Here is a 56,759-nt window from a genome sequence, read left to right on the forward strand (position 1 = left end):
GAATGTATCCATGTCTCCCAGCCTTTTAGGCTTTGCTGTATGAATGGGTAGTATTGCTGTTTAATTTTGGATCTTTTAGCCTCTATCTTTACCTCCAGCTTTTTCAGAGAGTACTGTGGATCTAAAAGCAACAATTGTTCATTTGTTTTTTTTACCACAGAGTGAAAGACTATATTATTTCACATATGGGTCCCGTGCTATGCCATTGTTTGCTAATGTAAAGCTGTTTGTTTTAATTTTAAATGCCTATTGTGTGACCCATTCTGTTTCGCTCCTTGTCGAGTACCCAAGACATGGTAACAGGTTTCTTCAGATACATTGCCTGCCTTTAGGCAAGCGTTTCAGAAACCTTCAGAAACCTTACACTGGCCCCTGGTAGTATTACAAAGGACACTTACTTTACTAAAGTTCCCAGTACAAATGGCTGAGTATTCTGAGTACCTCAGCCCATAAGAGGATGTAGTTGTGCTGTCAGGAGTCCATGCATATCTGGGTTGCCATCACACAGTCATGACATTGGGCATGATATACCCTAACAGGATGATTGTGCTCCCGGCTTCCCCTCCAACTTGACTGGTTACTGTTTCTGATGGCCTGGAATATGCCAAGAATGAAATTCAATTCTCAAAAGCAAATCCTCTGTGAGACCTGTTCCATGTACTAAGCATACCAGCAGGATGGTTTATTATTCTAGTGGCACAAGAGCTGCCTGCTGGAAACAATATTTGTTGGGTCGCATTCCTGGCAGGCTCAATTCCTGTATCTCTGTGTGATGATGGTACTCCCACCCCACCTGTGCCCCACAGAAGAAGGGAACTATCTTGTGCTAGGTTATATTCTCCCCTTTTAATTTGCATAGCACAAAAATCCTGATAGGAATCACATGAGAATGGATTCACATGCTGCTTGTTAGAAAGGTCACGGATGCACATGGTCACTGCAGTAATCTCATCTAAAAGAGGTTTGTGAGTTTCAAATTTACACGCCATAGAGGTCCTGCTTTCAGGTGGAACAAGAAAGGCCAGCATGGAGTCAGGTTTTCCTCAATCTTCAACTGCTCGGTCATTAATCCTTAATATGGCGTAAAGTGTTTTTACCTTATTAATCCCCTTTAGCCAATTAGGTCCTGAATAGTTTTGAGTGCTCCATCTAGCAGGATCTTGAAGGCCAAGGAGATCATGATGGTAGTGACAGTCATCTACTGTGCCTTGGATTCTAATCAGAAATATCGGGAAGATGATGATGGTGTGAAGTGCATCTTGGTTTCTTCTGTTCTTTCTGAGGTCCAGTTGTGGACTCCACTTGCCTTTTCCAGAAGTCTTTTAATTCTGGAATAGTGTAGCCAGTGTGCTGAGAAGGTATCAGTGAAAGGTAAAAGGTATTTAGAGCCCCCTTTTCTTGGCAATTCAGAAAAGTCAACTTGCCAGTGCTGTCCAGGATATTGTCCCTTGTCTACTGTGCCAAAGTCAACTCTAGTCCTATTTTGTGGATTGGTTCTGAGACATTATTTCACACCCTTGGAATACCTGCTTTCCACTAGAGTACAGGTTGCATCTTACACTTGTCCTTCTCAAATAATTATGTAAGGCATCCCCTTCCCACTGTATACAATTATGTTCATCCTTAATTAATTTTCACAATGCTCTTTCAGGTATAACTGTCTATCCCTGAGGAGTTGCAAAAAGAATATGTTTCCGTTCTGCTCATAAATTCCTTGCTAATTCTAGATCTTCCTGATTCTATGACATACATCATTGTCATATTCTTCCTTACCTTTGGGAATTAGTGCCCAAAACTCAGCATGGCTTTGTTCTGCTGCTCTTTTTGCAACCTGTTACCCCTTTTGGGGTCTGTTTCTCCTTTCTGATGTCCTTTGCCATGCATAACTGCAACCACTTGAGGTAATAGTACCGCCTCCAGCAATTTTAGGATTTCTTCTAAATGCTTAATTTGCTTTCCTTGAGCTGTCAATAGTCCTTTTCTTTCCAAACTACTTCATGGCACGTATTACTCTGAAGGCATACTTGGAATCTGTTCATATATTGATCCTTTTTCCTCAGGCTGGTCAGAAGATACAGGTTCAAGTGATTATCTCTGTCTTCTGAGCTGACTTGCTCTGTGCTAATTATATATCCTGATTTTCACTGATCTGCTCTTACAAAGACACTCCCATCTGTGTACTGAGATTCTGCTCCTGGATTTGGGGTTTCTTTAAGATCTGGGCAGCTGGAATAAAGTGACTTCATGGTTTTGATACAGTCATGCTACAAAGGTTCCTTCTCTGTCTGGTGAGTGACCACGAATGCTGCTGGATTAACTAGAGAAGAGATTAGTTTGGTAATACCACATTGTTCCACCAAAACTGCCTGATGTTTAAGCAATCTGGAGGGTGAAAGCCAACGCCCACCCTTTTGCTCAAGAATTGCTGCTACTGAATGTGAGATAAATACAATTATTTGTTGACCTCGAGTGAATTCTCAGGCTTCTTGGATGTTTGAAACAAGAGCAGCAACTGCTCACAGTCAGGCTGTCCCCTACTCACTTCATCCAGTTGTTTTGAGAAGTACACTATTGCTCTCTTCTATGGGCCAATTGTTTGAGCCGCTACAAGGACTACAATCTCTACGCCCCCTACACAACAAACAAGGGATCAGAGGGTTACAAGGAGCATAGGGCATCAGTCACTTTGCTTTCCCTGCCACTCCCGTCATCAGAAAATGGAAATGCAGGTAGAGCTACTGCACTTGGTTCCTGTCAGACTGTAAGTCTCATTCGAGTCAGAGTCACTCTGGCCTTTCTCACCATCTACTTCTTCCTTGTCCCTCACCTGCCAAGCCCCTCTGGGTGACAATGCAAATGCAGTTCCACATATTCACACTCTTTCATACAACACAAAAGGGTACTTAGGGGCTTTCCCACAAACTAGAAAATTGTCTGAGCGCTTAAGGTGCTCCGAGCATCCAAAAGATATCATCCTATTGCTGGAAAAAATTCCCAGCTACGCTGCCAGGGACCTATGTCCTCCAGAACCTTCTCAGAATATTTTAAGTTCTCTAGACAATCAATTTCAATTTCCAATCTGCAAGACCATTGTCCTGGTTCGGGGCTTGTTTGGGACATAACCCCCAAAGGGGCTTCTCTACAAAAGCAGCTCCAATTGCCCCTCCCCCCTCCAACCGGTTTGGGAGAAAATATCTCCTTGTAGAAAAAGTGGAAAGAAACCTCTTTATTAAACAATAGAACCCAAACAATATTAAACAATAAAACTTCTCACTACTCCAAAAAAAAAAAAAAAAAAAAGGCAAACTCAGAACAGTCCCCTCCCCGGGTTGCAGCTCGGCTCACTCAGTCTCTGATCAGTCCCTGCGGTGCTGGAAACGCCGCGGCCCAGGCCCGGCCAGGGGGCCACAGGTGGAGCTGCCGGTGCTCTTCTGGGTGTTCAGTGCAGAGCAGGCTTGAACAGGTCCAAGAAAAAGGAAAAATCACAGTCCAGGGAACTTCTTTGCCTCAGCTAGCTAAAACTAACTAAAAGCAAAAAATAAAAAAAAAAAAAAAAAGGGAAAAAAGGAGCTCAGTCCTGCTGTCTGTCCATCCGCAGACAACACAGTCCAGGGGCAGGAATGTGTAGGAGTGAGAGCAGTCTGAAAACAAACTGCGCGCTTCTTCCCTCCCTTCTTCACTGTCTGGAAGAGAGTCTTACAGGAGTAAAACTTATTATTCAGTATAAACAGAACAAGACGACTGGGGATAAAAGCATCATATAGTCAACCCAGGACAACCATACAACGCTGTTTCCCTCTGAGACTGTGTCTCCACTTCTTGCATTCTTAGCGATGAACCTTGGAATGCACACTCAATTTTCTGACTACTTCTACTCCAATTAATAGCATTCCATCCCCAAAGGAAAAAGGTAACAGTGTTGAGCACATTCCCTTCCTTATCTTCACATAAGCAAAGAATAAACGATGTTGCATTGACAGATTTAACACATGGACACACACATGATATTATACCAGACTTAATAAATTCTCTAAACCAGCTCCCAATCCAAATTCCAGCCACATTTAATCAATGCCAGTTAGCATACCACTCCTGAACTCTGGGACTCTGACCCACCAAGGGGACGCTCACCCCTGACCCGGGACCGTGTAGGTGGGACTCCCTGTGCCACCTGTGCAAGGCACCCATCAGACTTGAACCCACATGGTGTGAGTGAGCTGTGTAGGCAGGGGCCTCTGCGTATGACAAACGAGTGAGTATTGCTTTATACCACGGGTAACAAAGGAACAGAGAGAACAAATGCGAGCGGTTAGTGATAAAGAGTTTTTCCATATGACATACTTCACATCCTTGTCTGTCCCAGCATGGATCCAGGGTCTGTGGAGGCACCAGTTTCTTGCCTGTGGAATGTTCTTCCTCCCCCAAGAGGAAAGAGGCAGCTGGAGGAAGAGCTTGCCAGGCTGCTCTCCATCCTTTAGCAGCAGCCCTGGGTGAGTGGAGAAGTCCCAGCCGAGCGCAAATGTGCCAATGGAACAGCCATGCACAGGAAGGCTCGGTGGGAAGGATGATCCAGGAACCATGGGCCTGGCAGCCTGAGCTTGCTCCCGGGAAAGGCCTTGGAGCAGATCCTCCTGAGTGCCATCCCACGGCACGTGCAGGCAACCAGGGGGTCTGCTGGAGGCTGGGAAAGCTCTGCGGAGGGACAGGGACAGCTGGGGTTCCTGGCGGGGTGTTGAGGGCTCCTGTGCGGGTGTTTGGAGGGGTTGGTGTTGGGGGGCAGGTTGGGAAAGGAGTTGTCTGGAAGGTGAGAGGTCTTGGCCGGAATTGGAGTCAGTTTGAAGGCAGCATCTGTGGTTTGGTGCAACACTGGTTATGGAGGGCAGAAAGGACAGCTGTGACTATTTCTGTTCATGGTCCTGATTCTCCTGCAGGGAAGAAGAGGGGAGAGCTGTACTTTATTGGCCAGTTAGATATCTCTACCAGGGGGACGACTGGCCCTTTTGCCATCTATTCATTTCATTGGGCTACTTTTGTAACACTGAGTGGACTTTCATTCTTTTAGAGCTTCTATTCCTTAAGTGAATGAGGATATTATCATCCATTCATTGAAAATCATTTGAAAGCAAAGAATGGCCTTCTGTTTGCCTCTGTGTAGTGTTATGTTTGTAAAGTGACTCCCAATGCATGACATTAAGGCAGATGAGATGCTGCTTTGAGATGGGAAGCCAATTTCCAACTGTCATGTTCTCAGTCGATTGCAATTGATTGGGGGAGTTTGCAACTTTTTGGAATTACTTCAGTTGAGAAATGGAAAGTAAAGCTTTCCTGAAGTGAGGAGTCTTTAATGCCAGATTTTTCCGTGTTGTCATGGTAAAGATGCTTTTGTGCTGAAGGAAATTACTTCAATAAGAAAATAATTTCAGCATGTAGTAAGAGCTTCTGACAGCAAGTGGTGCAGCAGTGCTCCAGGTGCTCCTGCCAACAGCCCCTGCAGGGAGGAGCACAGCCCCCAGTGCACGTGGGCTTTGGCTCCCTGTGGCACACAAGCCCCCCGGGGCACAGGTCTCTGGGGCAGGAGAGGGGCAGCAGCGCTGCCAGGGCTCGGGGGGTGGCAGCTCTGCTTGGGCGGGGACTCTGCCACACCTGCTGATGGCAGCGCTGCCTGGGCCCCAGGGCTCAGAGCAGCATTGGTGCCCTGGCCCACACGTTCCCTGTGCCTGTCACAGCCGCGGCTTTAGGATGGCCAGCAGCCGGGACGTGTCCCAAGGAGGCCGTGCCAGCTTCCGTGGAAGGCCCCGTGCCCTTGCCAGCGCGGCTGCCTCGGCAGCCCTGGGGGCTCCTTCTGCTGCCCTGAGCCTGCAGAGCAGGGCAGCGTTTGCTGATGGGCTGAGCCCTTCCTAAAGATCCTGTCGGGCTGCCTTAGACACTTGGGGCCAGGGATTCCTTCCAACCGGGGCCACTTTGGGTGGGCTGGGGGCGGCCCCAGGGCAGGTGGCAGTGTGTGCAAGGGCCCTTTGTGACACACTGCAGCACAGTCAGCGTGGCATGGAATGGAGGAGTGTGTCCTTTGTGACACCTGGTGACATAGGAGCTGGTGGTGACAAGAACACTCCACAGCGCTCGGAGCAGGCGACTGGACAGGCCGGGACAGAGCGGTGCTGTGAGGAGCCCCCGCACAGCGCACTCGTTCCTGTCTGACCTGGAGCTGTTCTGAGGTGTTGTTCCTGCAGCTGACCTCGAGGTCAGAGCAGAGGACCTGGTGACCTGTGGCCTTCCGAGGCTTCTGTTTGGCAGTGCCCTCGAGGGCAGAGCGTGTGACTTGGTGCCCCGGAGCTTTTCCAACGCATCTGTCCTGCAACTAGCTCCAGTCACTGACATGGAGCAGAGACCCCCGAGAGTACCCAAGCTGCCCTGGGTGGAGGAGGAGGAAGAAGGCCCTGGAGCTGACCCAGGACAGGAGACAGAAGAGGTGGTGCCGTTCCATCCACCACAGGAGGGTGAGTGGCAGAGCTGGGCCGTAGGACTGGAGACTGCAGCCAGCTTGGCCCCATCCCGTCCCGTCCTATCCCATCCCATCCCATCCCATCCCATCCCATCCCATCCCATCCCATCCCCGGGGCCATGCCCATGGACAGGACGGAAGAGGGCCCAGGCAGACACCCCGCAGTGGCCGTGCTCCATCCCCCTGGGGCATCCCGGGGCTGTCCCTGCCTGGGGAGCGCAGGGCTGGGCTGTGTTCTCCGGCCTCTCCCGCAGCCCCTCAGCTCTGGCTGTGCTCGCTCTTTGCCAGATGCAGCCGTGGAGCGCACACAAGAGCAGCAATCCAGCCGTGGCCGCTTCCGCAGAACAGCGCAGGTACCTGCAGCCATGCCCACCTGGGCTGGGCCTGCTGTCCTTGCTCGGCCGAGCACCGTGTGTGGAGCACTCCATGGAACATCCCTGGTTCTTGCCCTTCTCCTACAGCTCGTTTGCGAATTCATTAAGAGTGTTCGGCAGGAAGAGGCCAGGGCCATGGGCATTGGGCTCCGAGCTCACTCAGAGGTCCTCAGACAGGAGACCAGTGCCACCCTGCTGCATTTGCTTGTGGAGAATGGTGTTTCCAGGCTAGATCAAGTAAGCAGCCTGTGGCCAGGCTTCCATTCCCCCATGAGTCACATGGCGACCCAAGCCACGTCAGCTGGTCCCTGTGAGCCTTTGAGGCCATGGCATTGCGGTGGGAATGGAAGCACTTCTCTGGGTGCACTGGGGACATTGCTCCCTCTGGCATCTTTCCAAGTCTTGCCGTGCCTTCTCCAGGTGCACTACCACGCTGAGATGTCTCCCAGCTCTCTGCCCTCTTGTAGGTCCTGCCTGGGACCTGTGCTGCTGCCTGGGCCCAGCCCTGTGCGGTTCCGGGCTCCTGCTGGCCGGGTGCCCTGTCACTGCCTTCTGCCTTTCAGGTCCTCGAGTGCCTGGACTTGAGGGAATGCAGAGACAGTGTTCTGGAGATCATGTCGAAGAACCTGCAGAGCAAATACAGGGAGAGGCGTCACTTGGCACTCCGAGGAGTCACAGTGGCAAGCAAGAATCCCTTGATGGTGAGAAGGGGGCAGTGGCTGAAGCCCTGCCAGCAGCGTGGGGCTGGAAAACGCTGTCACTTGGGCTTGGCTGAGCTTTGGGCCCTGGGGCAGCTGTTCCCAGCTCTCCTGCCTCCCGCTTCAGCTGCCCGAGTGCTTCAGGACAGGCTTTGGCCTCTAGGCCCTGCTGCAGCAGGGTGGCATTTCACAAACTTGTGTTCCACACAGGCTGACAAAATGTGGAGCCTGACTGAAAGTCTTGTGGAGCTCCTGCAGGAAAAAGAGAGCGACATGATCAGGATGACCATTCTTCTACTCAGATATTTATTTCTGGATAATGGTGCCCCAATACCCACCTCCATCACCCTGCAGCTGGCTGAGGCGCTCCTGCCACTCTTTGACCGCGTAAGGCTCTGTGCCCACAGCCACGGGCACTGGCTGCTGCCCGGGCACTTGGTGCCCTGTGGAGATGCAGGCCTGTGCCCTGCTGGGCCCGAAGCAGCTGATGCTGAGCTCTTTTGTTCTTGCTTTCCTACAGAATGATAGCCAGGTGCAGCTGAGCTCCATGACTCTATTTCAAGAGATGCTGGAGTTATTAATGGAAGATGGAAAAAAGGCCCTGAAGTCACACGTGTTCCAGAGCCTGCTGCCACTCTCCTTCCACTGCCATGATGAGAATCAGATTGTTGCTGAGGTGAGGACTTGTGGCCGGCTGCTGTCTCCCTGGCAGGGGGCTGGGCTGCCTCCTGTCCTGGCGCCTTGCAGGCTGCAGCCTCCCCCAGGCTGTGGCTTTGGGATGCTCCTGTGCCCTGGGCTGAGGGGCCATCTCCACATCTCTGCTGCTCTCCAGGCTTCCCGGGAAACACTGCATTCTTCAGCCAGATTCCTGAAGAGGAGGGATATCGAACAAATGCTACAGGTGGATCAGACATGGAGGTTTGGCGAGGCCCTGGTAAGGACGACTGAGAATCCCCAGCCTCAGCCTGGAGAAGGCCCCTGAGTGCGGTACTCAGTGTGCGGGGCTGGCAGCTGTGCCCCTGCCCGCTGCTGCACCCAGAGGCCGCGCGGGCTCTTCTCCAGGCTGCTGTGGGCCCGAGCCGGGTGCCCATGGAGCCCCGGCGCGGCGGGGCTGCGGGGCGGCCCCGCGGCTCCCCGGGCAGCAGCCGGCCCTCTGCCCCCTGCGGAGCCCGGCGCCAGCGGCTGCTGGCCGCGCCTCAGGGCTGTGCGGGCAGGGGAGGCCGGGGCTGGGCGCAGGGAGCGCCCGCCACAGGGGCTGAGCCCGCGCCGAGCCTTCCCTGCTGCCGCTCTCTGCAGCTAGCGGAGGACACGAGCCGAGCGGCCGAGCAGCTGCGCCGGGCCCTGCGCTACCTGGAGAGCCCCCAGGAGCCCCTGCGAGAGGCGGCCATCAGGTTCATGGGTGAGCCCCGAGGCCGGGCTCCCTCTCCGGCCCGCCGCAGCTCGGCCCAGCCCTGCCCGCTGCCCCGGCAGCGCCATCCGGGCCCGGCGCCGTGGAGCCCCGCCTGGCCCGGGCGCTGCTGCCGCCCTCTGGCAGCCGTGCCCTTGGGCGGCAGCGTGCGGCAAGGGCCCGGGCTGAGCCCTGCCGGGCCAGCAGGGCATATGGCCGCAGCGCTGGCAGCGCCGCTGGCAGGGAGCTGTGCCGCTGCCGCCGTGACAGGCTCTGTGTTCACAGGGATGGCCGGCCGGCACCTCAGGGGGAAGATGGAAGAGCTCCAGGTCATCTGTGATGGTGAGTGAGGGCAGTGGGCTGACAACTTGAGCTGGCCATGGGGGATCTGCAGGGCCTGCCCCATCTGCAGAGGTCTCTGGTGCCTGTGCGGATGAGGGGTGGTGTGGGCAGAGCACACTGAGATTTCAAGGGCACATAGGGTTTCGTGGCCAGCAGCTTTGGCCTGTTCCCTCCTGGACATGGAAATTGCCGCCCGGGATGACCTTCGCAGGGGGCTCTCCTCCGCTCCCCACAGATCCAGGATCTGACCTTGGTTCTGTTGCTCTCTCTTGCAGCCCTTGAAGAAATGGCATTTGACAGCAATTCCGCCATCAGAAACCTTGCAATTGAAACTGGGTTCGTTCTCCAGGCCATACAGAGAGCTCCCTCCTTCACATGGCGTAAAGTGAAAGATCAATTCCTCAGTGCATGGAAGAAACGGCCTCGTCTCTGCCGCAGAGCCTTGCTGTGCTGCTGGAGCTCTGTGGAGGGCTGATTTGGAAGGCTCTGTCTGCTGGGGCCATTTGAGAAGGATTTTCTTTTTCTTCAAGATTTTTGTTTTCTTTTTCTTTTTTTTTTCCTTTGTTTTTGTTCAATGTGGCATTCACGATCTCTGAACAGAGAGGGACATAATTTTCTCTCACAGGATTTTTTTTGGAGAAGCAGAGAAGAAGAGAAAAGAATTTTTGTCTCTACTTGCTGCTCCAGTTGTTTTTGGACATATGGAATAGTTTAGAAAGATTTTTTTACCTGAAGTGATTTTTCAGTTGGATCCTGATGAGGTTTTTTTTTCCTTGGCAGTTGGGAAAAAGCTGTGTCCTGACTGTCTGGAGACAATCACGGGTTTTTCTTTAGTCTCTTTTAGTATCTCTTTAATATAGTCTAGTATAATGTAATGTAGTTTAGTTTTAATAAAGCAATTGTTCAGTCTTCTGAAACAACGGAGTCAAATACCAATCATTTGCCGCGTTGGGGGCTCCCTGCATTCGATAAGTGGTGACTTCTGACGTTGGCTGAAGAACCAGGAGCTGGATGGATCCAACTGGGTTTGCAGGTGAGGCTGAACACGAAAAGGTTTGCTGAACACTGACGGAGAGTGTCCGGTGTTCCTTTGGTGAGTCACAAGATGGGAGATGCCACTTAGACCTTGGACCCTGCGGGACCCTGCACAGCCCGTTGTGGCCGGTCACTTTGGCTTCCTTGAGAAGGTACCGTTAACCCTTCTCCTCCCGACAATAGCATTGCCCTCCATGAGAAATGGAGTGACGGTTGGGAAGAGATGCCTTCAGAAATGGAAGTTCAATTTTCTCCATTAGAGGAGGACACTATTGGAGTGTGGAGGTTTCTGCCTCTGCACTACAGAATTCCTGTGTTGGAGGAAGATGTCTATGAGTTTTTCAGATGGGCAAAAGCTCATGGGTTTTCATGGACTTGCAGTTCTCGCTGGATTCCAGGGCTTGGCAACCCCTGGATCTTGACTTTTGGAGGAACACATGCGGGCTGAGGAAATTTCTTGGGAGTTCCCGCTCAGTGCATCACTTTCCTCCATTGTGAGGAAGAGAACCTCGTTGGAGAAGCGCCTTACCCCAGGCTGGTGGCCATCAGGCCCCTCGCCACAGCTGGACCAAATTGTCCAGGGACAGTCTCCACTGGTTTTCCCCACCTGCATGGGGCGGGGGGGAGCAGCTTTGCGCATGGCTCAGAAACAGCTTTTTTCTGTCTCCCTGGAGCATGCACAGGAAGGACCAAAGCCTTCAGCAGCTGCGCTTTATGGGTCAACAATTATTTTGAGTGGAGCAGCAGTCATCCCTTCTTCATCACTTTCACCAGAGCTGGAGGGACTTTTGCCATCTCCATCCCCTCCTTTTTCCCTCAGTGTGGCGTGTGGATCTGCCCCGCCGCTGGATTCCCCCGCCTCTGTGCCCCAGGAGAGTGCAAAGCCGCCCCCGCCCCCGACAAGAGAGCGGACGGCTCCGCGACGGCAGCCGGCAGCCCCATGCTGGAGAGCACATCCAGTCCCCCTGCATCGCGGCCAGCAATTGATTTCACGACATGGGAGCCTGCAGTGCCGGCAGGAACACCCGCCGCAGGCCCTGCCGATTCTGCCGCCTCCGCCACTCCCGGCACCGCTCCCTGCTGTTGCCCTCGGGTTGCCAGCAACGCTCCGGCAGTGGCGAAGGCTCTGCCAGCACCGCCCTCCCTGAACCGGGAAAATCTGCAGCGGCGATTCCTCATGCCTGTGTCCGCCGCACTGGCGACGGCTGCTGCTCTCTCCGAACACCACGCTGCAGGGGAAAAACCCCTGCAACCAGTGGATGCTGCAACCTCCACTCCATGATCTGCCCCTTCAGCGGCTGCTCTCTGACCCCCACTGCGTTCAAGCGGAGGTGCCGCTCCGCAGCTGTTTGTCCGTGCCTCCAGACTGACAACTCTGGCACTCAGTGCTTTTCTGGGAACAGCATTTTTCTCTGACCAGTACTTGCTTGGTCGGGGGGTTCCCTGATCTGTGGGGTGCCCACCGGGGCTCAGGGCGCCTCACCCCTCCGGCAGGAGGGGCCATTTCTGAGAAAGCTGCCAGCTCGTACTGGAGTTCCAGCACGTGTGCCACAGCAGAGCTCAGTGGTGGATTCACTTCATTCAAGGCACGATAGTCCACAGTCTATCTCCATTCTCTGTCAGACTTTTGTACAGGCCAGATGGGACTGTTGAAGGGTGAGTTGGTTTTGCTGACCACCCTTTGGCTCTCCGGTTCACGGATCATTTTGTGCATGGGGATCACAGCATCTCGATTGGTTCAATACTCCCGGCAGTGCACCATCGAGGTGGCAATTGGTACTTGTTGCTCTTCCACCTTCAGGAGTCCTTCTGCAGATGGGTTTTCTGATATCCAGGCAAGGTGTTCAACTGCTTAATGTTCTCAGCCTCTACAGCAGCTATTCCAAAAGCCCACCTGCGTCCCTTTGGGTCTTTGTGATAGCCCTTCCGGAGGAAGTCTATGCCCAGAATACACGGGGCCTCTGGGCCGGTCACAATAGGATGTTTCTGCCACTCCTTCCCAGTCAGGCTCACCTCATCTTCCAACAGGATCACCTGCTGTGATCCCCCCCGTCACCCCAGCAGTGGAAACGGGTTCTGCCCCCACATGGCCTGATGGGATTAGAGTACACCGTGCACCAGTGCTGACAAACGCCTCTTATTTCTATGGCTCTGGTGTGCTAGGGATCCACACAGCCCAAAAGCCTGCTGTGTTCTGAGTAATTTCTAAAGGGCAGATAATTATGGGACCAAACCTGAGATAAATGTTAGGGGAAAGAAAGAAAGAACACTTGGGGGGGTAAAATCTCAGGTTATCTGCCTTCCCACCACCTTGTCCCTTGCCCCAGCAGGGGAGCTTTGCCCTCCCTGTCCCCAGCCAGCCCAGCCTGGGCACCTCAGGGCTGTCCCCAGCCTCCTGCTGAGGCCCGGCCTCGAGGGCTTCTGCCGCAGGCCTGGCAGATGCTGTGGGGAAGCGCCAGAGCAGCCGGGTGCCAGGAACAAGGTGGCTGCCTGGCGGCTGCTTGTGGCCTCTGACACCCAATTCCTGAGAGCTTCCCAGTGCTCCAGCCCCTCAGGAGCCTTCTGTTGTTCTGCCAATTGACAGAGGCCATTTAAAGGACACCTCACGGGAAATCATGTTCTTATTTTACTGTGAATATTAAGGAACCACAGTGAAAGATGATACATTCAATAAAAATGTGCACTTGGTTTTAGTGAGAAGCAAAAACAAGCAAGGCAGTGCGCCTCAATCAGTACTGTAAGAGAGAAAGGAGAGTGATTTAGAAAGATGCATCATCAATTGCCTGAATTGTTTATCATCTTGTAGATCCTCAGTTGCTGGGGTGCCCTGTTTTGCACCAAGGACCTGGAGAACCATTCCCAGCAATTGGGAAAATCCTAGGTGGTCCATCCACCCATAAATGAGGTCTCCAAATTTGCTCTGAAAGTGGGTCAAGCTTTTATAGGCCAAAAAGAGCAAGTCCAAGTGACTTGATTATATTTTTAGCCCAGAAACACCTGGAGCTGATGGCACACTTCACAACCAGCAGGGGACACAGCTCGGCCAAAGGCCAGACCTCTGCTGTGAGGGTTTCCCCTAAACTGCCCTTCAAACAAACCTCCATTCATGTCTGTTGCGAAAATTTCTTAGAACGATGCATTTCTGCCACATAATTACACAGGGTTATGTGACAGTTTCTAAAGCAGCTGGTTTGGAGTCAAACAGCCAGAGTTAAGAGTCCTTGTCATCTATTTGTAGCTACATCACACTTAGGGGGATTTGAAGGAGTTTGGAATGAGTTAGAGACTGGACCTCTGAGTTTTTTAGATGATGCCATTTCTTTTTCTTATCTTTGACACAGACAGGAAGGGTGAGTTTGGATCACATCTCCACTGTATGGCCCACAAGGCCACAAGACTTCTTGTTACAAGACCTTTTAAGCTTTACTTGATCAATAAAACACTGCCAACAAGGATATGTATGTTTTGGACCCAATCCTTCAACATTTCGTCTTACGGATTCATGCTACATTGTAAGCTTCCTTAGCCAATCATGTTATGGCACACAAACCTACAGCACTGCATTCTCCACTTCTTGTTTACCTTTGTAAATACTTTTATTTTTTCTACATCTTAAAGTCTATAACTTTAAACTTTCCTCCACTGAGCTTCATGTGTCACTGCTATGAACTCTAAATCTACATTCTTGCTTCCAGCACCTAAATTTGGAAGCCTTTTCCAAGGTCTCAGATCAAATCCTCTGTTAAATTCTAAGCTTTGCTTACAAGACCAAAGGTCTGAGAATTCCCTACATTTTGGGTTCCAACAGCACCGATGCAGTGAGTTACAGAGTGCCCAGGACCTGTCTTGTAAGTCAACTCCGTCAGGAACAAGGCGGCTGCCAGGGGGCTGCTCATGGCCTCTGACACCCAATTGCTCAGGGCTTCCCAGTGCCCCAGCCCCTCAGACTCTCCCCCAGCCTGGCCAAGCTGCCCGGCAGCAGCGCCGCAGCCCCACAGGAGCTCCAGAGGAGCCCCAGCCAGAGGCACCTGGGAGCCCTCAGCAATGCAGCCAGCAGCACACGGCCAGGAGGACACGGATGGCGCTTCCTGCCTGCCACAGGCCTTGTGGCCATCTCCAGGCACCGCTCCAGCAGGGATCCCCGCAGCTCCGGCCCTGCCCACCCGCTCTGGCGGCAGCACAAAGGCTTCAGCAGAACCACCACAGGCCAAGGGGCTTCTGGCCATTGTCCCTGCAGCACTGCACGCCTGGGCAGCTGGCTGAGTGCAAGCACCATTTTCCCCCTTCAGGGACCCCTCAGCTTGCTCTGCTGCTGAGCACAAGCATCTTTTTCACCATTTCCTCTCTCTTGCCCTGCAGATCCTGGGCAGCAAAGAAAAGCTCCTGGGAGTCTGTGAATTATAACACATTCTATATTTAAAGAAATTCAAAAGAGGAAAAAAAAAAAAAAAAAGAAAAATCTTAAAAGATAAAGGAAAATTCCCACTGGCTAGGGTTGCCCCCACCAAGTGTGCCTTGCCCATCAGTTCTCCTCAGAGCTCCGACAATGCAGCCAGCCGAGCCCTGACAGACGAGGCCGACTCTTCCATACCCTGCGCAGCTGATCTTGCAGCCTCTGGAAGATGGAATAGTGCCCACGCTGAATTGCCCGGAGGACATGCAGTGTTTGGAGTGCCAGCTCTGACACGGCACTGATCATATCCTCCGTCAGGAGTTCAAGGGCTGCATGAGAGAGGAACAGAGCCACAGTCAGATCCCGGATCTGCACGGAGACGAGGAGAGCCCCCTGCCAGGGCCATCCCAGCCGGCTCTTGCCATGACCAGGAGGGAGCAGGGACCAAGGGCATCAGCCCAAAGCTGCTGGCCAGGAATGCCCCACATGGCCCTGAAACCTCTGTGTGTTCAGCCCACGGGAGCAGAGCCCTCCACAGCCGGGGCAGGGCTTGCAGGTCTCCATGCCAGTCCCTGCTGTCAGCCCGCTGCCCTCACTCACCGCTGCAGATCATCAGGAGCTCTCCTGGCTGCCCCCTGAGGTGCCGGCCGGCCATCCCTGTGAACACAGAGCCTGTCACGGCGGCAGCGGCACAGCTCCCTGCCAGCGGCGCTGCCAGCGCTGCGGCCACACGCCCTGCTGGCCCGGCAGGGCTCAGCCCGGGCCCTTGCCGCACGCTGCCGCCCAAGGGCACGGCTGCCAGAGGGCGGCAGCAGCGCCCGGGCCAGGCGGGGCTCCACGGCGCCGGGCCCGGATGGCGCTGCCGGGGCAGCGGGCGGGGCTGGGGCCGAGCTGCGGCGGGCCGGGGAGGGAGCCCGGCCTCGGGGCTCACCCATGAACCTGATGGCCGCCTCTCGCAGGGGCTCCTGGGGGCTCTCCAGGTAGCGCAGGGCCCGGCGCAGCTGCTCGGCTGCTCGGCTCGTGTCCTCCGCCAGCTGCAGAGAGCGGCAGCAGGGAAGGCTTGGCGCGGGCTCAGCCCCTGTGGCGGGCGCTCCCTGCGCCCAGCCCCGGCCTCCCCTGCCCGCACAGCCCTGAGGCACGGCCAGCAGCCGTTGGCGCCGGGCTCCGCAGGGGGCAGAGGGCCGGCTGCTGCCCGGGGAGCCGCGGGGCCGCCCCGCAGCCGCGCCGGTTCTTAAGGCTGTTCTTACCAACACCTCGGCAAACGCCAACAGCTTCTCTGCCTCCACCAGCTCTTTGAGATCCCTCCTCTTCAGGAACCCGGCCGCACAATGCAGCGTTTCCCAAGAAGCCTGGAGAGCAGCAGAGACCCAGAGATAGCCCCACAGCCCAGGGCACAGGACTCGCATCCCTGTGCCACAGCCTGGAGGAGGCTGCAGCTCGGGATGTGAGCAGGGCAGCCGGCAGCCCAGCCCCCTGCCAGGGGGACACCAGCAGCCCACGAGTCCTCACCTCGGCCACACGCTGATTCTCATCGTGGCAGTGGAAGAAGAGTGCAGGAAGGCTCTGGCACACCACTGACTTAAGAGGCTTTTTTCCCTCCTCTGCTAAATCCATCACCTTGAAGAAGAGGTCAAGGGAGAGCAGCTGCACATGGCTGTTGTCCTGAATGAAAGAAAAAAACTCAGCGCCATCTACTCCAGGCCCACCTGAAGAGTACAAAAATCCACAGTGCACAAAGTTTCAGGGCAGCACCCAGTGCCCGAGGCTGGGGATACAAAGCCTTACGTGGTCGAAGAGCAGCAGGAGAGCCTCAGCCAGCTTCGGGGCAGTGGTGCTGGATACCAGCATGTCTTTGCTCTTGAGCAAATTAGTGAACACAGAGAGCGTCATGCCGACCAGCTCTCCGTCTGCATCACCCAGCAGCTCCAGAAGGCTTGGAGACAGAGTGCCCATTCTCCTGGCCTGTGTGGAACACAAGGCTGTGCTGGGAAGCCATGGACGGCTGCAGCGCCAGCACCACCCTGACACTGCAACCCCACCCTGCTGCTGCAGGGCCCACAGGCCAAAGGCCTGCCCCAAAGCAGTGGGGCAGGTGAGGCAGGAGAGCTGGGAGCAGCTGCCTCAGCTGCTGAAGCCCTGCCAGCCCATGGGGCTGCTTTCCCCAGCGCAGCTTCAGCCGCTGCCCCTTCTCACCATCGAGGGATCCTTGCTGAGCACCACGAGGCCTCTGAGTGCCAGGCGATGCCTCTCCCTGCACTCATTCCTCAGGTGCCTTGACATGATCTCCAGGATGCTGTCAGCACATTCCCTCAAGTCCAGGCACTCGAGGACCTGAAAGGCACAGGGCAGTGACAGGGCACCCGGCCAGCAGCAGCCCAGAACCGCACAGGGCTGGGCCCAGGCAGCAGCACAGGGCACGGGCACCGTCCCAGGCAGCTGCGGCTACGAGAGGGCAGAGAGCTGGGAGGCAGCTCAGCCAGGCAGCGCTGGCCTTCAGGCTCACCTCCACAAGGAACGCCAGGCCGGGCAGATCCCAGTGTGGCTCCTCCCTGCTGAGCAGCCCAAGCAGGCGCAGAGCAATCCCAGAACACAAGGAGAGGGAGACACGGCGCATCTCTCTGGAAGGGGAAAAAAGACACCAAGAGCCTGAGGTGGGGGGACCAAACCTTGCCCAGGACTGACTCACAGAGGTCTGGTCTTTGCCCAGCATCCCTGGAGAGGATGTGAGCGCTATGGGAGGTGGCCCCTTCTGGGCACCCTCCTCTCCCAGCCTTTTCCAGTCTCCTTGGCCGTCCCTCGGTGACAAGGCCCTCTGGCCCATGACCACAGGGACTGTGTGGGGCACCCGGGCACAGGGCACAAATGCTGGGGGCAGTGTGGAGGAGAAGGGGGTCTCACCTGGCCAGCAGACCCACAGCATAGTGCTGGGTGTGAGCACACAGCAGCGTGTCCCAGCCACACTTACGCTCCATATCCATCACCTCCTGGTCACACTCCAGTCGGCAGAGCAGAGCCTTCATGGCCTGCACTGCAAACCTGTGTGCAGAGCAAAGCCCAGGTCACACTGGGAGCACTGGCACTGGCCACACGGGCAGGGGAAGGGCAGGAGGACTGGGACCTGCTGGGCTTGCTGGGAAGGCGGTGTTCCTCCTGGCACGCTCTCCAGAAGTTTTCAACTTCCTCTGGTGGCATCTGCTGCTGTGTGGTGATGACAACATGGAAGAGCAGAGCCACAAACAGGCGGGAGGAATGAAGGATCATGGCCTCATGGCATTTAGGCACAATGACCCAGATCACCAGAGTTGCCTGCAGAAGAAGCAGCCCAAGACAGCGCTCAGTGCCCTGGTGTCCATGGGGCAGGGCCCAAGGGCAGATGCAGGGGGAGCAGTGGGCCTAGTGCCCCCTGAGTCTGCCCCTAGACCAAGTTTCATCCCAGCGACTGAGGCAGGGAGAGGATGGAGAGCTGCTGGAGAGGCAACCGGGTGGCAAGCAAAGGCCAGTTCCAGAAACTCACAGCCAGGGAAAAAACGTCCTTGTTGTCCCCATCGGAGGTGCAGGTGCTGTGCACAGGCCAATCCTCCATCACACAGAGCAGTGTTGCCAGCACCTTCTCCATTGTTGGTTGTGATGAGCCTATGGCTCTCCACATCATTGCAGCAGCTCTGTGGGATCAGGGCTCTGTGTCAGGGGAATCTCAGTCACAGTACCATGCCCTGTGCAGCTGTGGGGGCACAGGTGACTGAGCCCCGGTGCCCTGAGGGGCAGGGAGGGAGCATTGGCAGCAGGCTGGGCAAAGAGAGGGGCCTGAGGGTCCTGGAGCTCTCTGCCTGTCTGGCAGAGCCCATTGGACAGGCTGTGATGGGCCACGGGCCCTAAAGGCTGGTGAGCCCTGAGCTCTCAAGGCACGTGGGCCCCGTACCTGTCACACGTTGGGGCACAGTGCAGGAGGGTCAGCGCCACGTCTGCAGGGTGTTCCTCAGCCAGTCTCACAATGTCACTGTGCAGCCTGGCATCCACAGTGACTTGGGACATGAGATTCTGGTGGATGTTCTTCACCATGGCTGGCACCTGGAGGAGGCATGGGGAAGACCTGAAGCGCTGTCTATGGGAGCAACTTCCCCAGTTTTCCCCCAAGAAGTGCCTCCTTTCCCGTCACAATCTACTGGCCTCAAAGGCTGAGGGGGCCCAGTGACCGAGGCTTGAGGGGACACACGGCCCTGGGAGGCCTCCAGTCCTGGCCCCAGGCTGCTTACCTGCTGCTGATAAGGAACAGCACTGTCCTGGAAAAAATCCACAGTGGAAGCACAAATCTCAGGGGGAGTGGGCATGGCTCCAGTATTTTTCAAGGCCTCAATCTCTTCATTGTCAGTGTTTTTTATGACTCCATCCTCAGTCACTGATGTGGGAAGAGCCTGTGGCCAGGTTTCAGTCCCTGAGGTGTCCAAGTCTTGCGAGAGCCCAGCTGAATCTGGGCTGACATCAGGCTCTGCTTGGAGCTGGGTCAGCCCCGAGTCAGGCTCAGCTGGGCCCTCAGCTGCTGTGGTGTTGGTCTTTCTACGCCGAATGTGCAGGAATTTTCGGAACATCTGCCAAAGAATAAAGGACAGGGAAGCCAGGAATGCTCCAAGTGTAGTGCTTGGCTGAGCAGGGACAGCAGGCCCAGCCCAGGTGGGCATGGCTGCAGGTACCTGCGCTGTTCTGCGGAAGTGGCCACGGCTGGATTGCTGCTCTTGTGTGCGCTCCACGGCTGCATCTGGCAAAGAGCGAGCACAGCCAGAGCTGAGGGGCTGCGGGAGAGGCCGGAGAACACAGCCCAGCCCTGCGCTCCCCAGGCAGGGACAGCCCCGGGATGCCCCAGGGGGATGGAGCACGGCCACTGCGGGGTGTCTGCCTGGGCCCTCTTCCGTCCTGTCCATGGGCATGGCCCCAGGGGATGGGATGGGATGGGATGGGATGGGATGGGATGGGATGGGATGGGATGGGATGGGATGGGATGGGATGGGATGGGATGGGACGGAATGGGGCCAGGCTGGCTGCAGGCTCCAGTCCTACGGCCCAGCTCTGCCACTCACCGTCCTGCAGTGTCTGGATCTGCTCTGGCTCTTCAAGTTGCTCTCCTGAAGCAGCTCCAGGACCTTTCTTATTTTTCCCCCGGAAGCATTTGAACAGGCTGAAAAATCTGCCTGCCATTCCACCTTCCAGCCTTGAAGGCACCTTCTAGAGAGATGCCTCAGGATATTGCCAAGTCAGCAATTTCAGTTGTGCCTTGAAGATTTCTGAGACAGAGAGGTCTCAGGGTAGCTGCAGGACAGCAAGTCCTGCACTCTAGTCTTGGGCACTCCTGCTACAATGACAGGAGATTCCTGGTAAATTACTCAGGTCAGCAAGTCCCACAGTCTGGCCTCGAGGTCAGCTGCAGGAACAACACCTCAGAACAGCTCCGGGTCAGGCAGGAACGAGTGCGCTGTGTGGGGGCTCCTCACAGCACCGCTCTGTCCCGTCCTGTCCCGTCGCCTGCTCCGAGCGCTGTGGAGTGTTCTTGTCACCACCAGCTCCAATGTCACCACGTGTCACAAAGGACACACTCCTCCATTCTGTGCCATGGTGACCGTGCTGCAGCGTGTCACAAAGGGCCCTTGCACACACTGCCACCTGCCCTGGGGCTGCCCCCAGCCCACCCAAAGTGGCCCCGGTTGGCAGGAATCCCTGGCCCCAAGTGTCTAAGGCAGCCCGACAGGATCTTTAGGAAGGGCTCAGCCCATCAGCAAACGCTGCCCTGCTCTGCGGGCTCAGGGCAGCAGAAGGAGCCTCCAGGGCTGCCGAGGCAGCCGCGCTGGCAAGGGCACGGGGCCTTCCACGGAAGCTGGCACGGCCTCCTTGGGACACGTCCCGGCTGCTGGCCATCCTAAAGCCGCGGCTGTGACAGGCACAGGGAACGTGTGGGCCAGGGCACCAATGCTGCTCTGAGCCCTGGGGCCCGGGCAGCGCTGCCATCAGCAGGTGTGGCAGAGTGCCCACCCAAGCAGAGCTGCCACCCCCCGAGCCCTGGCAGCACTGCTGCCCCTCTCCTGCCCCAGAGACCTGTGCCCCGGGGGGCTTGTGTGCCACAGGGAGCCAAAGCCCACGTGCACTGGGGGCTGTGCTCCTCCCTGCAGGGGCTGTTGGCAGGAGCACCTGGAGCACTGCTGCAACACCTGGTGTCTGTGAGAAGGCAGAGGCTGTTAGTCAGTCCGGAAATGATTTGCTCATGGAAGGGATTGGCAGTAGCACCACAACACCATCAGCTGCTGAATTTCCCTGGACAATTGGATTGTTCAGGGGCACTGTAGTGTTTCATTGTGATCTTCTGTCAGTTCTTCTGGGAAAAACACTAGCCCAGTCTGTGATGTTCAGTGCTCCATTTGCTGTGTGTCTGTCTATGTCTTAGCTGATGTAAAGCAAATATTTCCTCCAGATCCAAAGAGCTGTGCCTGAAAATTCACAGAGCTACATCCATTTCTGATTTTTTTAAAAAGTTTTCCAGAGCCCGCTGATAATTTTCAAGGTTTTCAGAGAACCACAGAATAATGAGGTTGGAAGACATGTCTAGGATCATCAAGTCCAACCTATGCCCCAACACCTCAATTAGACTATAGCACCAAATGCCATATTCCACCATTTTTAAAACACATCCAAAGATACTGATTCCACCACCTCCCTGGGAAGAACATTCCAGTACTTTATTATTCTTTTGGTTAACTTTTTTGTCCTAATATCGAACCTGTACCTTCCCTGACGTATCTTGAGACTGTGTCCTCTTGTTCTGTCAGTCGCTGCCCGGTGGAAGAGACTGACCCCCACCTGTCTACAACCTCCCTTCAGGAAGTTGTAGAGAGCAATAAGGTCACCTCTAAGCCTCCGTTTCTCCAGGCTAAACAACCCCAGTTCCTTCAAACATTCCTCATAGGGCTTGTGTTCCAAGCCCCTCACCAGCCTTGTTGCCCTCCTCTGGACGTGCTCAAGCATCTCAACATCCTTCCTAAACTGAGGGGCCCAGAACTGGACACAGTACTCAAGGTGCGGCCTCACCAGCGCCGAGTACAGGGCAAGAATGACCTCCCTGCTCCTGCTGGCCACACAATTCCTACTGCAGGCCGGGATGCCATTGGCCTTCTTGGCCACCAAGGCACATTGCTGGCTCATATTCAACCAGCTGTCAACCAGCACCCCCAGGTCCCTTTCTGCCTGAACACTGTCCAGCCACACTGTCGCCAGCTTGTAACATTGTAGGGGATTTTTGTGGCCAAAACGTAGAACTCGGCACTTAGACTTATTAAACTTCATGCTGCTGGACTCTGCCCATCCATCCAACTGATCCAAGTCTCTCTGCAGAGCCCTCCTTCCTTCCAGGAGATCAACACAAGCTCCCAGCTTAGTGTCAGCTGCAAATTTACTAATGAAGGACTCGATGCCCTCATCCATGTCGTCTATAAAAATATGAAATAGAACTGGTCCCAGCACAGAGCCCTGAGGGACAGCACTGGTGACTGGCCGCCAGCTGGATGCAGCACCGTTCACCATCACTCTCTGGCCCGGCCATGCAGCCAGTTCCTAACCCAGCCAAGAGTGCTCCTGTCCAAGCCGTGGGCTGCCAGCTTCTCCAGGAGTATGCTGTGGGAGACAGTATCAAAGGCCTTGCTGAAGTCTAAATAGACCACATGCACAGCCTTTCCTGCGTCCACCAGGCGGGTCAGCTGGTCACAGAAGGAGACCAGGCTGGTCACACATGGCCTACCCTTCGTAACCCCTGATGACTGGCTCTGATACCCTGGCCATGCTGTAAGTGCTGTGTGATAGCACTCAGTGTGAACTGTTCCATCTTACCTGGTACTGAGGTCAGGCTAACTGGCCTGTAATTGCCAGGATCCTCCTTACCACCTTTTTTGTAAACAGGTGTCACATTGGCCAGTTTCCAATCATCTGGAACCTCACCAGTGAGCCACGACTCCTGGTAAATGATGGAGAGCAGCTTGGCAACCTCATCTGCCAGCTCCCTCATCACCCTAGGGTGAATCCCATCTGGTCCCATTGATTTTTAAATATCCAAGTGTCCCAGCAGTTCTCTGACTGCCTCCTCTTGGATAATAAGAGGACCATTCTGATCCCTGGCACCACCTACCAACCCTTGAGGACAGTTGTCATGAGGATAAGCTGTCTTACCACTAAAGACTGAGGTGAAGAAAACATTAAGCACTTCCGCCTTTTCCGCATCTTTAGTAACTAGTTTGCCTGCTCCATCCAATAAGGAACCGAGGTTGGTTATACCCTTCCTTTTACCATTAATATATTTGTAAAAACTTTTTTTATTATTTTTAACAGAAGTTGCCAAGTTGAGTTCAAACTGAGCTTTGGCCTCCCTAATTTTTTTTCTACATGCCCTGGCAGCACCCTTAAATAATTCCTCAGAAATCACTCCCTCCTTAAAAAGATGATACATCTTTTTCTTATTTCTAAGTTCCTTCAAAACCTCATTACTCATCCAGACTGGACGTTTGCCTCGTCTACTCATCTTTTGGCACACAGGGACAGTCTGTTCTTGTGCCCTCAAGATCTCTGCTTTGAAGCACACCCATCTCTCCTGGACTCCTTTGTTTTTAAAGGCTGTTTCCCAAGGAATTCTCTGGACAAGTCTTTTAAATAGGCCAAAATCTGCCCTCCGGAAGTCCAGTGTAGAGATCTTATTGATATTCCTCCTTATTTCACCAATTATTGAGAATTCTATAGTTTCATGATCACTATGCCCCAAGCGGCCTACAACCTCCACATCACCTACCAGTCCATCTCTATTTGTAAACAATAGGTCTAACATAGCCCCTCCCCTGGTGGGTTTGCCCACCAGTTGTGACAAAAGTTATCCTCCACACATTCTAAAAACCTTCTAGATTGCTGGTTTTTTTGCTGTATTGAGTTCCCAGCAGATGTCTGGTAGGTTGAAGTCACCTACAAGAACAAGGGCTGATGATCCTGAGATTTTGTTCAGTTGTTTATAGAATAAGTTGTCCACCTCTTCATCCTGGTTGGGTGGACGATAGCAGACTCCCAGTAGGATGTCAGCCTTGTTGGCCTTCCTCTTAATTTTTACCCATAGGGACTCAACTTCATCATCATTAGTCTCAATACCTGTGACATCCAAAACCTCCCTAATATAAAGGGCCACCCCTCCACCTCTTCTCCCTTTTCTGTCTTTTCTGAAGAGCTTGTAGCCATCCAGTGCAGTGCTCCAACTATGTGAGTCATCCCACCACGTTTCTGTGATGACAACTACATCATAGTCCTGCTGATGCACCATGGCCTCCAGCTCTTCTTGTTTGTTACCCATGCTGCGTGCATTGGTATACATGCATCTCAGCTGGGCTGCTGATTTCTCCCCTAACACAGTCTTACCACCCCTGGGCCTGCTTCCAAACAGCCCAGCTGCATCCCCTTCCCCCTTCAAACCTAGTTTAAAGCCCTCTCAATAAGGTCTGCCAGTTCATGAGCTAAAAACCTCCTACCCTTAACAGAGAGATGTACCCCATCTGATTCCAATAGAGCAGGTGCCATAAAGGTTGCTCCATGATCAAAGAATCCAAAATTTTGCCGATAACACCAACCCTTGAGCCATTTGTTAATGATATGAGTTTTCCTATTCCTTTCATTATTTTTCTCTGCCACCAAAGGGACTGAGCAGAACACTACCTGTGCACCTGTCCTATCAACCACTTGACCCAGTGCCCTAAACTCCCTTTTAATCACCTTGACACTCCTCTTTTCAATCTCATCACTGCCAGCTTGGAGTATCAGCAGTGGGTAATAATCAGAGGACTGAATCAGCCTAGGAAGTTTCTCAGTGATGTTTCGTACCTGGGCCCCAGGGAGGCAGCAGACCTCCCTGTGGGATGGGTCAGGTCGACATACGGGGCCCTCTGTCCCCCTCAGAAGGGAATCACCCATCACGATTACCCTTCTTTTTTTCTTGACATTAGAGGTGGTAATCCTCTTTTTAGGCAAGTCATAATTGGGAGGCTCACTGGGTAGATGATTTTCCTCTAAATCATCTCTCTGGCTGTCTAGATCCAGTGCCTCATACCTATTCTGAAGTGGCACCTGGCTAGGGGATGGGGGGCAGGAGGGGTTTTTTGTTATTACCACCCCGAGCAGGGACCCATTTCCACTCTCCTTCATCTACCAGGTGCCCCTCTATTGCCTGAGAGTGAAAGACACATGAGCCCTCTGACTCCTGGTGGGCCTCCCTTAAAGATGTAAGGGCTGAACTCCACCAGTCTATTTCCTTTTCACTATCCCTGATACTCCTTAACCTTTCAACTTCTTCCCTAAGCTCAGCCACTAGCGAAAGGAGGTCATTCACTTGTTCACACCTCAGGCAGGCCTTCTCCATAACATCCCCTGAAGCCACTGATAAGCTCAAACACTCCGGGCAGGAATGGGTCTGTACGGACACATCCTTTTTGGAGGGCTCTACTTGGTCATATACACTTGTACCAACCACGGATTTTGACCGGGTTAAAACCATTGCTTAGGAGAAAGCCCAAGATCAATCAACCAATAAAACAATACTTCACCAAACTAGCTGGAACCTGCAGCCCTGCCTGCTTGCCCTGCCTGCGCGAACTGCTGTGACCCTGTTTGCCTGCTCCTGTTCACTGCACTCCGGGTCGCCGCGCTCCCCAGAGGTCTCTTACAATGGGTCACTCCGGAACAAGGAAGCTCCACCTCCTGCTCCTGAGTGGCTCACAAAGCAATTAAGGTCATTAAAGTCCTTGTGCTGTGTCTGTGCTGCTGAGCTGGGCTGGGCTCCTGCCACAGAGGCAGCTCCTGGTAAGCAAGAAGAGCTTCAAAAGCACATTTCTCTTGATGAGCAGCTCTTCTGCCAGCCCAGCAGGGCTGGGGCACTGCCTGCAGCCAGCCCGGGCACAGCCCAGAGGCACAGAGAGCTTCAATCAGTCAGAGCTGGGAAGGTGCTGAGAAGTGCCTGGGGCAGAATCACTGCCAGCCCTTGGCACAGGAACCTCTGGCTGCAGGAGAATGCAGCTGCAGCTCCTGGAGCCATCTCCTAAAGCTGGAACATCCCAATGCCTGCAGACTCTATGAGTACATTCTCTGATTGTCTCTTGTGCAGAGCAGCCAGGGGTGCCCAGGGCTGTCCTGCAGAGCAGGCTCCTGCAGCCCAGGGCGCTGTGCTGGGGCAGGGACTCTGCTGCCTGCCAGGGACAGCTCTCAGCTGGCCCTGGCAGCTGCTCCCAGCACTGGGGGACAAGATCTGGGGGGAAGGAGACAGCTGGTAAGGCTTGGAAGTGTTCTCCTTGTGTGGTGAGGATGCTGCATTGGTCAGGATTGCTCCCAGCATAACATTTAACTGCCGAACATCTACAAGTAGATTATACAGCTAACACAGCTAGTCAGGGGCTGGATAAAAGGGAAAATCCTGCTTTTTAAATCTACTGCTGTTGGTTGCCTGGATTGGAAATTCCATATAGATGTTAATCTCAGTTCAGGTGAAGAAAAATAAAAACAATTTTCTCAAATCTGAACAAACCAGGCAGTGACAGCAATCACCACAGTTCACTTTAAAGGCAGCATCAGTGTCGATTTTCCAGCCTGCTCAGGGTTGCTCTGATGTTGCCATCAGAGCCTGCAGAGCCAGAGCTGCCCCTGGGTGCAGCGGCAGCGGCTGGCCTCTGGGTCTCTGACTCTTCCGGCTAGCTGTGGCCAGCACCGCCGGCAGCACAGAGGGGGAAGGGCACCCTCCCGCTGGGAGACTTCCTGGGGAGAGTGCTTAAGGCAAAATGCCTTCAGAAGAGCGAGAATTCCCGGAGCTATTTGAAGAGGAGCTGGGCTGCGACCCACAGGAGAAAGACCGGACCGCGCCGACAGGGAGAACGGGAGGGTTTATTGAAAGTGCGTCGGGCGCGGACAAAAATGCATGCCCGGCAGGGCCTTATAAACAGAATACACTGACCAATCTAAATTTTTGAGAGGAGGGAATAACGCGTAACAAACATCTCGGATCTCCAGTGGGAATAAACTGAGGGTTGAACCCTGACCTCTGGTCCAATCACTCAGTGTCCAAGACAGAAGGTTCTGGATGGAAGGGCATGGACACTGAATAACAGACAGGCAGCCAGGGAGGGATTAGGAGAGATAACTCGTAGGGAAAGGGAGTGGAAAAAGTGCAACTGACGGGACAATCAAGAAAAGGGAGAGAGAGAGAGAGCCCGGGCAGAACCATAAACAGGAATGGGGGGTACAGGAATAAACCAACTTAAAACTAATGCACCCCTACACCTGGGCAGTGCCAGAGCTGGGAGGGGTCTGCCGGGCAGAGCTGAGCCCCCAGGGCTGGGCTGGGCTCTGGCAGCACTGGCAGGGCCCAGCCCTGGGCACAGGGACCAGCTGCTGGCAGGGACAGCTCCAGGCAGCAGAGCCCTGGGCAGGCAGTGGGGGGAAAGTGTCCCCAGCCCGTGCTGGGATATTTAAAATCCTCTCCTAATGCAACTATTCTATGATTAATTTTTATACAGATCCCCATGCCAAGGCACCACAAATGTCCAAAAGCAGCTCCATCAGCCACTTCCTGCTGCTGGCATTGGCAGACACGCGGCAGCTGCAGCTCCTGCACTTCTGCCTCTTGCTGGGCATCTCCCTGGCTGCCCTCCTGGGCAACGGCCTCATCATCAGCGCCGTAGCCTGCGGCCACCACCTGCACACGCCCATGTTCTTCTTCCTGCTCAACCTGGCCCTCAGCAACCTGGGCTCCATCTGCACCACTGTCCCCAAAGCCATGCACAATTCCCTCTGGGACACCAGGAACATCTCCTACACAGGATGTGCTGCACAGCTCTTTTCATTTCTGTTCTTCATCTCAGCAGAGTATTTCCTCCTGACCATCATGTGCTACGACCGCTACGTGTCCATCTGCAAACCCCTGCACTACAGAACCCTCCTGGGCAGCAGAGCTTGTGCCCATATGGCAGCAGCTGCCTGGGCCAGTGCCTTTCTCACTGCTCTGCTGCACACAGCCAATACATTTTCCCTGCCCCTGTGCCATGGCAATGCCCTAGGCCAGTTCTTCTGTGAAATCCCCCAGATCCTCAAACTCTCCTGTTCACACTCAAACCTCAAGGAACTTGGGCTCATTGCTATTAGTGCCTGTTTAGCACTTGGCTGTTTTATGTTCATTGTTTTTTCCTATGTGCAGATCTTCAGGGCTGTGCTGAGGATCCCCTCTGAGCAGGGTTGGCACAAAGCCTTTTCCACCTGCCTCCCTCACCTGGCTGTGGTCTCTCTGTTCTTCAGCACTGTCATGTTTGCTCACCTGAAGTCCCCCTCCATGTCCTCCCCATGCCTGGATCTGGCCCTGTCAGTTCTGTACTCGGTGGTGACTCCAGCCCTGAACCCCCTCATCTACAGCCTGAGGAACCAGGAGCTCAAGGCTGCAGTGTGGAGACTGATGACTGGATGCTTTCAGGGACATTAAACTGCTGGCCAGTGTCTGCAAATCACTTGTAATAAAAGTCATCTTTGATACTTCTTATTGGTATAGTTGTTGGGATTTTTTCCTTTGTTTTATATTTTTCACATTGACTACAAATAAATGTCATTGTCTGTGCCATTTCACATTTTGTTTCTCTCCATCTCCCCTGTGGCATTGACACAGACTGTGTCAATGACAGGCTGCATTCCTGGTGGCTATAAAGGAAATAAAAGATCTCCCAGCAGAGTTTTCTGCAGAGATGCCCTTTTGTTGCCTTCTCTGGAGCTGCAGCAGCAATGTCGGTGTGCAGAGCTGGGGCAGATCAGTGCTGGCACAGCAGCTGTACCCAGCAGCAGCAGCACTTGGTGTTGCCAGTGCTGCTGCCGTGGCCCTGCCCCGCTGCCCTGGTGGCCCTGGTGTTGCTGCAGGGCCTGAGTGCTCTCGGGGCCGGGCACAGTCCTGGGGGTGGCAGTGCCGGGGCTGCAGCAGGGACAGGCCATGGGCACTGCTGGGGCAGCGCTGACGCCTCAGGCCAGGCCCTGGGGGCTGCAGGCTCCTTGCCCAGGCTCTCTCAAGAACACGGCCAGCCCAATGCTCAGCACAGAAAAGCCCCAGGGTGAGCAGCCCCAGGCTGGCCGTGGGCAGGCTGGGGGCAAACAGCATGGCTGGGGCTCTGCAAGGGCCCTGGGGGAGACGGGAAGGAGCAGCAGAGCAGGGGCTGATCCATCCCCAGTGCGCTGCACAGCCCAGGGCAGCGTCCCAGGGCATCCTCATGGAGCTGCCAACAACATCCCCCCTCTGCAGCCCTGGTCTCTCCCCCAGCTCACACAGGTGCCGCATCCTTGCAGGCACAGCCACGGCAGCACTGGCTCAGGAGCCCCTGTTTGCATTGCACAGAGCAGGCAGGAGCAACCCCATGCTGTTGATGTGGGGACATGAACCTGAGGGAGCACAAATGCCATCAGCCCCTGGGGCCAGCAAAGGCTGGGGAACACCAGGGAAACCACTCAGCTTTGTCCTGGCCTCTGCAGTCAGCCAGAAAGTTTGTTCCCATCAGCTGGGAGTTTCCTGTGCCACTGCAGGCGCTGTTGCTCAGAGCCAGGGCAGCCTGGCAGCCACCCCCAAACGGCCCTCAGGATTTCCTTTGCTTCACTTTTTCTTCTTTACTCCTAGCAGTACAAATTTCTTCCTATTACCCATCCCTGTCCCCTCCTCTGCAAACAGCCCATCCCTGTTTGCCCTTTCCTCTCTGGCCCCACTCCCCATTTCAGTTCCTGACTTGGCACCATGGGTAGAATCACTGCCCTGCTCCTGCTGGCCACACCATTCCTGATCCAGGCCAGGAGCCATTGGCCTTCTTGGCCACCTGGGCACACTGCTGGCCCATGTGCAGCCTGCTGCCCATCAGTCCCTGCAGGTCCCTTTCTGCCTGGCTGCTCTCTAGCCATTCTGTCCCCAGCCTGTAGTGCTGCAGGGGTTGTTGTGGCCAAAGTGCAGGACCCGGCACTGGGACTTGTTAAACCTCACCTTGTTGGATTTGGGCCCTGGATCCAGCCTGTCCAGGGCCCTGTGCAGAGCCCTCCTCCCCTCCAGCAGATCCACAGTCACACCCAGATGGTGTCATCTGCAAATTTGCTGATGCTAGACTCAATTCCCTCACCCAGATCATCAGTGCAGATATTGAAATCCACCCTGGCTGGCTCTGATCCCTCGGCCATCCTGTGGGTGCCCTGTGATGGCTCTCAGGGTGATCTGTTCCATAACCTTGCCAGGCACCCAGGTCAGGCTGACAGGCCTGGAGTTTCCCAGATCCTCCTTCCAGCCCTTCTTGGGGATGGGCTCACACTGGCACCTCCACTCCTCTGGGACCTCCCTGCTGAGCCAGGACTGATGGTAAATGATGGAGAGCAGCTTGGGGAGCTCATCCACCAGCTCCCTCATCCCCCTGGGATGGATCCCATCTATTCCCAGAGACACCTGTGAGCACCTGAGTGGCTCAGCAGGTCCCCAGCTGCTTCCTCCTGGATTCCAGGGGCTGCTCCCTGTGCCCATCTACCAGCTCAGGAGAACACTTGTCCTGAGGATGGCCTGTCTTATTGTTGAAAACTGAGGCAAAGAAGGGGTGAAGTACCTCTGCCCATTCTTCATCTTTGGTAACCATATCCCTCACAATAAGAAATGCAGGTTATCCTTACCCCTCCTTTTGCCATTAATGTGCTTATAAATACATAATAATTATCCTTCACAGAAGTATCCAAGTTAAGTCCTAATTGATCTTTCACCTCTCTAATTTTTTCTATCTGCACAACCTAACAACATCCTTAAACATTTCTTGATTTACCTACCCCTATGTCCAAAGGTGCTGCACCCTCTTTTTAACCCCTAAATTCCTGCAAAAGCTCCATGCCCAGCCAGGCCAGTCATTTCCCCCTCTGGGTCATCTTTCTGCACAAAGGGACAGCCTACTCTTGCTCCATCAAGGTTTCTTTGCTGAAGTGTGTCCATCCTTCCTGGAACCCTGTGTTTTTAAGGGCTGTTTCCCTTAAAAGAATCAGTTCCTGATTTGGTACTCCCCAAATCTGCCTCCTCAATAGGCCAAAGTCTGCCCTTAAAAGTCCAGTGTAGAAGATTTATTGATGCCCCTCCTTCTTTCATGGAATATTTTAAAACTTAATAATTTCATGGTCTTCATGGTCACTGTACCCCAAACAGCCTCTGACCAGCACTTCTCTCACCAGCCCTTCTCTGTTTGTGAGCAGCAGGAGACAGAGCTTTCCTTGGGAGTGGGAATTGCAGGAAACCTCCCCAAAGTGCAGCTTGGAAGGTTCAGCCTGGAGCTGAGGAGAAAGCAAAGTCCCTGCCAGGGTAGAATTGTGGTGCTCGAGGTGTGGCAGCGTGAGGCTGGGCCATGGCCGGCTCTGTGTGCCAGGAGCCGGCAGCGCTGGGTGCAGGGAGCCCAGGGAGGGCACAGAAACGCTGGCTGAGAAATGCTGGGGCACAGCGAGAGGGGCGAGTGCAGCCGGCCAGGGCACAGGAGCAGCACGCACAGGGGGCACAGCCTGCAGGACAGATGGCCGAGGGCTGGGCAGGGCTGGCAGGGCCACAGGCACCCAGGCCTTTGTGCCCTGGGCTCGGGCAGCGCCTCTGGAGGCCCCACAGCAGGAACTTTCCTGGCAGGGGCTGCACTTTGGCTCTCCCTCAGCCTCCCTGGCCAGGCTGGCAGGGGCTGCAGGTTTATGGCATTTGTCCTTGCTGCCCCTCACATCCCCCTGCCCCACAGAGAGCCCCGAGCCACCCGTGAGGGACAGGCCCTGCTGGCCCAGGCTGGGCTCAGGGCTTGGCCTTTCTGCTTCCCCCAGCCAGCCCAGGCCTTGCTCAGCATTGCAGTTCCCTGCCCAGAGCCTTGGGCTCCCCACACTCCTGGCCTCAAGGATCTGCTCTCAGCAGTCCCTGGGAGCCTTTGGCACTCCCTGCCCTCACTGGGGCCCAGCCATGCTCCAAGGCACTTGGAGTTTTGCTGCTGACTCCTTGAGCAGCTTCTTCATCCTTCCCTCAGTGCCTGAGGCTCGTGGACCCAGCCCCAAATCCACTGTGGGGCTGATTAAAACACAGAAAGCCCTCAGGAGCTCTTTGTCTCCCTTCAATTGTCTTCATGTCTCCAGGGCTTGTGCAGTGATTGGAGTCAGTTTGGAGTTCTGTTAAGGAGGAAGATGTCAATGTGCACCAAACACATGATGTTTGGATTTAATCATATGGGTGGTTTTCTATTTTTCAGTTCAGAAAAGAGGTGATAGAAGCATTCCCGAAGTGATCTTGATGCTGAATGTCTCCTTAGGAGGTCTGGGCACGGAGAAGAACAAGCCCCTTTTGGGCTGACCCTGTTTGTACAGCCTGCTGCTCACCCCAGCCTCACCATGTCTGACATGGCCCACCTGGGACTGACATCCTAAAGCATGCAAAAATGTTGCTGTAATTTATTATTTTATTTTATTCTGTATCAAATTTTTTTGTGTTATTATTTAACTACGTATATATTTATTATATTCATTTCTATTTATAATAACAACATCGTTTTTTCTTACCTAGTTTTTATGTTGTGAAATACAAAGCTATGTTTTGTGTCAGGTACATACAGGCAACCTGTGTACCTGTGATTGGGATATGTGTGGAAACTGATCATGGGACAGTTACAAAGACAATTCTAATAAATAACTGAGGAAGTAAAGCATGGAAGAAGGCCTTTGAACCTATCCTTTGTTCGCAATTAACCTTTATAACTCTTCAGTTGATTTAGGAGCATTCGAATTAAAGCTTTAAGGATGTTGCTGCTTGACAGGAACTTTCTGCTTCTAGCTAAAATGAGTTTTGCAATAATAACCTTTTGAAGTATCATTTTAGAATATTGCTTGTAATAAGTATCTTTGGAACTGTAGCTTTAGAATATATCAAAAGAAAACATGCTTATCTCAACACCTTAACAAAACAGTGAAAAGCAGCTTGAGAAAGGAAGATGAACATCAACTCTATCAAGGACTGATAGTTTCAACAAAGGGAAGCTGGACATCACTGTTATGAGATTTACAGTCCTTGCAATTAAAAGGTGGACCCACATCTGGAATCTGGACCTCACCAGCTGGGAGACTTCTTTCTTCTTTCGGAAGCTGGACCCCACCATACGGGGATACTCTTTTCTGGGATACATCCTGAGAAAAACTAAATCACAATAGTGTATAGAATTGTGACATAAAAATTGGGAACAGAAACTGCTGAGAAAGCTTATGAGTACCCCTATAAATATCTGTAAGCTCCAACTATCGGCGTGCAGTTGGAGGGAAAATTTTCCCCACTGTACCCAGCGCTGTTTTGCTCATACTTTACCATATTAATTAATAAATTGATTGCTGCTTGAATATTGGCCTCGTCAAGCTTCTCATTTATAACATTTCACATCCTTTTCTCTTGGATGCAGTTGGCAAACTTTCTCATGCTGGCTGCTCAAGGGCAGTGTGCTTCTGCTATCAGGCACGTTCACAGAGTGTTTGCAAGCATGCTTCTAAATCCACAGAATGTCCATTGTTTTGCCTGCAGGGCTGTGCACATAGGCCACAGTGTCTGCCCAAAATGCTCTCTAACAGGGAAGTCTTTTCCTGAACTAGTAGGGGGAGGGGCTGCTTGAACTTGCTTTCTAGACGGACCTCTTTTGGAGGTTTCCTCCCAAAATTTGCCCTAAACCAGCACAATCCGTTAAAATGAAAACTTCACCAGTAGCACAATTCCACAGCCCACCAGCAAAAAAAAAGGATGTGTAAAGTTCTCCAAACATTTGTCCTGCTTTGCTGCAAAAGTCGTGCTGCACACACAGTGCAGTGTGGAAAGCCAGGAGAAGCTGCAGCTGGTGGCAAATCTTGGGACACAAGCTTCACCTTGTTCTCCATGAAAGGTTCTTGAGAAGAGCAGACAGGAGAAGATTCCTGGAAAACTGAAACAGCTTTCCAGAAGTGAAATGAAAGTGAGAGAAACATTCCAAGAAGTTTTCCTCCATTTATTTCTAGTCTGCCCTTTCCCATGTTGCACTACTTCTCTATCCCATTCATTCCAAATGCACCTCACCTCTAAGATCGGTGACTTATCATGTTTTAGACACTCTAAAATACCATGAGACACACAACAGTTTTCCTTCCCCTGTTTTTACTGGAAAGCAACACTGCAGATGTAAGTGCAGTGCTTGGGTCAGGCAGGAATCCTACACCAAGGGAATGTGCCCCGACAGTGCTTGACCCGCAGCAAGGACAATGCACAGCAGCGATTGAGGGGATTCCTCTGCCAGCGTGCAGGAGTCAGGGCTCTGCACCTGGGCTCGACACTGCCAAGTTCCCGTGTTTGGACAGACTAAGGGGCTGTCCTGGGGCGCGCGGGGCTCGCCCGTGGGGCTCGTGGGGCTCGAGCAGGGAACGGACATGCGGACAAACGGCCCCGGGGCTTCAGTTGCAGCGGCGGCAGCAGCAGCGGCGGCAGCAAAAGCAGCGCAAGCAGAGAATCTAAAACACTCTTTTTCTTTCTCTTTTTCTCTCTTTCTCGCCCTTTCCCGCTGACGAGCACCCTTCCCTCCGCGTCGATTTCCCGGCGTCCCTCTCCTCTCCTCTCCTCTCCCCGCCTCCCTCTCCCCGTGCCGGGCCGGGCCATGCCCCCGGCCCGCCCCCGGCCCCGGGCGGGGCTGCCCCGTGCCCGCCCCCGGCCGTCCCGCCGCCGCCTGGCCTCAGCCCGGCTCTGGCCGTGCTGGCGCTGGCGCTGCTGGGCGGGCGTCAATGCCTGGGGCTGGGGCGGCATTGCCGGCTTTTGGCTCCGCCTGGCCCGAGCCCGGCCCCGGCCCCGACGCAGGGTCCAGTCCCGGCCCCGACCCCGAGCCCGGCCCCGGCCCCAGCCCCGGCTCCTCCCGGGGCCCGCGGAGGACACAGGCGGCGCAGCCGCTCCCGCCGCCTCCGCTGCGGCTTCCCCGGCCCGAGCTCCGCCGCTCGGCAGCGCAGCCGCCGGGGCGGGTGGGGATGCCCGGCCCGGGGCGGGCGAGGGGCGCTCGGGGGCCGTTGCTGGCCCCGGGACGAGCGCTGACAGCCGCGTCCCGCCCGCAGGGAAGGCGCAGGAGGCCCTGCAGGAGCGCTACCGCCTGGGTTCCCTGCTGGGGCGCGGCGGATTCGGCAGCGTCTGCTCGGCGACGCGGCTCTCGGACGGCACCCCGGTGAGCGGCGGGGCCGGCGGCGGGCGGAGAGGGAAGAGGGAGACAAGGACGAGAATGTCGGAGCGCAGTTGGAAGGAAGTTGAGCTGAGCCCGCTGCTCTCCCTTGCTCGCAGGTGGCCATCAAACGCGTGCCGCGGGATCGCATCCGGCACTGGAGCGAGCTGGTGAGTGAGCGGGGCCAGCGGCAGAAGCCGGGCCGTGCCGGGCGGCGAGGAGCCGGGGCCCGGCATGGTGGAAGCTGCCGGGAGCCCTGTGGGGAGAGCGGGCGTGGGCTGAGCAGGGCATGCAGAGCATCCCGGGCTGGCTGAGGAGTCCCAGAGCCCTGGCACAGCCTCAGCTCCACTGACGGCATCGCGCTCCTCCCGCAGCCCGACGGCACCAGCGCGCCCCTGGAGATCGTGCTGCTGGCCAAGGTGTCCTGTGGGTGTGCTGGTGTCATTCAGCTGCTGGAGTGGCTTGAGCTCCCCGACAGCTTCTTGCTGGTGATGGAGCGTCCAGAGCGGTGCCAGGAGCTCTCGGGTTTCCTGGCGGAGCGGAGGTTCCTGCCGGAGGAGGAGGCGCGGGGGCTGTTCCGCCAGGTGCTGGAGGCCGTGCGGCACTGCACCAGCTGCGGGGTCCTGCACAGGGACATCAAGCCTGAGAACATCCTGCTCAACCTGGCCAGCGGGCAGCTGAAACTGATTGACTTTGGCTGTGGCGCCTTCCTCCAAGACACAGCCTACACCCAGTTTGCAGGTGAGCCCTCGCAGGGAATGCTCCTGGGCATCTCATGGCCCAGCCTGGGTGTAGCACCGGGGCTTCCCCCTACTGCAGCTGGGATGGGATTAATGCTGGAGCCAAGTTGATTTGGTTGGGGTGTGAGGGGGGCTAGCTCCCAGCCCTGCTGACAGCCTTCAGTACCCACTGTGGCCTGGGCTGGGGCTGGAGCTGCTGGTGCAGCCAGCCCGACAAAAACCCCCATGGGGGTAATGGAGAGGGGGGGTCTTAACCCATGCCCTGGATGGTTTGGTGTGCAGGGGAGGAGGGGCTTGGACTGCTCCACTCCCCTTGTTTGCCTTGGCTTATTAACATTTTTTGGGGGCCCACGCAGGCAGAGAGGAGAATGGGTTTTCTCCACCAGTGGGTGGGTTTTTCCTTTGTGTGTCATGGTTGGGCTTTCCCAGGGTTTCTGCTGCCCTCTTCCAGCACCAGTGGCTTCTTTTCCAGCCCCGAGTTTGTACACAAGTCCCAGGTGATGGTGAGAAGGCAGCGGTCACCCCGTGTGCTGCTGGAGCAGCCCCCACATGCCCGGGGATGCTGGGGCCAGGCTCTGGGAGCAGCAGCATCCCCCTGAAGAGCTCTGTCTGTGTTCCACAGGAACCCTGGCCTACAGCCCTCCAGAGTGGACCCAGCACCAAAGCTACCATGGCGAGGCAGCGACGATCTGGTCCCTGGGCCTCCTGCTGTACCAGCTGGTCGTGGGGAAGCACCCGTTCAGGAGGGGCCAGGAGATCATCTGGGGGCGCATCTTGTTCCCAGCACGGCTCTCTCAAGGTGGATCCTCATCTCTGGGCACAGGGGGAATACCAATGCTGGGAGACAGCAGCGGGCTGATGGGCATCCTGCTCTGGCAGCTGCTGAGGAGGTGGCACATGTCCTGCTCTCCTCCAAACAGAGAATCCGTGGGGAAGTTTAGGCCCAGCTCTGGGCACACCCAGTATGGCCTGGGCACAGGAACAGGGGGGCAACTTCTCCAACTGACTGGTGATTTCTGGTTTGTCTCCCCAGAGTGCCAAGATGTCATTAAGAGGTGTTTGTCCATGCAGCCCTCGGACAGGCCATCATTAGAAGAGCTTTTCTGCCATCCTTGGGTGCAGGGTGCTCCTCGGCCCTAGAAGATGGAGAGATCCATGTGCACAGTTGGATCCAGGGGCCTGGCAGGTACCAGCTCCACACATCTCTTGGCACTCAGTGGCAAAGCAAACCAGACTGGTTTTGTCCTGCCTGTAGCTCTGAGCAGGGGTCAGCAGAAGGGAACAAGCAGCTCTTGGGCGGGAGCTGAGCTGGAGATCTGGTGTGGCAAGCACTGGTGGCCACCATCCCCCTGGTTTGTTTGTCTGGTTCATGGATGGCTGGGGCCCTGGGCAGAGCCCTGACAGCCTGGTCTGTTCCCAGGGAAGGAGAAGGAGCTCCTGGAGAAGCTGTACCAGGTGGGGCTGCTGCTGGAGACAGCAAGGACAACCTCAAGGATGACAGTCTCTTCCTTGGCCTGGCCAGCTGAAGAAGATGGACTTGGATTCTGGCACCTTCTCTAAAGACACACTCCACACCCAATTTGCAGGTGAGTTCCACAGCCAGGGGGATGCTCCCAGATCTGGGCATGGCACAGCCTGGCTGGGCACCAAAGGTTCCCCCTTTGCTGGGGGGGATGCAACGAATTCTTCATTCAGCTCCCCAGCTGCTTTCTGGCTCTGGGCAGCTGCTGAGGGCTAGATGTGCCGTGGCTGGCTGAAGGCTGGGCACATGTCCTGCCCTGCTCCCAAAGACAGCATTGATGGGCAGCTCTGGGCACAGCCAGCATGGCCTGAGCACCACGGGCAGCTGGGACAAGGGGACAGGAACCTTCAGCTGACGGGCAGTTTCTGGTTTCTCTCCTTGCAGCCGGGCTCTGCGGGTGCTGAGGCTGCTCTGGGCTCTGCCAGGGCTCTGCTGGGCTCAGCCCTGGGCACAGCTGGGCTGGCTCTGCCCTCACATTGCTCTGACAGCTTTGCATCAGACAAGCCCGTTCCGAGCACAGCGCCTGAGCTTTCTGCTTTGGCAGGTGAGTGAGACTCTCCTGCAGGCCCAGAGATTGCAGCTGGGGACACACATCCAATTGGCAAGAACCCAAACTCTCCACAGTCCCAGCTGAACGCCTGGATCTCCAAAGGATGTTTCATCTGTCACACTCTTCATTCCTTTTTGGCTTTTTCTTCCTCTAGAGGTGCCACAAGTGGGCCAAAGCTGGCGAGTGGGCCGTGTCCCTGAGGCAGTGCAGTCTGGAGCTGATGGATGGAGAATTGCCTTTCTGCACTCCCAAACCAGAGGAAAAATCTGTAAGTGGGACTTTGTGTCTTTAAGAAACCCCTGACAGTTTCAAAGGGAATGTGCAGCTCATTCACAGGGTGAGAAGGAAGGGCATCTTCTGAAGGGTTTGGGGTTTGACAGAGGTTATATTCCCAGTGCTGCTTGGAGCTGGAAGGGCACAAAGCAATTTCCCATTGCTTCAACCACAATTTAAAATAACAATGTTGGAAACAAAGCCCAAAAACTTTTTAAAAAGGCTGCTGAGGTCAGTAAGATGGATCCATGCCATCAGCACATTCACAAAGTAATGTATGAAAAAAAGAACTGAGTTTTCTTCTTCAAAAGATCATTTGCCTCTTAATACAAAGTCACAAAAGTTTTTTCACTGCACACTTGGGTTTTGTTTTTATCTTTATCATTTTACCAATTTTTTTTTTCCTTATAACAGAAAACGTGCTGTAAAAAAAGAGTGTCCTTTGCTCCTGGTTCCCATGCAGAGCAGCTCCCTTCCTGCTGGCTGAGCTGCTCAGGCAGAGCCCGGCAGCTCCTGGCCATGCAGGGCTGTGGCTTTTCCCCACTGCTGGGCACAGACTGATGGAGCAGCACTGCTGAACATGGGCACACCCAGAGGGACCAAGAGCAGCTGCCTTTGCCCACCTGAGGCTCCAAGACCCAAACTCTGAGCAGCCAGGGCTGGAAGAGACTCGCAGGCTCCCTGGTGGCTGTGCTGCCCCACTTGTGCCCGGCCCAGCTCTGCATGAGGCAGAGGGAGAACAAGAGGCAGCTCCCTCTCAGCCCAGCCCAGGGACCCCTCCAGCCCCAGGGCTTGGGGCACTGTCAGCACCTGCTACTCCAGCCACCACTCCTGCTGACCCTGACAGCAACACCCAAACTGGGGCTGATCCCAAGGGAGCAGCAGCAGGGCCTGGATCTGATCGCTGACTCTGGGACACGGCTGGACAAATGACCCCACAGCAGCAGCAGCACATGGAGCTGACTTTCAGCACAGCCCCTGCCCCTCTTCCCTCCCGTGTGCAGCGGTGTCACAGCAGCCTGAGGCACCTGAGAGCCCCCAGTGCCAGCAGGGACTTGAGATGGCAGCCCTGGGCTCCTGGAGGTTGTGCAAGGAATGCAGCTGGGGACTCCCTGTCCATGGGGAGCTTCCAGATGGAAAAGGCTGCTGTGTCCAGGCAGCTCCAAGGGCAGAGAAAGGAGCGTCTCAACCACTGGATCTGTGCCAGTGCCACAGTCCTGGGTAGCAGCCACTGAGCCCTGGGAGAACAGAGGGCACAGCAAGAGGGACAAAGCCAGGCGAGGTCAGAGACTGGAGAGAGCCAGACCTGGGAGCAGGAACAGCTGCTTCACTGCACTCTTGGAGAAAGCTCTTGGCTGGTTCAAAGCACTGAAAGGCATGAAGGGCAGAGAGGAGGCCACAGCAAACAATGCTCCTGTTTCCACACCCTCTCCTCTCTGAGTCCCAGAAGAAACTGGACTGTATTCATCTCTCCGAGTTGTCTCATTCAACATGAGCAGCTTAGCACCAGGAGCTGAAGGAACTGCCACCACAGGCCACAGGAGCTGAGCAAGAGGGAACTTTTGGAGCAAAGTAATGCTGCTCAAATAGACCTAGCTGAATGCAGCAGATATAGTAATGGAATCACAGCATCCTTTCTGTTGGAAAAGACCTCTGAGCTCATCCAGTCCAGCCGTTCACTCAGCAGTGCCAAGCCCAGCACTAAACCATGTCCCTGAAGTGCCAAGGCCTGAACAGCAGGCCCTGAGCCAAAGGTGACTTCTGGATGAACCTTCCAACCAAAGGTTATCTTTGTATATGCTCACTGATGAAATATGCATGGCCATTAGCACTGTGATAGATCTAGCCACTCCTTAGTGACACACGTATTGATCTTTTTGTATTGGCAAGCCAGACAAGGCCATGAAATCTGACATCTGGCCTTGTTTAGGGCTGAAGGATCAAAGTCAGCTCCTTTGGTTCCTCCTTGAGCCCTGGCCAGGCTTTGGGAGGAACCCAAGAGGAGGATGAAACCAGATGTTCCCACACTAGAAGTGCTGTCAGTTTGTTCATTCAGCACTGTCACAGCTGGGCCCTCTCACAGTGAGGTTGGAGCCTCAGCTGTGGCTGGAGGCACCTGCAGGAATTCCCAGTGTCCAGGAGTGGCTCTGCAGCCCTTGGCTGGGACAGCTTCCCCCAGCTGCTGTGTGGATCTGGGGGATGGTGAAGTCTGAGGGACACTGGTGCTGGATCTTTCTTAATCACTGCTGCAATCTTTGGTGCTGATGATTGGGTGCATTGCTGAGCTGCTCCTTTTGTGATTCTTTGCTGCTTTGAGCTGCAGTAAATGACACTGATTCCTTCAGTTGCAGTCTGTGTCTTTGGTGCTGACCCTGCCCACTGGTAAAACAAAACTGGCAGAGTCTGGCCAGATCACAGCAAAATGTCACTTGTTAAATGTAAATGTGAGGAATCAGTGGCATCAGAAATTCCCAGATGGGAAGCCCTTCCCTGGAGTTGGCTGGCTCTGGAGTGGGCTGAGGTCGCAGCACTGTGTGAGCACTGGGGCAGTTGGTTAAAAGAAGCTGAACCCCTGGATGTCTTAAAATGTATCCAAAAATTGCATACGGAAAAGGAAAAGAACTTGTGGGTTTGGGCAGACAAAGATGAATTTGTTAACCGTACATTGAAAACAGCACCTTCAGAAGGAACAATTCTTGTTGGAATGCTCCCACATGGAGCAACAGAAGAAGGTTTTAATCTTGAGCTCTGATGCATTTGTGCAAGTGAAATATTAATATCATAAATAACTATGTACATATTTATAGTATAATCAGGGCTTAATATATATTGATATATATATATTTTATATGTATGTCTATACCTATCTAGCTATATCTATATTTCTATATCAATATCTATATCTACGTATAAAATTGTAATAATGTGAAATAGTGCTGACAATACTAATTTGGTAGCTTTGGCTGCTCAGGGATGTAACTCTAAATACTCTACAGAAAAGGATTGGCCAGGACCCTAATATCAGAGGTAAACTTTGTGAGATTGTATACAATGAAAAAAGGAGGAGGGGATGAAATTGTTTATTTTTACAGGGTTTGCTGATGCTGTGATTCAGAGTGCTTTGTCTGTAACTGTGGAAAATACCGTGATTAAGACTGCTGGGTTTTTCATGTAACAGACTATCCTTAAGCTGCAGGATTTGTTGAACAGGTGAAGGGGTTGTTAAAAGAGCAGTTGAAAAAATGAGGAGGTGGGAACCTGTCCCCATGGAGAACCCATCTCCCAGATGTGCTCCATACCCTTAACAATGGCCCACTGGGGAAATGGAAACCCCCTGGCTGTGCACAGCTGCACCCAATTTGCAACTACAACCATGAACGGTGAGGCTTGGACTGCCTGGGAAATTGTTGTGGGTGTGATGGCCCCTGGCAGGGCCAGCCCAGAGGCTGCAGGACTGGACCTTCATGCATTGCCATTAATTAGGATAAATCCAAAGCAAATGAAAGCTGTCTATAGTGAGACAGGAATTCTGATTCCTCCAGGACACCTTGGTTTGGTAACTGCTCATTTGGAGCTTGGCCTTGCAAAATGTTCATGTCATGGCAGGAGGAAAGGAGGAATTGATGCTGAATATAAAGGAGAAATTACAGTAATTCTGTTAAACAACTGTCAATAAGATTGGGTTATTCAACCCCATGACAGGGTAGCACGATTATTGATATTGCAATTTTAAGCACGATTGTGAAAAATGGAGATCCACCTCCAGTCATTACCATTTGTGGAGATAAAGGGTTTGGATGCAGCAGTCCTAACAATGGAGCCAGAGTGTGGGCCCGGAGGCCAAAAGGCCCTCCTGAGGCAGCTGAAGGAGCAGCTCCTAGGAAAGACAATATTGAATCCTGAAACCTGGCCAGGAACAATGGGAATATGTCCCTGCAGCCAAGTATTCTGTGTGAGAACAAGTAGATATTACAGGATACTGTTTTACACATCTTGCCAGACCAAATCTCCTTGTTTGCCCCAATGGCTCCTTTGGAAAATGCTCTGATCCACAGGGCTCCATGTGAAGGCTGCTGTGACAATGAGGGACTTGCACACAAATTCCATCCAGGAGCCTGGGTGCCCTCAGGGACTGGGACCCGGCCCCCTTCCAGCCCAAGCGGAAAAGGCCCCACCAAGCCTTGTTATCCACAGACACCGTGCTAAAGCTGAACAGCAAAGGACCTTGGGGGCATTATTCTGAAATTAACACGGTGCCACCTCCATGGACGACCGAATTATTGTTCCTAACCCAAATGAGATTGAGGAAAAAGAATGAATAACCGTGTCACTGAAGTACTGCTGATGTCTGCAAGTTGTATCTTGATAGTCAGCCAGAATCTTTGTTTGCCACAAACACCTTTAGAGTTTCACCAAGGATTAGTCATTAAATTCTTGAGAATGCTAAGATCAAAGTAGCCAAAATACTCAATGTAATTAATTCCTGGATATGCTCTCAACCAATGTTGGGAGGAATGGGGCTCCCTTGGAGGGCCCAGGGAAGAGCCCTGCATCCATCAGCAGCCCACAGTGGGAAATAGGAAATCAGACCTTTGGTACTGAGAATGGAAGCTGCTGGCTGTGTGGAGACTGCCCATAAATAGCTTCCTAAAGGATGGTTTGGGTCCTGTTTCCAGGCAATGCTGATGCCTCCCTTGAGGGTCCTTCAGCAACAATCACAAGGAAGAGTTGGGGCCAAGAGAACATTTTCCACCCAAGGGGTGCATTTGGTCTCAGAAAACCAAAAGATTCTGGTTCAACCTGTGCCCCATGTGTACTACCCCATTCTGCAGATTTTACAGTAATGAGCTAAATCAATTATTAGAAGAAATAGCAAATGATGCTGTTAAAATGTCCAATCTCACATCCCAGGAGCTCCAACAAACACAAATGGGGCTCTACAGAAACACACAGACTGGGATTATCTGCTTGCTGGCCAGCGAGGAACCTGGGCTCTCATGGGACAAGAATGTTGCACTGCTCTCAGTGATGGGTTTGAAGGCCAACAGTCAGGAATCAGCTTGACAGAAAAGGCAGTAGAAGAGTGGCAGAAAGAAGAAAATTTTTCTTGGTGGCATTGGCTTCATGGCTGCCAAATTGGAGGCTACTGTGAAATTAATTTTTGGCAGTGTCGCGTCATTGCAATATGAGCACTTGGTGTGTTATGATTTCATTTTAGAGTTGTTGTGGCACTTTGTGCTGGAAACGGAGTACTGAGTCTTGTCTAAAAAGAGACACAGTCTCAAGAAAAAAGGGACATTTGATAAAATAATGGAGAATAGCAACTAATTGGGGATGTTTTAAATGGAAGGCAAATTATAGCTCTGAGTAATGAACTTGAACAACACTTAATTGAAGAACAAGAGCTGATGTCTTTATGCCTAATAGCTAAATCTAAACTCTGTTATCCAAAGAATTGTTATGAAGGTTGCAGTTCGTCATCTGTAGGTCAAAGCACTGATTGATGTCCTGAGGCCTCAACACCAGGTCCTGTATGTGGCCTGAACAACAGGCCCTGAGGCAAAGCTGAGCTCTAGATGAAACTTCCAACCAAAGCTTATCTTTGTATCTGCTCATTAATGAATCTTTATTAGCAATATGATCTCTATCTGTTCATTGGTGAAATGTGGATTTACCTTTCTGTATTTAAAAATCAGACAAGGCCCCATCTGGCCTTGTTTGGGGCTGAATGGTCAAAGTCAGCTCCCTTGGTTCCTCCTGGGGCCCTGGCCAGGCTTTGGGAGGAACCCAAGAGGAGGATGAAACCAGATGTTCCCACACTAGAAGTGCTGTCAGTTTGTTCATTCAGCACTGTCAGAGCTGGGCCCTCTCACAGCGAGGTTGGAGCCTCAGCTGTGGCTGGAGGCACCTGCAGGAATTCCCAGTGTCCAGGAGTGGCTCTGCAGCCCTTGGCTGGGACAGCTTCCCCCAGCTGCTGTGTGGATCTGGGGGATGGTAAAGCCTGAGGGTAAATGATGCTGGATCTTTCTTAATCACTGCTGCAATCCTTCGTGGTGATGGTTGGGTGAATTGCTGAGCTGGTCCTTTTGTAGTTTCGGAATTTACATTATATAAATTAGAAAATTCCTTCAGTTGGTGTCTGTGTCTTTGGTGCTGACCCTGCCCACTGCCAAAACTGACCTTGTGGGCTCCACTGAACCAAGGGGCCCTTGTGACACTGCAGGGCCTCGTGTGACCTGGGGACCATGGTGACCCTGTGGGACTTAATGGAACCCTGGAGACCATTCTGACACTGTGGGGACTCATACGGACCAGGCCCCATTGTTTTCCTCTCCCTGGCACTGCCCAGTTCAGCCTTTCCATGCCCCTGCCCCAGCCCAGCAGAGCAGCAGAGTCAGGTCTGGCCCTGCAGCAGGAACTGCAGGCACTGGAGGTCAGGGACAGCCACTCTGGGTCTGGAATGCTCAGCAGATGCTCAGCTCGGGCAGCTCCTGCAGCCCCAGGGCCAGCCCCGCTGCCCAGCCCAGCAGCAGAGTTGGCCCCGGGGCTCCTCAGGCAGCTCCTGCTGGCCCAGGGACAGGGCAGCCTCTTGCCAGGGCTCCTCTGCACACCCACGGGCTCCTGCTCTGCTCCTGGCCCATGCCAGCTGTCCCCAGAGCCTTTCCCAGGGGAACACGTCTGTGCTGGCCCCAGCAGCCATTGCTGCAGCCCCTGCCCTGCTGCCCAGAGCCCCGAGCTGGGGCTGCTGCTCTGCAGAGCACGGGGGCTGTGCTGCCCGGGGCCCTGGGCTGCCTCTGCTGGGCTCTGCTGCTCAGCCTGGCACACAGAGGCAGCTGATGGTGCTCCCTGCACTCACCCCCTCCCACACAGGCTCTGCGGGGCCATGCAGGGGGCTCAGAGGTGCCTGCCTTGTGCCAGGGCTGCCAGAGGGGCTTGGGGCTGCCCTGGATCCTCCTGGGGGAGTTCCCTGAGGCTCAGAGCAGGCAGTGCCCAGACTCCTTTCCCTGGGCCTGCTGTGTCCCTGGGCTGCAGAGCTCTCCTGGCTCACAGCAGACATTCAGTCCTTGATCTCGGGGTGACCCCAGCCTGGCCAGGCCTGTGCCCAGTGAGCTCCACTCCCTGCTGCTCCCTGGCACACCCTGTCCCTACAGGTCCCCTGTGTTCTCCTGGCAGCTCCCAAGGCCCTCCAGACAAACCTTCCCCTGCCATCAGCCCTGGCACAAGCTGCAGGGCCCCTGCAGGAAGGTTCAGCACAGACCATTCAGCCTCTGATGGGCACTGACCACCAACAAGCAAAACCTGACCCAGACCTGAGTCCCCCAAAGGCCCCAGAGACCCTGATCTCTTCCCACTGAGCCCTGGGAGAACAAGGAACACGAGGAGCCTCTTGAGAGTCCTGAGAGTGACTCTGGGGGGGAGCAAAGCCTTCCTGCCCTGCGCTCAGGAGATGCCCTTTGCTGGTGGAGCTGCTGTGCTGGAGCCCAGCTGTGTCCCAGCAGTGCCCATGGCCTGTCCCTGCCTGAGGACACAGCACGGGCACGCAGCAGGACAGTGACCAAGCTGCCAGAGCACCCCAGCCTGGCACCCACAGCAGGGCTGGGAAGGGGAGTGTGGAGCTGGGAGGAGCAGATGTGGAAAGAGGCAGGGCCATTGTCCCTGGCCGTGCTGCTGTGCTGGGAGCCCCTTCCCTCCACCTCTGCTCACAGGCACTGCCCCTGCAGAGCCAGAGAAGGGCTGAGGAAATGCCTTGGACACACAAGCCAGGGAAACGACTTGATTTTATTGAAAAGCACTGGGAACAAGCCTACTAAAATCTTTGTCTTACAAAATAAAAGTAGATGGTCATGTAGAAATGCTCGGAGTAGTACTACAGAATTTTATAAAAAACACTATAACAATAGATAAATATTAAGAAAAGCTCCCAATTTTGAAATGGACAAATAGGGAAAAAAAAGGCCCAGGATTGTAAAGAGTTACATTCTGGAGGGTCTGAGCAGAAAAAATAGAGTTTATTGCTTGTGAAAAGATAGGGTCATTATTTTTCTGAGGGAATCCTTGAGCTCCTGGTTCCTCAGGCTGTAGATGAGGGGGTTCAGGGCTGGAGTCACCACTGAATACAGAACTGACACTGACATATCCAGGGATGGGGATGAGATGGAGGGAGGCTTTAGGTGAGCAAAGATAACAGTGCTGACAAACAGGGAGACCACGGTCAGGTGAGGGAGGCAGGTGGAAAAGGCTTTGTGCCGTCCCTGCTCAGAGGGGATCCTCAGCACAGCCCTGAAGATCTGCACATAGGAGAAAACAATGAACACAAAACAGCCAAATACCAAACAGACACTAACACCAAGAAGCCCCATTTCCCTGAGGTAGGATTTGGAGCAGGAGAGCTTAAGGATTGTGGGGATATCACAGAAGAACTGGCCCAAGGCATTGCCATGACAAAGGGGCAGGGAAAATGTATTAGCCGTGTGCAGCAGTGAATAGAGAAAGGCACTGGCCCAGGCAGCTGCTGCCATGTGGGCACAAGCTCTGCTGCCCAGGAGGGTCCCGTAGTGCAGGGGTTTGCAGATGGACACGTAGCGGTCGTAGCACATGATGGTCAGGAGGAAATACTCTGCGGACAGGAAGAAATACAAAAGAAAAACCTGTGCAGCACATCCTGTGTAGGAGATGTTCCTGGTGTCCCAGAGGGAATTGTGCATGGCTTTGGGGACAGTGGTGCAGATGGAGCCCAGGTCGCTGAGGGCCAGGTTGAGCAGGAAGAAGAACATGGGCGTGTGCAGGTGGTGGCCGCAGGCTACGGCGCTGATGATGAGGCTGTTGCCCAGGAGGGCAGCCAGGGAGATGCCCAGCAAGAGGCAGAAGTGCAGGAGCTGCAGCTGCCGCGTGTCTGCCAATGCCAGCAGGAGGAAGTGCTTGATGGAGCTGCTGTTGGACATTTGCTGAGGCTGAGCTTTGGGTACTGCTGTAGAGAAAAGGACAGTGAAGAGTTAGAGGAGATACCTGTAACCAAAATCAAAGGCATTTCCCATACCCCCTCCCCTGGAACACATAGACACTCTTTTTTATTCATGCGTTTTGGGATTTTCTCTTTAAGTCCCCCATATCTGTCCAGGTGTTCTTATATATCAGAAACCCTGAGCATTTCTGCTGCCCTCAGGGGGAACAGAGCAAGTTCTGAGAGGTAAAGTGATGAATGGAGACTGAGGGGAGATGGTCTGTCATTCTGACCTGTTCAGTTTCTCTGGGCTTTAACTTTTCTCAGGTGGAGAGGTATCTGCTTCCCATGTATTCCCTAAAAAAGCCCCAGATTTACTGCTGAGAGCAGATGGATCCACCACAGCCCAGCTCCACATTTGTAGACAAGGACTCACATTGCACATTTCACCACCCCAACAGCATTTTCACTGTCAGAACACATCTGCCTTTCCCCATTAGTCTTATAACTCAGAGATACTCTATGACACGTTTTCATCCTGCATCGAAGCTCCCAGCTTGGACTGAAATCTCAGGGAGACTCCCAAATGCCTTTATGCTGGCATTGGATGAAGGGAGATGCAGCTCCTTCCCTGGCTGCACTGACAGCATTGCCCAGAGCCAGGCACTGGGCACAGCGTCACCCTGAGCCAGCTGTGCCCCCTCCCAGAGCCCCCAGGGCCGGGCAGCTGCTCCCAGCCCTGTGCTCTGCAGAGGGAACTGGGCCCGGGGCTGCAGAGCTGCCCCACGGCTCTGCTGCATCTCTGCCTGCACAGGAGGGGCTTCATGCCTTGGAGCCCCAGCCCTGAGGGCAGAGGCTTGTCTGGGAGACAGGAGGGAGAGGGCTTGTTCAGAGGGAGGGGCTGCACTGGAGGGGATCCTCTGGACATCTCTAAACTCTCCCTGCTACAGCATTGCTGGGTTTTCTTTTCTCTCCTTGCCTCATCTTCTCTCTGCTTCCTGGAGATTTTCCTCCTGCAGGTGTTTCCCTGTGCCTGATCACTCCCTGCCAGCACTCACAGACCCCAAATCTCTGTGCACTCTCCTTGGCCTGACAGAACCCTGCCTGTTTGCAGGGCACTGGCTGGGGGCAGGTTCTGTTTGCAGCTTGGAGAAAGGACAGCTCAGACTGAGCCTGATGGGTCCAGCAAAGGTGATGCTGCTGCTGTCCATGGGCAGAGTGGCTGAAAGCACATTAGGGATCTCCTGTGAACCTATTGTCGCTACAAGTAACAGTTTGGATGTCTCAGGCACTTGTCAAAATTCATAATAAACCTATAATATTTATCCCACTCCCTGCCATTCTCCAATACCAGGAAAATTAATACAAAGTCTTTGCAAATTTCTGCATTTTTATCAAAATCCTTGTCTTGGAAATATTCTATGACTGATCAGAACCCCTCAGCATGTCAGAGCTTCATGAGCATTTCACCTCCCCTGCACCAGAAATACTCAGAGTTGTACTCACAGAGTCTGCAGGCATTGGGATGTTCCAGCTTTAGGAGATGGCTCCAGGAGCTGCAGCTGCATTCTCCTGCAGCCAGAGGTTCCTGTGCCAAGGGCTGGCAGTGATTCTGCCCCAGGCACTTCTCAGCACCTTCCCAGCCCTGACTGATTGAAGCTCTCTGTGCCTCTGGGCTGTACCCGGGCTGGCTGCAGGCAGTGCCCCAGCCCTGCTGGGCTGGCAGAAGAGCTGCTCCTCAAGAGAAATGTGCTTTTGAAGCTCTTCTTGCTTCCCAGGAGCTGCCTCTGTGCCGGGAGCCCAGCCCAGCTCAGCAGCACAGACACAGCACAAGGACTTTAATGACCCTCTGGGGCTTTGTGCTGAGGCCCTGAACATCAGTCCCTGAGAGGCAGCTGAAGAAACCTCTCCAGAACTCCAAGTCACAATCCAACTCCAAAGTTTCTTGGACTTTTAATGGGTCCCACTGAGGGACACGACTGAGAAAGTGTCCCCAGGCCCCAGGCAGAGCAGAGAACTGGAGGCAGTGATGCCAGGTGGGGACAAAGAGAAGCCAAGTCTTGGTGGCCTGGGGCACAGCAGGGTCTGTGCCAGCAAGGGCTGGGAGGAGACACCTTGTCCTGAGGCCCTGGGGCCTTCTGGCACAGCCCCAGCCAGGCTGGGCACTGTCAGCCCCTTGTCCTGCCCTCAGCATCCCCCCCTAGCCCACATCCCAGTGGCCTCAGGGATCTGCTGGAAGGAGTCCCTGGGGAGCCTTGCTCAGCAATGGCCCTGGGGGCTCCTGAATGCTCCCAGGGACTGCAGGTTTTTCAAAGGACTTTGGGTTTGGCTTTTGCCTTGACTTTCTGAGAGGTTTGTGGAATCATGGCCTCCAATTATCTGCTGTAATTAGTCCATGGAGAGGCTTTGTCAGTAACAACACTCAATGGGGCTCATTAATGCTTCAAGGTACTTCAGTTATTTTAAGGTACTTGGTGTTTCCCTTTTGATACAGACTCTGTGAGAGGTTTGTGTAATCATGGCCCCAATTATCTGCTTTAATGAGTCTCTTGAGAGCTCTGTACTGACACTCAGTGGGGCTCATTAATACTTTGAGGTACTTAAGGGTTTTTAAAATACTTTGGATTTTCCTTTTCACACTGAGTCTCTGAGATTTTTTTTTTTGTGCCATCCTGGCCTCCAGTTCTCTCCACCAAGGAGTCCATGAGGAGCCTGTGTTGGGGATGGACCTCAGTGAGACCCATTCATGCTTTGAGACACTTTGGATGTTTTCTTCTGACTTGGACTCCTGGAAAGGTTTGTGCAATCTCCTCTCAGGCCCTGAGGTTCAAGGGCTCAGCTCCTAATGCACCACAGGGCTCATTAGGATCAAGCAAGTCCTGACAGACCATGGCTCTGCCTTGATTTCCCTCTGCTCTGGGCAGCTCATCAGGAAGATTTCTGTAATGGTTTTGGTTTGCCAATTTGAGATTTCTTGGCCAGTGCATCAATTACTGAGGTGAGTTCAGTGTTGCCTAATTACCAGTACACTAACTAGAATATTGTTACTTATTTCCTGCTGTGAGGTAGGATTAGGAGAAAGGGAAAATAGGCTCAAAACTTTAAAAGTGTATAAAGAAACGTTTATGAACAATAACTAAATGAAAGAGTAATAAGAAGCAGATCAAAACTTTCAGAACAATTTTCTTCTCCCTACAAACTTTTCTTTCTTACTGAGAATGTAAGGAAACAAAACCTAACATTTCAGTCAGTTTACGGCCTCTAGAATAGTCTTTCTTCAGTTCACTTAGGGAAAGGAGTCTCTCTTTCATGCTATGGAGGCTTCTCCATAATGAAATAAATGGGCAGGAGATCTTTCTCTTTTTAATGCCTTTATTAAGAAGAATCAGCTCAGGCGGGGAGAAATCGACGGGTTGCGCCCTCGCCGCCGCTGCTCCCAGGCATGGCACGAAGCAGGAGGATGATGCAGTTTTGTCCGCTGGTCTGCAGACAGAAGTGGGGACTCTGTCCTCACGGGAGAGTCGTTGAGTCCTTGGTTTGTTGGTTTAGAAACCCGGGGGGGTCTCTTTAATCAGTTTCTTTTCAGGTTAGGGTGAGAAATAAAAAGATTCAAGCAGGTACGGGACAATGCTCCCATCCTTAGACGTCACTTTAAGTCACTTGTTGGCTCGTGATTTTAGGGGTTTTTCTTATAAAAACTGTAAAACTGTAAAAACCCAGGTTGCACTGCATTTCTTATTTGCATGTTGTCTCTGGTGTCACTGCCCATCTCTTTACCCTGGAGGGTTTCCCTTGGTATCTCCTTGGCATACAGCTAGCATCAGGGAAACAATCAGTTAATCACCCGCCATTAACTGGTGATTAAGGGCTTTTCTTCGGCAGGGAGCTTAAAGGAGTCTGACTCGGTCTGGCTTGGTTTTTTTAACTCTGAAACTTAAAAAAAAATACAACTTTCTATTCATAACAGCTCCCCCCTATTTTTCTTTGATCAAGCTTAAGCTTGCATCAACTTATAATTTTTGGCTTATTAACATAGAATTTCCTATATTTTTTGTATTGATAATACATTTCTTCAGCACTTGGGTGATCATATTTACTAAGCTTCATTACCTTTTTTGGTTTTTTCAGGTTAATTCCTTTAGAGATCCTTAGGTTATTCTGTACAGCAGATGTCACTATTTTTGTTAAACATGGAAATAAGAACAGACTAACAAGTGTACCCACAGTGAAGGTTATAGTTTTCCAACTTTTTTTGAAAATCCATAGATTATCCCACCAACTGGAATCAATGTAGGAGTCCTTCGATTTCCTAAATATGCTTGTTTTTTTATTTCGTTTAAAGTGTTTCTAATGACTGCCACAATTAATTTGATTTGATAAGCTACTGTTTTGGTTTGGTTGAGTTGGTCATTAATATGATTAAGAGCCAATGCGGTCTGATTAGATATTACTTTTACTTCTGATTGTAGTTTCAAAATTTTGTTTAACATATCTTGTTTCTTCAGTTTTGTTTTTCTCAAATCCTCATATATAGGAACTCTTAAACTTGATCCAGATTCTTTGTGTATTATAAAGACAGTTTGTTTTATAATTTTAATGATGCTGCTACTAGACCAGCCTCTTGGCAATTCAGTGGATGTTGTGGTACCATTGACCCAAAACAGGCATTTAGGGGTTTCCTGAAAAATATTAATTTTTGTCGTGCCCTCCCAATATTTAGAAATACTTTTTCCTTTTACCAGATTTACCAGGTTTGCTTCAGTAGCATCACGTTCAAAGCACCACCAGGTTTCTCCTACAGGGTGCTCTCCCAGGAGTGGCTGCCTAAAGGTGGCGGTGTTCCGGGTTATCCAATATATTTTCTTATTCTCTTGATAAAAGATCAATTGGGAGAGGTTAACACAATTGTTGTGGACTCTCAGCAAGGAGCTTACTTCTTTCTCATAGAAAGGTTGGTAGTACTCATTGCACAGCTCTCCTGGGCTCTCCAGAGCACCACCAGCAATCAGAGCCAGCACTACTACCCTTCCCAAGAGTCCGGTATGGGTCATCTTGCACAGCCTGCCCACCCGGCCTTGCCTCTTGAGGATTTTACTGAGAAGAAGTCTCCAAGTTCTTTAGAGTCTCTTGCTCCTCTGGTCAAACCTCTCTTGATCTGTCCCTGCTAATTTGGTCCCTCCTAGGGGAGCACTCTGGAGAAGATTAACCTGGGGTCTTTGGTACCAAGTTGGGACGACTTAACCAGAATTACCTATTAACAATTTTTAACTTTTACAAATTTCTTAAAACACTTTAAGACATGTTATGATTCTAAACTTTTTTTCTTATGCAGTTCATCAGTCTTTTTGAATGTCAATTTTAAGTCATTTGGTCCTTTTATAATAGTATACTCAGCTGAATTAACTCCCGATGCGGTTGAATCTTGTCCTGAGTTAGAGTGTGAGGGTGGTGTGGAATCTGGTCCAATACCAGAAGGAGACACTGACGAATCTTGTCCAATGCCCGGGGGTGAGAGTGGTGTGGAATCTGGTCCAATACTAGACACTGAAGAATCTTGTCCAATGCTCGGGGGTGGGACTGGTCCTTTAATTCTCGTAATGTGAGTCCAACCTTTTTCTCTGGTTCGCACAGCTGAATTAGCGATGAGTACCTGAAAGGGGCCTTCAAATTTAGGCATTAATGGTCTATAATTCCAGGATTTTATTAAAATCCAATCTCCTGGGTTGATGTCGTGTGCTTTTGTATCAAGAGGGGAGGTTTGGGGGAGGTATCCTCTTTTTCTAAGTCCTTCTAGAGTTCTTCCAATTACTTCTAAATATTTCCTTGTAGCTTCTTCTCCTTCTAGGTAGTCTCCTGTGCTATAGGGTGTTAACAAGAATGGCAATCCGAACATCATTTCATAGGGTGAAATCCCTATATCAGACCGGGGTCTTGTCCTGATGCGCAAGAGCGCTAGGGGTAAACACTTTAGCCAATTCATTTTTGTTTCTTCGATCAATTTAGTTAATACATTTTTGAGAGTTTTGTTCATTCGTTCCACCCTCCCAGAACTCTGGGGGTGCCACGGAGTATGCAATCTCCATTTTATTCCTAAAACTTCAATTATATTGTGCAATGTTTGAGCTACAAAATGTGGACCTCAGTCTGAGTCTAAGGTATTCACTATTTCATACTGGTTCACTTTTTTTGGCAAGTTAAACACTATTTTATAATTGTTTTTGCTAGATCATATACACTTATGCACAGGTTATTTCTTAGGAAATAATTACATAGTCCTTGGACTCCCCAGTGGGTTAATTCTTGTAGTTCTGTTAGCACGATCCTAGCAAGTGCTTTCTTTAGAAACACCCGTCCATCAGGTATTAACCACTCCCCCATATCCCTTGGTGTAACTTTAAATTTCACAAAATATGAGTTCTCTTTTTTTTCTTTTTCCGTACTCGGGTGTGGTTTTTGCTTTAAAAAAAACACTTTTACCAGATCTTCTGGTCTTAAAGCTGCTTCCTTTGCTATCTTGATCAGCTAGCAAAGGTTTCACAACTTTAGGCTAAACAGTCTGGGGGGGTCCAGTTGCTCCACAGTAATAGCAGCAGCTTTCACTCAGAGGGACTCAAGGCCTCTCCATGCCTCCTGTCCCTGAGAGTATTGGCGTATCCTTGCCTGCTCCTGGTGGTGTACTCCCCCACTCTTTTGTGGCCTTGTACTGTAGGAAAGAGTTGTTTGCTCCCACACTTTCTCTGGCTATAGTAAGCATGATCTTAGCTTTGGCTACTGCTTTTTCTTCATCCCTCCTTAAATACACCTTCAATGCTTCCCTCAATAATTCATTAATATCTTTTCCTTGCCAATCCTCTATCTTTTCCAGTTTTCTCCGTATACACATCCACTTGTCTTTCGTCCCACACCATGGCCATCCTCCTTGCACTTCTAATTCTGGCCACACTTCTGAACAGTAATGAATCATCTTAACTTTATCTAATCCTTCTGTGCCTTCTATAAAATCCCATTTCTCTAATAGGGGACTGTGGGGAGGTATATTCCTCAATCTTTGGCCACTTTTCTTACTACCGCACCCTCCCATTATTTTCTGCCAAATCACAAGATGTCTTTTTCTCTAAAGGAAATATATCTTATTTAAGAAGTCTTGACCTCCTGCCAAAACTCCAATTTCACTGACCCTTTTCGTCAGGACTTTGTTAAGACCTTGGCTTTCTTGCCAAGACTCAACAAACAACCAAAATACAAAAAAAAACATCCTCGAGGTCTTGACCTCTGAGGTTCGCCTGACCTCCTTCGTCAGGACTTAGAGAGACCTTGGCCTTCCCTTGCCAAGGCTCAAACAGTCAAACCTCAAAACCCTGGCTTCTGAGGCGCCCGACCTCCTTTGTCTGGGCCAAACTGCCTGATACCCTAACTTCTCTCGTTAGGACCTGTATCAGGGCCTTTGGGGTGCGTGCCACTCACACAGCTATTTCCTCCGCACGCCCGGAGGGGGGTCCTGTGGGGTGCGTGCCACTCACACAGCTATTTCCTCCTCACGCCCGGAGGGGGGGTCCTCTTTACCCCTTTGGAGGCGCCTCAATCACCAGTTCCACTCGCTTCCCCCTGTTCCCGGCCGGCCCCCTCGCGGGGGTGCGGAACCGCGGTACTGAGGGGTCCTCACTCGCTTCAAGGGGCCGAGCTGCCGGCCCTCGTCTCACTCACACACACTCGCTCGCCTCCCTCTCCCGCCGCTGGATATTCTCACCAATCCAGCGCTGCTCCGTGTCACTGTCCCAAGCCGATCTTCTCTGGTCCTGATAGCCAGCTGTCCTGCAGGTCCAGGGTGGGCGGCCGTCCCAGTCCTGGTGTCCTCTTCAGGCGTGGCTACCCCGGACGAGTCCCCAAGCTGAAATAAATGGGCAGGAGATCTTTCTCCTTTTTAATGCCTTTATTAAGAAGAATCAGCTCAGGTGGGAAGAAATCGACGGGTTGCGCCCTCGCCGCTGCTGCTCCCAGGCGTGGCACGAAGCAGGAGGATGATGCAGTTTTGTCCGCTGGTCTGCAGACAGAAGTGGGGACTCTGTCCTCACGGGAGAGTCGTTGAGTCCTTGGTTTGTTGGTTTAGAAACCCGGGGGGGTCTCTTTAATCAGTTTCTTTTCAGGTTAGGGTGAGAAATAAAAAGATTCAAGCAGGTACGGGACAATGCTCCCATCCTTAGACGTCACTTTAAGTCACTTGTTGGCTCGTGATTTTAGGGGTTTTTCTTATAAAAACTGTAAAACTGTAAAAACCCAGGTTGCACTGCATTTCTTATTTGCATGTTGTCTCTGGTGTCACTGCCCATCTCTTTACCCTGGAGGGTTTCCCTTGGTATCTCCTTGGCATACAGCTAGCATCAGGGAAACAATCAGTTAATCACCTGCCATTAACGAGTGATTAAGGGCTTTTCTTGGCAGGGAACCTAAAGGAGTCTGACTCGGTCTGGCTTGGTTTTTTTAACTCTGAAACTTAAAAAAAAATACAACTTTCTATTCATAACAATAAGAAAACAGTTCTCCATAACTCTCAATTCCCATGAATAGCAGCCACCCAGAAAATCTGCAGTCGTGAAGTCCTTCCCATTTTTTCACACCTTTCCCCACAGCTGTGTTTATGGGCCATGTCAATGTATGGGGTATTGGTTTAAAGATGAGTTGTTTGAGAGCAAAGGTTCTCTTCATCTATTTCTGAAATCATCTTAATCTCGGAGAACAGAGATCTTCTCTTTCTTCTGTGAGAACAACAGGGTCTCATCTCTCTTCTCTCTTTCTCTGTTCAAACGTCTCATGGGATTACAGCTATTTCAGCATTTGCTTATTTTAGTATGGCGGCCTTTGCTGAACAAGTCATCTCCCCATATTTTTCAATGTGTTATAGGGAAAAGGAGAGTTTGATTTATTAATTTCATCCTTCTCCATAGCTTTACAAGAGGATTTCAGCCCTAAGATCAAGGCATTTCCTCATCCCTCCCATCTGGAACTCAACTTCCTCTTCACTGACCTTGGTGTCTTCATGTTGCTCCTCTGTGTGCCTGCACTTTGTCCTTTTCTCTCATGCGAGGGAGGATGGAAGCACTGAAAGAGTTAATATCTCTCCCGGGGCCTGCAGATGGTTCCGTGACCCCGGCCAGGCTCGGTCCTTGCGGCCGGAGCTGTTTTACGATGGAGGTTTCTGCAGCGGCTGCGCTGGGGCTGTGTCAGGATGGGCCGCGCTGGGGCAGGGCCAGGATCTCAGCAGCCAGGCCAGAACACAGCAGCAGCACGGCCGGGGCCCATGGCTTCTCCTCCCCCTGCCCAGGGCTTGCGGGTGAACCCCAAGGGTGGCAGAATCTTGGCCGAGCCGGCCCGGCCCGGGGCTGCTCCTGGGGCCCGACGGATCCTGGCTGGGCCCGGGCTGGCGGCGGGGCAGGGCTCGGTAGCGCCCAGGTGTTGGCAACCGCAGCCATGGCCCGGCCCGGCCTCGGCCCCGCGGCCTCCCCTGCCCTGCCCAGCAGCCGATGGGGCCTGGGGGGCTCCCTGGGAAGGGGCCCGGCCCCACGGCAGGAGCCGCCCGGCCCGGCCTGGCTGAGACGGGGGCTGGGCCAGCCTTGTTACCTCTTTGCTGGCCAGAAGGGAAAGAGACCCTCCCAGGCTTTCTCATCTTTAACATGTCTCTTCACAGAGCCATGTACAGTTTCCTTAGTGGTTTAATGCCGGGGTTGGCTGCCAGTGGTCTCTGCCCCAGCACGGGAAAAGGTGGTT

General features: G+C 53.0%; 2 protein-coding genes and 3 long non-coding RNA genes across 5 annotated transcripts; 4 read left to right on the forward strand and 1 right to left on the reverse strand.

Annotated features, from left to right (window-relative positions):
• Positions 1 to 7,777: 7,777 nt before the first annotated feature.
• On the forward strand, positions 7,778 to 8,540 carry LOC135302285 (uncharacterized). The gene is made up of 3 exons (XR_010363988.1): positions 7,778 to 7,961; positions 8,095 to 8,250; positions 8,407 to 8,540. It is a non-coding gene; the product is annotated as an uncharacterized LOC135302285 (long non-coding RNA).
• Positions 8,541 to 22,386: 13,846 nt separating this feature from the next.
• LOC135304031 (uncharacterized) lies at positions 22,387 to 25,339 on the forward strand. Its single transcript, XR_010365468.1, has 2 exons — positions 22,387 to 22,549; positions 22,664 to 25,339. It is a non-coding gene; the product is annotated as an uncharacterized LOC135304031 (long non-coding RNA).
• Positions 25,340 to 34,878: 9,539 nt separating this feature from the next.
• On the forward strand, positions 34,879 to 37,023 carry LOC135302286 (serine/threonine-protein kinase pim-1-like; the record flags this gene model as incomplete). The annotated part of the gene is made up of 5 exons (XM_064422673.1): positions 34,879 to 34,977; positions 35,091 to 35,141; positions 35,346 to 35,712; positions 36,334 to 36,510; positions 36,745 to 37,023. Coding segments are annotated over 5 exons (801 nt in total), but the record flags the coding sequence as incomplete, so codon positions are not given.
• A 111-nt stretch (positions 37,024 to 37,134) lies between these two features.
• Positions 37,135 to 38,316, forward strand: LOC135302287 (uncharacterized). The gene is made up of 3 exons (XR_010363989.1): positions 37,135 to 37,297; positions 37,618 to 37,777; positions 37,938 to 38,316. It is a non-coding gene; the product is annotated as an uncharacterized LOC135302287 (long non-coding RNA).
• Positions 38,317 to 46,065: 7,749 nt separating this feature from the next.
• On the reverse strand, positions 46,066 to 46,998 carry LOC135302366 (olfactory receptor 14C36-like). Its single transcript, XM_064422736.1, has one exon. It carries the CDS (start codon positions 46,996 to 46,998, stop codon positions 46,066 to 46,068), a length of 933 nt encoding a protein of 310 aa, XP_064278806.1.
• Positions 46,999 to 56,759: the final 9,761 nt, after the last annotated feature.

This window comes from Passer domesticus, chromosome 6, assembly GCF_036417665.1.
Source record: "Passer domesticus isolate bPasDom1 chromosome 6, bPasDom1.hap1, whole genome shotgun sequence".
Classification (NCBI taxonomy): domain Eukaryota; kingdom Metazoa; phylum Chordata; class Aves; order Passeriformes; family Passeridae; genus Passer; species Passer domesticus.

Coding starts and splice junctions, on each gene's coding strand:
- LOC135302366 (XM_064422736.1), bottom strand. CDS start 46,998: ATGTCCAACAGCAGCTCCATCAAGCACTTCCTCCTGCTGGCATTGGCA.